We start from the raw sequence: 72,089 nt of genomic DNA on the forward strand, positions 1-72,089 counted from the left end.
AGTATCATCACCAGTCTCCACAAATCCTAGTTTTTCCATTCTCCTTGCATCCTACATCCATTCTGCATGACTTGTCATGTGGTTTGATGCACCTAAGTCAACATACCACACATCATTTCGTTCTTCTGCACTTGTCACAGAATTGGTCATGTGTTGCACCATAAATAGATGCTCATTTCTGTCATCACCCTGTCTACTAGAAGATGCATAATTGCCTTGCTGCAATTTTCCATTCATAATGTCATTCTGCTTTTTGTAGCAATCTTTAGCCGTATGACCCATTTTACCACAATAGTAGCATTCAACATTGCTGTTTGCATTTTGGCCTCTCTGCCATCCACCACAACCTCTTTGGCTCGCCCTGCCTCTAGAGTTACCATGTCTTCCTCCAAAGGACTGGTTTTCTTGAGTTTATTGCATATTCTGATTTCTACCATGGCCTCCAGATCGGCCTCCTCTACCTCTGCCTCTACTTCTTCTAGCATTTGAGTAGAAGACAGTTTCTTTTGAAGTTCCTCCTGAAGAAGATGCACCACCATTTCTCTGCTCTTCAAAAATTAGAAGAGCAAACAACTCCTCAAAATTAGGAAATTTTTCACGGACGGCAATGGATGTCCGGAACTGTGCATCATCCTTTCCTAGACCATTCAAGGTCATTGAAACTAGATCATCATCTTCCACTGGCGACCCAATGGAAGCAAGTGCATCTGCAATTTTCTTCACCTTCATGTGGTAGTCATTGATGCTCATATTTTCTCTCTACACATTGTGCAACTCCTGCTTGAGCTGCATTTTCCTGGCTTGCATATTTGTGTTGTACATTTTTGCCAAAGTATCCCATGCCTCCTTTGGCGTACTTGCATCCTGAATATGCACAACCATAGAATCCAAAATACTAATAGAAAGCTAGTACATAACTTTTCTGGCTCTCTCATGCCATCCTTTAAATGCCTGCATTTCCTGTTGATTGGGAACATTAGGAAGAACTAGTTCTTCTTCATTTCCTGTAATGAACTCCCAATAGCCTTTTCCCATAAGGAAATTCGTCATTCTAAACTTCCATGCCTGGAAGTTGTTCTTGTCAATCTTTTCAGTGACAATCTGTGAAAGAGAATCAGACGCCATCACAGAACACTGCAAAATATTCTGTCACTGCAAAAAACATAGCTTCTGCCTCACACAGGCAAATCTGCAAAACTGACCAAAGTGGTATTTGACCACACAGTCACTTCCTAGTGACCATTTTGCATCAACAGGCAATAAGGATGATTCTGCAACTCCCAATATCTCTGCACACAGGCATACGATGCAATTTCTATGGCAACTTTTCACCGACCTGTAGAGCAGTGGTCGCACATCAAAAAATAGGGCCTTTTTCTGAGTGCCTGCGAAGAACTTCTACCTTCAAAAAGGGCCCCGAAATGGCCTCGAATCAGAAAAATAAAGTCACCAAGGGCTTCGCCTACTCCCGCAGCATATACTGCCCTCTCGCCACACCGTGAAGGGCATCTCAATCTGAGACAGTGCACTCTTGCACTTCCGGCTGTGCTACCTGCAAAGATTTGCTCCCAAACTCGAAAAAGGAAAGCAACATTGGTCCTCTTACCAGGACATTGCGAACTTGGTTTGCTTTCTTGAGCTCCTTACCACGAACCAGGCTCTGATACCATGTGAAGCTAGTGGGAGAGAGGGAAGGAGTCTCACTTGCCGCTTTCTCACATACACAATGGGGGAATACACACAAAGGTGGAGGCTGAAAACAGTTTTCCTCTTCTTAGTTGTGAAAGCCAAAAGAACTCAAGTACAAAGAAATAGAAGAACCCTATATGTGGGTCTCAAACCAAACTCAGCTAACTAAGGTGGCATACTAACTGAGCCACGAACTAGAGTAGATAAGGACAGCTATCATCCAGCTATTATTCATGGGCAATGTACCAACCGCATCTGCAGCTAACAAGTCGGTGACATAAATGCACAACGGTCACCCTGGCATATCACAAGTGGAGCTCGATATCTCAACATCTGCACCCACCAAAACTTGTGTGGCTCTCTCTCTCTCTCTCTCTCTCCCTCTTCCATTCTTGCTTCCGTTGACAGCACTCTCAAGATCGCCATAGAGGGGACGCTTTGAATTTCCCCAAGTTGCCAATCTAAGCCATGCCCGAAATTCCCAACTAGTACCTACTCGGAGTCAGTCCATACGCTCACATACGGTTTCACATCATTACATTACTTGAAACCTAATGTTCGTCAGTTCAGTGAGTAGACTTCAGAGAGTACAGAGGCATTGCAGATTGTTTTAGTGGGCATATAGCATTTGATTTCAACACACATGCCACCACTGTAAAGCCTATTCGGCTATCTCACGGCATTGTGCACATCATTTCAGCCTTGTAAAGCCTCTTGGCTATTCCCGGCATCATTGCCACAAGCCTTGTAATGCATATCAATTTTTATATTTTGCAGTCCTATCTTCACCGACAGTTTAGAGATTCCACTTGGCACAGTCAGAATCAGCAAAGAGGAAATCATTTGAACCGAGGAAGATTTCAAGGACGAGGGAATGCATCCACTTATCTGTCAAACATCCAATGCAACTACTGTCACAAGTTTGGACACTATGAAAGAGATTGCAACCAGAAGCAGTACGACCAAGGCGATCAATCCAGCAATAATCGGGGGAATTCCCAAGGCAGCAGAAATCATCGTGGTGGAAATTCTAGTCACAGTCATTTTGCAAATGAACATGGAAATATGTTCCTTTCAAGAGAGGAAATGCATCACACTGATATAGTGTACCCAAACACTGATTTCAATCCCAAAAAGGATTATAGCTATCAAGTCGACCAAGTGGAACAAGATCCTTTGTATATCGACAGCGGTGCATCATCTCACATGACAAATCATCAGGAATGGTTCACAGAAATGAAGCCATTAGAAGGTCAGAAAAATGTCATCTACACAGCAGATAATACACCGAATCCAGTTCAAGGGACAGGTGTTATCCCTATGAACAATTTCACTGGTACGAAAGGATTATTGAAAGATGTGCTCTATGTTTCGAAGCTCAGCAAGAACCTCTTGTCAGTAGGTCAAATGACGGAACACAATTACAAAGTCATCTTCAATGGTGATGAATGCACTATCAGAGAAAAGTCCAAAAGATGTCAGCTAGTAGCAAAAGGTGTCAAGGAAGGACGCTTATACAGAATGCTAGCTACAGTACCAGATAAGCATGCCATGTCACCTCAACCACAACAGATGCCACTATCTACAAAATGGCACAAGAGATATGGTCATGTCAACTTCAAGTACTTGTTAGACCTCAGGAATCAGAATATGGCAATTGGGATTCCGAAGCTACAATTTCTTGGAAAAGTTTGTGAAGCATGCTGCTTCGGCAAACAAAAGAGAACCAACTTTGGCAGAAGTACCTCTCGTGCATGAGGTACTCTTGATTTGATACATACATATGTATGGGGTTATGCCCAGACCCACAGCATCAATGGTTCACTTTATTACTTGACTTTCATCGACGACTACAACAGATATTTTTGGGTCTACTTTCTAAAAGAGAAATCTGATGCTACAGCAATCTATTTGCTTAATCGGCTTCCTACCAAACCGATACAAGGTATGACTCCTAATGAAGCATTCACTGGACACAAGCCACACATTGGGCATCTCCTCATATTTGGTTGCATAGCATATGCCCACATACATGATGATCATCGCAGGAAATTAGATGTGAAGTCACGCAAATGCATCATGGTTGGCTACAGTGAAGAAAGCAAAGCATACAAATTATATGATCCCATCAACCGCAAGGTCATTATCTCTAGAGATGTAATCTTTGATGAGGAATCAGAATGGAAAACCTCACCTACACAAGAGATAGAAGCATTGACTTCACAGTCATCTATAGAACAGGTTGATGAAGAAGAGCAAGAATTGCCAGCAACACCCCAAGCAGAGCCACAGTAGCTCAGACAATCTACTAGGGAAAGCAGACCTCCAGCCAAATTGACATATGCTCAGAAAGGCAAAGCAATTCAGGTGGAAACCACCAACTATGCTCTTATGACTACCATCATGGCTACAGAAGAGCCAGTGTACTTCGAAGACACAGTAGACAAGCCAGAATGGCAAACTGCTATGAATGAAGAAATGGATTCTTTGTATAAGAATAATACTTGGGAATTATGCGACCTTCCACCAGGAAAGAAGGCCATAGCAAACAAATGGGTATACAAAGTGAAGTACAATCCAGACGGCAGTATTTAGAGATACAAAGCCAAACTAGTTGCAAAAGGATTTGCACAGCAATATGGTCAAGATTATGATGAGACTTATGCTCCAATAGCAAAGATGGATTCCATAGGGTTCTTGATATCACTAGTGACACTCATCAGATGGAATGTGTACCAACTCGATGTCAAGAATGCATTTCTCAATGGTTATCTAGATGAGGAAGTCTACATGCAACAACCAGCAGGTTATGTTGAACCAGGAAAGGAGAATAAGGTTTGCCATCTCAAGAAAAGCCTCTATGGCTTAAAGCAAGCACCCAGAACTTGGTACAGCAGAATTGACAAGTATTTTGCTAATCTGGGATACATGAAGTCCAATGCAGATCATACTCTCTACTACAAAGTTCAAGGGGAAGACATTACTATTGCACTTTTATACGTAGATGATCTGATTGTGACAGGAAGCAAGGATAGCTTCATCAAAAAACTGAAACAAGACTTATCTGCAGAGTTTGACATGAAAGATCTTGGACTTATGCACTATTGTCAGCTCAAGTATGTTGACAGTCTCCTAAAGAAGTTTCATATGGCAGATTGCAAGATTGCAGCCACTCCCATGGAACATAGTTTGAAACTTACTAAAGATTCAAAAAAGCCTACAGTCAATGACAGATACTACAGGCAGCTCATTGGATCTCTTATATATCTGACTATCACACGGCCATATATTTGTTATGCAGTAAGCTCACTAGCATAGCTTATGGCAAATCCAAAACAGTCTCACTAGAATGCAGCCAAAAGAGTCTTGAGATACATCAGAGGTACAAAACATTTTGGGATAGAATACAGAGGAAGCCATCCATGGTTGCATGGATACTGTGACAGTGATTATGCCGGAGATCATGAGACCAGGAGATCGACACAGGTATATGCATTTTTCCTTGGTCAAGGTGCTATATCATGGTTGTCAAACAAACAGCCAACTGTTTCTTTGTCTTCGACTGAAGTAGAATATAGAGCACTCACTACAGGTGCATGTGAGGCTATATGGCTCAGAAGACTATTGTCAGAAACAGATTACTTTGATGAGTCAAAGCCAACAACAATATACTGTGATAATTAATCGGCTCAAGCATTGGCCAAGAATCCAATATATCACTCCAGGACAAAGCACATTGATGTCAGAGAGCACTTCATCAGAGAAAGAGTGTTACTTGGTGACATCACACTGCAGCATTGTGATAGCAAAGAGAATGTTGCAGACATCTTTACCAAACCACTTGGTAAAGAGCTATTCGAGAAAGACCAACTAGCTCTTGGAAAAATGAACCTTAGGAAACTTAACCTTAGCCAAAATGCCACATGGCAATCAATGAGAAGGTCTTGGAATTTGTGAGAAATTTCCTTCAAAGAGATGATGGGAAAACACAGAGAATCAAACTCCGTCGATTCTTCACGGAATGGCAAGCAGCTTCGTAGACATATGTTTTAGGTAGTCTCGGATCCAACGGGACAGACAGCTCTACAAATGGAGGCCTGGATGTTGAGATCCCACTCACACAAGAAATGGCAAAATGAAGACATCGGAGTAGACAGAGACTCACCATAGCTTCAAAAGTTCATGGAACCGGAAGTAGCTTCTCAAGTAGAAGATTTGGACCACTCTAAATCCACTAGAAGTGTCAGAATTGCAAATGGTGGCCTGGATATGGAGATCCAACACACGAAATCCTCGCAGGAAATGAATTTCATCACTTTTTGCAGGAGTTGTAACTTTTCACTGATAAAGTGAAAATGTAGCTCTCAATCTTATCTACAACTTCCTTGAAGACTTCAAGTCGAAATTCTATCTCTAACCCCGGATATTTGCGCTACTACATATGTGTGTCTGAGAAGATTTTCTTATATCTTGTGCCTTCAACTTTGCAACCCAGTAAAACAAATGCCCAAGAGGATTTTGCCCCTTTCTCTCCAACTGCTATAGTAGCTCCAAAATCTACAGCTCCTCCTATCGAACAAGGATCTTTGGGATGCACCACTCTCTCTCCAGGCTAGAGGCTGCACCGAGCTACTCACGCTACCGCGAGGCTCTACTTGCAAGCTCTGATACCAGTTGTGACGACACAATGGAAGCTGAGAGAAAGCTTGAGAGAGACAAGTTTTCGTGGGTGAAGAACACCCTACTCTTCTATTTCATTCATATATATATGTGTTTGAGTATTGTACATAACCGGGGTTAAGGTACAGTGGCCTTTAACCCCCACATATTGCACCATGTGTTATAGTGCGAGACAGCGCTAAGCAGACCGGGGGTAGCAGAGCTTAAACGGGGTAGGGTAGAGGCAGACAGCCATGGCACATGGCAGTTCGAGGACATGCAAAGCCAAATCAGTGAGGGCAAGGAGGCCAAGTCAACAAGTCAATGAGGGTGGCACATGTGATCGATAGAGAGAGAGAGAGAGAGAGAGAGAGAGAGAGAGAGAGAGAGAGAGAGAGAGAGAGAGAGAGAAGTTTATATATATATATTTCTTTCTTTCTATTTAAATATATAAAAATATATTTAAGCATAAATATATATATATATATTTATTTATTTATTTATTTATTTATTCATATATATTTTTGAATATACATACATAGATAGATTGATTGATTAATATATATATATATATATATATATAGAGAGAGAGAGAGAGAGAGAGAGGAGTTTATATATATATATATATTTCTTTCTATTAAGTATATAAAAATATATTTAAACATAAATATATATTTATATATTCATATATATTTTTGAACACACACACACACACACACACATATATAATAAACACACATTTTACTACTACTTTAAGGAAAGGTTGCCATGTGGCATTCAAAGAATAGTCCTCTTCTTAGCAAGGAGAGCTCCCTGTGGCAATAAGAGGTGCAATGGAGGGAGATTGAAGAGCTACTATGATGCCATGTGTTGCAAAGAAGGAGCTCTAGAAAGAGATATGGGCTTCTAGTTTTGATCCACAGGTTATGTATGTGCACAGGCAGATTTGGTAAGAGACAACGGAGAGTGAGTAGACTGCTTAAAAAAGTGATGCAGAGCATGGGTCACTAATTGCTTTGAAGTTTAAATAGCATGTGGGTCCTGGAGTTGCAAGTGTGCGGGTCTCAGACGGCTCTGCAGCTAGCACATGGAAAATGAGAGGACCGAGGGCAAAGTGCAATCTATTGGGTGGCGCAGCTAGAGCCTTGCAAAACTAGCAAACTAGCACAAAAATATTGAATATACAATGCCCCACAAGCAAAGACCAGGCAGAGGCTCAAACCTGAGGATGTAGCTCTCGCAGCAGACAGCACATGGTGGTCGTGCATTAACGGTGGCAAACGACAGACAAGAGCGAGGGGGAAGGTTGATTTTATAATATATTAAGAATATATAGTTTTAGATTTCATGTTTAGCTTTATATGTATATATGTGAGTGTGTGTGTGTGTGTATGTGTGTGTGTGTGTGTGCGCACGCACACACACACACCCACACACACACACACACAGAGGCTTTAATACTTCTTTTTGAAAGCCACAGAGAGAGAGTGAGAGAGAGAGAGAGAGAGAGAGAGAGAGAGAGAGAGAGAGAGAGGGGGGGGGAGGGAGGGAGGGAGGGAGAGATGGAGATTTTATATTATATATATACATATATATCTACTCTCTATGTGTGCACACGAGTGTGCATGCATGTGTGGGTGTGTGGGTGTCTAGGTGCATGTGTGCATGTGTGCGTGCATGCATTGTGACTGCCAAAAAATTTTCCATTGTAAATGTAATAAGTAGAAGTGAATATATGTGTGTGGCATTAGTAGAATATAATATGGAGTGGCAAGGGCCCAAGGTTGAGGTGGCAGGGCATGTCCATGTGCCACCCTTCTAAGTAAGAGGACCCATAGGTGTGTTGTACATAATCCATGGAGCAAATAATATAGTATGGTGAGATGGCATGGAATCTCCATGTGCCACCCCTCCACCTAGGCGGTCCCATGAAACATTAAGTGATATATGGCCAAGGCCAAGGGGACATATTGTATTTAATTGGTAGAGGTGGCAAGGCATCTTAGACTTTCTCATCTATGTGGGCTAGACCCATGTGAAATAGTCAGAGGGATAATGTTTTCATGAAGAAAAAGTAGGTTGAGGTGGCAAGAGTAATTTGTGCCAACCCACCCATGTGCGTATTTAAATAAGAGGGAAAAATCAAGTGCATTCTTCACTAGAGATATGGGGCTTGTAGTATGTGGAAAATTCTTGTATAGCCACCATGCTCTAATATATCCCCATATTTTCCATGACTCTCTCCCATTTTTGGCAATACCATCATCCTCCTTTGTTCTCCACACTCACCTCTTATTGATGTTCATACCCTTCCCCTTCTCCCTCCTCCTTCTCCTTCCTATTTTCCCTCTACTCATGACCCACATCCTCGTCTCCTCTTTCCATTTTAGTCCTCCCATAGGTAAATTGCCACACCCCAATAGCTAGAGTCTATGCTTTCTTCGGATCTTACTCCCAATGAAAAGGATGAATTCCTAGAAATGTTTAAGGATTTTACTGACCCCTTCACCACAAGTTACCATCATTTGTGCCATGTGACCATAGAACATAAGATAGAACTGAAGCCGAATGCTGAGTCGGTAGCACAGAAGTTCCGAAGGAGATGCACTATGCACAGAGGTGCAGAAGCTAATAGAAGTTGGATTCATTGTTCCAGTCACCAACACCGAATGGGTTTTACCAATGGTTGTCACTCCCAAGAAGAGCAACAAGTGGTGGGTTTGCATCAACTACAAGAAACTTAATGCGGCCACGAAAAGAGATCATCATCCTTTGCCATTTCAGAACATCATTTTGGAGAAGGTGAGCGGCCATGAGATGTACACTGTTTGTGATGGCTACTCAGGGTTTTATCAAATCGAAATTTCAAAAGAAGATGTGTACAAGACTACATTCGCCACTCCATGGGACACTTTTTCTTTCAAAGTGATGCCATTTGGTCCTACCAATGCTCCAGCTACATTCCAACGGTTCATGCAGATGGTCTTCGCCCATTATTTGGGGATTTTCTTGGAAGTGCTTTTAGATGATTTTTGCATATTTTCTACATGAAGTGAGCACATCATGAAGGTCTGCATGGCTTTCCAAAGGATTAATGAAGCAAATGGAAGCCTCAACCCCGATAAATGCACTATTGGAGCCACTCAAGTAAGATTGCTTGGGCACATAGTCTCAGCAGATGGCATTAGGCCTGATAAGGTTGATGCAATTCTTAAGCTCTCTCCACCCACCACAAGCCATCAAGTGCGTTCCTTTGTGAAGGTGGCAAGATATTACTGGCACTTCATTGATCACAATATGCTACTTTGACTAGATGCATGACTATGTTGTTAAAAGATGGTATTAATTTTTCATGGAGTGAAGAATGTGACCAAAGTTTTGTGCAAATCAAGGAGGCTCATGCATCTGAGCCTATTCTCCGCAACCATGATTGGTCCAAGATCTTTTATATCAACCTAGGGTTTGGAGAGCACACTTTGGCAAGGATTCTTCTCCAGCAAGGGGAAGACCGATTCATGTATCCCATTCGATTCGCTTCACCTCAAATGCTTGAAATAGAGCATGGTGTTTTGCATGCAAAGCTGGTTTTGCAGTTGCCTAATCTCCTTGGCTGGTTGGCTAAGCGGTTAGCAATCCTTCAAGAGTATGATTTTACCTTCAAAATTGTAAAAGGGGGTTGTTCTAATTTGAAGAATGCCTTAATTGACTTGGAAGAAAGTCTTGAAGTGAACCTTGTAGCAGCCATGGAAGCTGATGATCCATGGTATGGAGGTATCTACAAGTTTCTGGCTACCTTTTCTTTTCCGCCTGACTGCACCAGTTATGAGCGGAAGACGATCTCTAGAAAAAGTAGGCACTATACACTCTTTGATGGGGTGTGTTGTATCGCCAAGGCATGGATGGTGTATTAAGAAGAGCTATTGATGTAGAAGAAGTACCCAAAGTGTTGCAGCAATACCATGATGGTTTTTGTGGTGGACACTATGCAGCAGATTACACCACCAAGAAGATTCTATATGAAGGGTATTACTGGCCAACTATGTTCAAAGATGTAGCTATGTATTGCAAGACCTGCGAGCCCTGCCAATTCTTTGGTAAGAAGGATTTATGGCATGGGAAACATCATCTTGTGATGTCCATTCATCCATTTTAGAAATGGGGTATTGATTTTGTGGGCCCTCTATCAATGACAGCCTGCAAGAAAAGTACCTTTTGGTGGCTACACAATATGTCACCAAGTGGGCCGAAGCTGTAGCTCTCTCAGTAGCAAATGGTAAGGTAGTCTCAGATTTCATCTTTGAGCGCATATGTACGCATTTTGGGACACTTATGGAGATTGTGTCCGATCATGGGAGTCCATTCTTGAATGAAGCCGTGAAGTCGCTCATGGAACGTATGGGTATTGATCATCACACTTCCAACATTTATAATCCATGGGTCAAGTGGAGCGCGTCAATGGCCTCTTATGCACGTCCATAGGAAAAATGGTGAACAAACATCGGGGCCAATGGGATCAAAAAGTTGCTGAGGCGGTTTGGGCATACAATATTACTCACAAAACATCCACTGGGCACACCCCATTTGAATTAGTATATGGTACCGAAGCAGTTCTGCCGCTGGAGATAGAAGTACCTGCATTGAGGTTGGCACAACAACAAAAGATGTCAAAAGAAGAACAAGTTGAAGCCAGTTTGGTTCAACTTGAAAAATTAGATGAGACCCGGTGGCATGCTTTGCATCATGCAGAGATCCAGAAGAATCGACAGAAAGCCCACTTGGATGCCAAGATCCGCAAGGGGTGGGAGCGTCATTTTGCAAAAGGAGACATGGTGTTGTCCTTTGATAGTACATTGGACCACCAAATGGACAAAAATGTTTTTCCGAAGTGGTCTAGACCATACCAGGTCATCAAGGAACGCAGCAATGGATCAATGGAGGTTCATGAGTTGCAGGAGCCGCATAGGAGGAAAGTGTTCAACAAAAGGCATCTCAAGCCTTTCTTTGTTCGGTTGTGACCCAAGCATGGGCATGTTGCACATTCCATGCCGGGGGGGGATCTATTACCGCCAAAAAAAATCCATTGTGAATGTAATAAGTAGTGAATATATGTGTGTGGCATTAGTAGAATATAATATGGAGTGGCAAGGACCCAAGGTTGAGGTGGCAGGGCATGTCCATGTGCCACCCTTCTGAGTAAGAGGACCCATAGGTGTGTTGTACATAGTCCATGGAATAAATAATATAGTATGGTGAGATGGCATGGAATAAATAATATAGTATGGTGAGATGGCATGGAATCTCCATGTGCCACCCCTCCACCTAGGCGGTGCCATGAAACATTAAGTGATATATGGCCAAGGCCAAGGGGACATATTGTATTTAATTGGTAGAGGTGGCAGGGCGTCTTAGACTTTCTCATTTATGTGGACTAGACCCATGTGGAATAGTCCAAGGGATAATATTTTCATGAAGAAAAAGTAGGTTGAGGTGGCAAGAGTCATTTGTGCCAACCCACCCATGTGAGTATTTAAATAAGGGAAAAATCAAGCACATTCTTCTGCACTAGAGATATGGGGCTTGTAGTATGTGGAAAATGCATCCTTCAATTGTTGATTGCAAGTTGAGGGTGCGCACCGCCTTCCACCCACATGGAAAATGCCCTCTCCACGCCATGCATGTGGGAGGATGCATTTATGGGAGAGAACCCCCTCTTCTTTGTTATAAAAGGAGGGGCTATTCCTTTGATGCGACATGCTCATTCTTGTATAGCCACTGTGCTCTAATATATCCCCATATTTTCCATGACTCTCTCCCCTTTTTGGCAATACCATCATGTCTCCTCCTCCTCCTTTGTTCTCCACACCCACCTCTTATTGATGTTCATACCCTTCCCCTTCTCCCTCCTCCTTCTCCTTCCTATTTTCCCTCTACTCATTTTGCCACTCCCACATCCTCTTCTCCTCTTTCATCCCTCTTCTTCTCTCCCTCTCCCGTTGATGGGCATTGAAGGCCTTTGACGAGCGTTGAATGATGGGGCACAAAGTCTTACAATTGTGTGTGTGTGTGTGTGTGTGTGTGTGTTGTTTAGAGAGAGAGAGAGAGAGAGAGAGAGAGAGAGAGAGAGTTATGGGAAAGGATGATTGTGGCAACTATCGATCACTTTTGTCTTTCACCTATTCTACCACAATCTTGAGGCTTGAGTTGGCACACCTCTAGCAACCTATCAATCATTAGGGAGATGAGCAAAACTAAGGAGCAGAGGAGGATGCTTACTAAATCGAATTGGAGGTGAATCCAAAGTTGTCACAAATCTTGAGGCTCGAATCAACTGCCTCTAGCGAACACTTATCATATGAGGGATGAGGTGGTGTTAACCATTGTTGCCGCAAATCATGAGGCTCAAATCCACACACCTCTAACAAAACACTAATCATGAGGGGGATAAGCAATAATGTTAGTGCGACCAGGTGATGAGCGATAATGTAAGAAAATGTATATTTATGTATAAATGAAACCCATTGTGTTGAGTATGCACACGTGCATGTGTGCATGCGTGTGTGTGTGTGTATGTGTATGTGTGTGTGTGTGGTATTTTAGAGAGAGAGAGAGAGAGAGAAGGGGGGGGGAGGGAGGGAGGGAGGGAGGGAGGGAGAGAGAGAGAGAGAGAGAGAGAGAGAGAGAGAGAGAGAGGGGGGGGGGGGGGGGGCGGGAGAGTAATGGGAAAGGATGATTGTGGCAACTGTTGGTCACTTTTGTCTTCCACCTATTCTACCACAATATTGAGGCTCGAGTTGACACAGCTCTAGCAAAACATCAATCGTGAGGGAGATTAGTAGATCTATGGAGAAGAGGAGGATGCTCACTAAATTGAACTAGAGGTGAACCCAAACCTATCACAAACCTTGAGGCTCGAATCAACATGCCTCAGCAAACATGGATCATATGAGGAATGAGCACTAACATTAGAAAATGTGTGACAAGGTGATGGGTACCCATAGCTACCACAAATCTCGAGGCTCAAATCAACACACCTCTAGCAAAACTTGGATCATGAGGGGAATGAGCAATAATGTCAAGGTGTTCCAGTAGACATAGCAGAAACAAATGGATTATTCGGTTTGATCCCTCTTTGTGATTCGTCTCCCTTAGCATCTCTTGATTGGAAGGAAATTTGATGCAAGCTACAATTATTACGATTTCCTTATCGCAAAGAAATTTCATGTACAAGCTTGCTGGATGTGAAGTTGCTTTTGCCTACATCAAGATAGATACTGAGATCGAGTAGACAATGGTTCTCCCTAAGAGGATTGCAGGATCATCTATCAAATCGAATGATGATTACACAATTGGTGCAGAGGAAGTGATTTGATGAGAATATTAAAATTTTGTTGTTGAGCTTTACAGAATCCCAACCTTTCATGATTTATTTGGTGGTGGTGGTTGATTTAGGTGTGATCGAGTATACCTTGCTGTTGCCGAATTCACGAAGTCCATGCTTTTCCAATTACTCTTTGCGTTCCCTCTGTTGAATCTGCTTTTTTGGATGTGGATGCACTTTGAGGCTTTGATTTCCTTATCCACAGTGTTCCATCTTTGTCATCGAGCATTTGCAATTATCTAAGTGTTTGCGGGAGATGGCAAGTCTTGCTCATCCATGGTTGTTGGCCTCGGCCAGGTCGGGTGAAGAGTCTGCCATGCTAAGCTTTTGTGATGGGAAATAGCTTGGGATGCTTTGCTTGGCTACGGCGAAAAACCACCAAGAAGACCAAGAGTCGAGAAGAAGCTTACGTAGAGATGAAGAAACACAATGCCCTAGGAAGAAGAAACTCAATCATTATGCGATGGAGCATGGCTTTTAGCCCGCATCTCTATCACTCTTTTTTTTTTGTTGAAAAAAGAACTTCACACATCGACAATTCACACCATTAGATCTTTTTAAGATCACCGTATATTCTTATGTGACACATGGCTAAAGGAGGGCTTATAAAACTAAAACTTTCCTCTAGGCTGCCTGCCGTAACAAGAGAGCACATGTGTACAAAAGCAATAAGGGTGCGGAGCAGTGGTAACCCAAGCAGTTTGGGCGTTAATGTGAAGGAAACCAAGAATTTGAATTTGGGTTCAAACCTACTAGCGGCTACTAGGGGCTCAAGGAGCAACTAGTTGCCAATAGGGAGAGGGTGGGTTACAAACCACCCTTGCCGCGTGAAGAAGGTGTAACTCACTTGAGCTGGTTGCCCGGGGGAGAACCAACGAGCGAGAGAGAGAGAGAGAGAGAGAGAGAGAGAGAGAGAACCAAATTTATTGCCTTGGGCAGTGCTTCTAAAACCGTAAGGGTTTTAGCCGTGAGGGGTTTAAGTAGCCTAGTGATAGTCATACATAAGACAAGAGCCATTCGCAGCAATGTCCACGAGACAGTTGCGAGGAGCGCAGCAATTCAGGCACCGTCTGCTTCTTGCAACTCTCACCGGCACTCCCATCCGCATCTACGATATCAGAACGGATGACCCAGCTCCAGGGTTGCGCGACTTCGAGGCTTCGTTCCTTCGCTTGTTGGAGAAAGTCAGTGATGGTTGCGTCGTCGAAATCAACGAAACCGGTGCTCTATCGCATTATCTCCCGCTGTATGCTTTGACCTTGTGGAATTTCTCTCACTTTGACATTGATTGGCAGGCACCAAATTAAAGTACAAGCCCGGTCTTCTTGTGGGAGGACGAGGTCTTGTTCATGTTTGTGGAACCAGCCGGGCCGTTGGTTACTTTCTAGAGCCCTTGATTATCTTGGGATTGTTTGGAAAGTCTCCCCTTTCCATTGTTCTGAAAGGTCAGCGTAGCATCTCCTTTCGCTTATCCTGCTTTCGAAAGCACTGGTTCACACTAGTTAGGATCGACTACAAATATCCGTGTCTGAAATTGTCGTACTCAATTTTGGTGATTATTTGGAAGGCATCACCAATGACAGTAAGGATCCATGCGTGGATACGTTCCGGATAACTACTTTGCCCTTGTTAAAGCAATTTGGCATTCCCATAGAGGATGTGGAGCTCAAGATTCTTACCAGGGGTGCTCCGCCGCAGGGTGGCGGGGAAGTGCATCTAAAAGTCCCAATTGTGCACAATGGCCTAAGTGTATGATAGAAATTGCTAAGCAAAGTTCAGTTTTGAAGTCTATTTTGAGCTAGAACGAATTTCTCCATCTAAATGTCCCCATTGATACTGATTCCTGCCACAGCCAGTGACATGGGTGGACGAAGGTATGGTGAAAAGAATAAGAGGAGTGGCTTACACTACAAGGATCTCTCCCCAAATGTCCAATCGTATGGTTGATGCAGCTCGTGGAGTACTGAACCAATTTTTACCTGACGTGTACATATTTACAGATCATTACACGGGTCAAGGATCTGGCAAGTAAGTTCGGTTTTTTCTCCCGTGCCTTGTGTGAAGGAATATCTATTGTTTGTTCAAGTTGGCCAATTTTATGGGTAGGTGTGCTTGCTCAATTTGCAAACTTCTGTAGCCGTTGGCGGATATGTGTCTTTTGAAAAGTTTCTTTCAAACAGTCCCAGATACCCTTTTCCCAGAAACAAGTTTAATGGAAGAATCATGTATTTGCATGATGATGGTCCACCTCTGGGGATTATGTTCCAGTAATTGAAGATGACTATGTTCTTCTAATTCTTGAGAGTATAGATGGCGCAAGACACATCATCATTGCATTCCTCATCCAGTGCCATGATCTTGATGATTATGACGCTACTTGGCAGACAAATGAGGATGTGCAGCAGTACACTGACATCGTGCAGCAGTATTTTCAGCATCAGATATGATTCATTCTATGCTAGTTTATCTTTTTCACCAGGGTCTTCTTTTAAATGGGAGTGTTGTCACAATTCGTGACACATTCCTTTCCTAAACCGAACACTTATGGATGGTTGGATGAATAGACACATGTGGAAGGGTATTCCTTTTCGATAGGTCATTTCCCATAAGCCACAAGCCTTCACAGAGCTACAATCAAGAACCACAATTCTTCCAAAGAGGCATACACTTATGAAGAGGACAATGTGCCTTCTCATCAAGGGTTGCACTGTTCACATGAGGTACACACTCTTCGGAACACACCTTTTCATGTGTGGCTCTTCACTCTTTATATAAGAGAGGCCTCATTGTATTAATCACACACTTTAGATATTCTAAGCAATACAGATGTTCTTGTTCTCTGCTATCTTTATAGTCTCCTTTTTACTCCTCAGCTCACTAATACTTTCATGTTACTAGGATTCTTATAGTATGGCATCACTCTATCCACTGCTCCTACTGCTGTAGAACCCTTCCCTTCTACTACGTGCCTCTTCATCGGTATCAATAGCTGCAGAAAGACTAACAGAGTGTCCCAGGAATTGACACATGGGTGTCCGTATGAAATCAAACTTATTTCCTTATGTGTACTTAACATACATGTGCAGTAAGTAAATGAGCAATGCACAGGAGAGATGTAGAACCAACAGAACTTATCTTTCCATCCACAACAAAATGTATGCTCAGTGTCTCACCCTTTAGTAGCAGAGTGCTACCTAGATGTGGACCCTTGCACACAACCAGCAGTGTTCTCCTACCTCTGTGGAACTCTCAAAACACTTGGCCTACGTGCTCCCTATGAGCTTAGGTGGGCCTCATAATCGTGCCACTGGTAAGGCAGTCCTCCTTGCTGCTCGGGAACGCAGTCAATGGTGCGGGCCAAGCTCCCCCTTTGATCAGTTCTTGCTGCCCTGAATGTCAGCCTAGGATGAAGACTCTTCTGAGGTCTTTGTCTGCAGCAATCAGCCTCTTCCTATGCCCCTCGAAATACCCTGGATGAAGGCCCAAGTCTGGATGGTATGCTGCTCCAATCTGCTCCTGAAGTGGTGCTTCCAATGGATAAGAAGTGAGCCCCCAATGGGCTCGTTTTATAGGTGCCCCATAAACTGGCTGACTTGCAGCGCCATAAACTGGCTGACTTGCAGCCTAGGTCAACCGACCCAGTCAGCCCCAAATACACCGACCAGCAGGCCTGTGGTACCTGACTTGGTTGGCTGCTCCTGACCAACCTATGGGTGGCCTGCTTGGCCACGTGGCAGGAAGCCACTGGCCCAGGCTTCCTCTGCCCCAGTCGGAGTCTTTCCAGGCCCCAAACCAGGCCATATTCTTCTCCAAACAGGCGCCTCAAAGCTCCTGTCCCGGCCTGTTCCTGGACCTTCTCCAGCCCTAGGACACCTGCTACACCATCATAGAAGCTGCTACAGGCCTCTGTACACAGCGTACCAGGGTGCCTTTGTTTCGTTCAAATCTGCCCCTGTGATTTGCTCCTGGCAGATCCATCATGCAGCTCTACAGTCCCATACAGATCCGTATTGCTGTCTGTTGCTGATGTCATCTGTCATGCTTGAACACCTGCACAAATATGCTCCTCTCTGTTCTTGACATTCTTGTTGCAGTCCCACACCAATCTTGTCCTTCCGGAGGGCTCTACCTTGCCAAGTACTTTCCTAATTGTGCTGCCACATGGCAGCCTATGTGCTGCCCATGTCGTAGACAAAGTCCACCTCCCCCATGCTCTCCTCATATGGGGGCTTACAGATGGGGAGGCGACTTTTCCAACACCCCCTCTCACTGACACATCTTGGCCCAATTCCAAACTCGTCGATGAAGATGCTCCATCAGCTCCCATGTTGAAGCCCTTTGGAACAATGTGGTTTCGATGTCGATTCTTGGCCTTTCAACCAAGGGCTCTTACTCCTCCAGGCTCGGCCCTGCATAAGCAAACCGACCTTGTACACAGGTCCATCCTTGGTAGCACATACATCGAACTCGAGCAATTCAGATGCCACCATCTTCTAGTTGTCCTTGTCATAATGAGCAGCCAGGAGTCTTTCAGGCACCATGCTCTTGGGGTCTGTTTCAACCTGTCCTCTCTTTGGCAAGGTCTCTAGCCAAACATGAATCTTGAGAAATCAAATCCCAAGAATATATCTAGTTTACTTGGACCATCACCTTCCATGTGTAGTTAGTCCTGTAATGCCCCCCCCTAAGCCACGGCCTCCATCTGACTTTTGAGTCCCTAGGTCCCATTAAGAAATCCTCCCTCGTGTCAGTAATACCAGCCAAGCGCCTAGATGAACATGAGCACTCAACGCTATCCTTCACCTTGACAGTTTTTGACTCCTCATCTGACCACACCTCTGTTGGCCCTTGGGTCAGGCCAACATGGGTGGAACCCATGGCAAACTTACCAACACAGGCGAGAGCAGGTGGTGCCCGTGGTTGGTAAAACATGGCAGCACATTTGTGGATAACTTGCCAAGCGGTGAGCACATCTTTGGCTAACTTCACCCAGCAGCAGGTGGACATCAGCGGTGGTGAAGCTAAGGCAGTGAAACTAGGGAGTCATCCTAAAGCTAAGGGTGGCAGACCAATGACGAACGGCAATAGAAGTTGGTTTTGCAGTTAGTCTACTGAGTAGAAAGGCATTGTAATAGAGAGCAGGTGAGGGTTGTTCACGAGAGTGTGACCTCTCTGGCTTGCTAGGATAGGAGCTTGCTTAGATGAGTCCTCAATTTAAGACGAGGTGGCTCCATTGTAACAGATGTTTTTTTATATGATACAAGTGTGGTTTGCTTTCATCTTGTCTATATTGCTCTCTGTTCTCTGTTCATTTTATATGCTCATGTTCTCTGTTCATTTTATATGCTCAATCTCCCGTCATCATACGGTTTCCCTTTCAATAGCAACCCCGACCTCCCAGTTGACATCCATTTGCATCACAATCGAGCACGTTTGCACGCACCGCTCACCCATGGGCTGCAAGAGCTAGCATCTTCATGTGAGCACTGCACGGGCTGGGTTAAGGACTCATGAGCATAGTCACCGAGCACCCAAAAGTTAACCAAAGGGGAGTGAGCAAATCAGACCGTCAACAATCTCAATGTCAGACACAGTGACTGTCACATCGGGATCTGCACACCTTACCTCAACAACACCTGGAGATGTCACCAAGAAAAGCTCTCCACTGACCACCACATTAGCTATATCCTCCGAATTTGGGTTGGACTTCTTCTTGTTCTTCTGATCTTCCTTCTTCTTCTGCAATCCTTCGCAAAATCGCCTGGCGTTTCACTTCTTCTTCTTCTTCTTTTTTCTTCTTGTTTTCCTCATCCGAAGAGTCTTCTCCATCATTGGTTTTGTCCTTCTTGGGCTTGCCACTGCTAAGCTTAACTTGCCCTTGCCTTTGCTCTTGCCTTGAGCTCTAAGGGATTTGTCATACTAGCGGATCCCTCTTCGTACTTCTTCTCTCGAGCCTCCTGCTGCAAAAGAAATGGAACCAGCTCCTCAAAAATCACTGGTGCTGTCCTTTTTGGAAAGGTCAACTCCCCATCTATAAGCCCCCAAATGAGGAGAGCATGGGGGAGGGAGACCAAGGGCAGAAGATGCCCAGAGAAGAGAGAAAGAGAGGGCTGCCACATGGGTAGCACCTCACAGCAAACTGGAGCTTCAGAAGGTGCATCAAAGGAGTTGATGTGCAGGAGAGATGGCGGGGCATCAAGCCTTAGATCTGGCCTGGCACGAGACGATGGAAGAGCAGCAAAGAAGTGAAGGTATAGGCTCACAGCAGCACAAAGAATGGGCCAGGTGTTGCAAGGAAGGGAGGGGCCCTGCCCTTATAGAGGGCCAGGTATGCTGGTTGGCCACATAGGCCAGCCATGCATGGGGGTGTGTGGAGGCAGCTGGCACACAAAACAAGGGGGGCTGGGCCCCCACTTAAAGGCAGGGGGCACACAGCCCAAGAGAGCTGCCCACAGCCCAAGTTAAAGGGCTGGTGGGGGCGGGTTTTTGAAGTCTGAGTTGGCCATTATGAGGCAGGCCAGTCGGTCAGTTCAAGGGGCCCTTGGGGCCTATAAAAGGGAGTCCTAGTGCCTCATTCAGTGCATCCAGCAACTCAGCAAAGAGTTGCAGACAGGAGCCACTCCTTGGGCCTATTCCTGGAGGTGAAGGTGAGAGGGAGGAGTAGAAGTACGTGGTAAGATCAAAGGACCACGCTTTGGTGGGACTTTGGATCTATCTCTCTTTGTATTGTGTCCATAGCTTTGGAGGGAAATATATATTCTTTTGGTAGCTTCTATATCTGGTTGGATCATTGTCTATTGCTGAGTCTGCACATCTATTTGATGTACACAAATTTAAGAAGTTTGTGATTCTACACCCCACATACATAGTGTGAGCTCCTGGGCTAGTCTATTAGTCTTCTGCTGTGCGTACCCTCTGTTGGTTGATTTCTAACATGGTATCATAGCCCAAGTAGGAGGCTCACAAGTGTGGGAGCGTGAAGGCAGGAACCTTGCTGAAGGACGACCTTGATTCAGAGGCTCTTGGGAATCGACTTCCACGACTGGAGGATAGTTCCCTTGCAAGAAGGAGGGTGACTCAGGTTCAGTCCGGTGCGTATAGAGTTTTGGTCTATGAAGGTTGAGTTTGCTTTTCGATTTTGCTGTGTGGTTTAGCAGGAGAGATGGCGATTTCAGAAGCAGAAGCCTCTTCAGCCCCAATCGAGTTCTTGTTGGGGTAAAGGCACATTGCCAACCCTTCATTAAAAGATAGGACACCTATGACTGTCTTAAGACAGTCATAGGGTAAACCTAATCCTAATAAAACACAATTGAGTTTGTGGTGTGGCTCATCACTTCACACCCACACATCTTGGAGTTCTCTCTCTCTCACTCTCTCCCTCTTGTTTTTCTTCCCCCTTCACTCCCTTCAACTGGTATCAGAGCCTACCCATTCTCCTTCACTCCCTAGCTGCTAGCTGCTAGTCTGTGCAAGGGCAGCTTGTGCACAGCACCAGGCTGTGCGAAACCAGAGCGCGCAGCGCGCGCTCAAGTACGGTTATCCGTACCCGTTGTACGGATTCCGTACAGGAGTCGTACAGCCGTACGGATATCCACAGCGCAGGTACAGGAAGCTGTTTTCGTTTTTTGTGCAGCAGGGAGGTACATTTGTCCGGTTTTTCGGGATCTATGTCAGAAGAAATTTTTTTCTCCTTGGATTTGGCTGTTGTACAAGTACAGCAAGTACGAAAGTACAAAAGGCATTTTTTTGTTTGGGGAAGAAAGAGAGTTGAAACAGCATTCTGCTCTTCATTCCTCTTGATTCAGGGTCATTTTTCAGTTCACAAAACTGTCTTATCTTGAAAGTACAGCAAGTACTTTCATTCATCTCGTGCTTGAGGTGAAGAGAACCACAGTGTGTGGTTGATTGCACAGTTATTATGTTCTGGGAATGTAATGCCTTGATTTTGCAAGAGGACATATGCTTTTACTGGGTTTGAATCTCAGTTCACAGGTGAGCAGATCATAGGGCTTTTGCCCGGAAGGTGATGCATTGTATGCCTTGAGGCAGTGTGGTGCCAGAGAGCACACTTTTGTCTTGATTTCCGTAGTGTCGAGGTGACATTTTCTTGCAGGTCACATTTCTTGTGCAACACTCAGAGAACTTCAGTTGAGCCACGCTTGGCCATGGCGCATCGAGTTTACTCGGTCCCTAACTGTCCATCGTTGACAGTGCTCAAAAGGTTCCTCATTGAGTGTTTGTACGTTGGGATCTGTGTATGTCATTTCTACACAGGGCAGTATATGCATTACATTGGTGGATGATTTTGTCAGAGAGATTTTCATATTGCATGCTACCTCAGTGTTGAGGTGTTCTCCACTTGATTCAGGTGTCAGATCAAGGGGCTTTTGCCCAGACTTTGTTTGATAGCACTTGGGTTACCGACAGAGATCTTCAGATGCATTTTCTCCCCTTGGTATAAGGGTGATTGCTTGGGATTTATCCCATTTTCTGTTGCAGGTTTTGTGACAGGCTGAAGTGTTATTTTTTTTTGGGTGTTTGCCAAGTGGTTTATGCAATTTAACTCAGTGCAATACCTCATCTGAGGTGGGAGAAGTGATCAGTACAGTCAGTACATCAGTGTTTACAGCAGTGTTTGTGGTTTGTCAGATGATTATGCACTGTTAAGCACTTGTTGAGCAGCTGCAGCAGCAGTCTGAAATTTACTGTTTTTATGCCTCTTTGAGCACGGTACAGTGTGTCAGAAGGTACAGTATTTGCAGGGTCATTTACTGTTTTGCTGCAGATTTTCCTGACAGTAAAAACAGCACCATTGAGAGTGCTTCTGGCTCTTGAATAGAGCAGGTTTTTTCTGAGAAATCAGAATTTTTATTCAGTTTTTTTTACTTCCAGGGAGTCAGGTACTTTCCTTATCTGATATGGCATCAAGGGGAAGTGATTCTTCGATTCTGAACATAAAGAAACTGGAAGGAGCACACAACTATGCATTATGGGCAGAACAGTGCTTGAATGTACTTCTGTTAAAGAAGATTGCTAAGCCCATAAGGGTGAAGGGTGTCAAGCCATCTGACATGGCAGCTGATGACTGGGAAGAGCTTGATTTGTCTGCGAGGGCAGCTATCATGCTCACTATTTCAGACACTCTTGTGTTCAATGTACAGGCTGAAAAGACCTCTTATGGTCTATGGCAAAGACTAGAAGAATTGTATGCCCAAAAGAGCTCAGCCAGTAAGGTTTATTGGCTGAAGAAGCTGGTCGATCTTCGCATGAAGGAAGGTACAGCTATGACCTCACACTTGAGTGAGTTCAATGCCATCTTTACACAGCTGATTGCACAGGGGTTGAACCTTGATGAGGAGTTCAAGGCTACTTTCTTGTTGTGTACCCTCCCCGAGAGTTGGGACACTTTCAAGACCACCCTGTCAAACTCGAATGTCACTCTTATTTATGCTGATGTAGAGAGCTCTCTCCTTATGGAGGAGATGAGCAGGAAGAATAATGCGAGCAGCAAGTCTTCAAATGCCTTGCAGGTACAGGATAGAGGCAGGACTCAGCAGAAGGGGAGATCTGCTAGTAAGTCCAAATCCCGCAGTCAGTCCCGTGGCAAAAAGGACATTGAATGCTTTTATTGTGGCAAGAAGGGACATGTGAAGTCTAAGTGCTTCAAGTTCATACGGGATCAAAAAGCCAAGAAGGCTGAATCAAAGGATGCAGGAAATGCAAGCAAAGGCAAAGGCAAGGCCAAGGCAGATGACTTGGATGCAGTGAATGTTGCAGCAGAGGATAGTGACAGTGACATACATGATGTTTTATGCTCTTCTGCTGTAATAGCACATGCTTTGGTTATTGATGGCCATGACATGCACACCTGGCTCTTGGATTCAGGTGCCTCTTTTCATGTTACTCCTCATAGGGAGTGGTTTACTTCCTACACAGGTACTCATGGAGTTGTTCATCTTGGGAACAACTATGCATGTCAGATTGCAGGGATTGGCAGTATACAGATAGTATTTCCTGATGGACGATCATTTATGCTTGATGGTGTTCGCCATGTGCCGCAAATCAAGAAAAATCTGATTAGCACTGGCTTATTGGATGACAGTGGTTACCACACCACATTTGGGGATTCCAAATGGGTGATTACTGATGGCCAGGTTATAGTGGCTGAGGGTTTTAAGAGTGATACCTTGTACCCTCTTTATGTTTCCAGTGTGGGTAATCATGTTGTTGCCATAACCGAGCTGCCAAAGGTTTCATTGTGGCATAGCCGGTTGGGACACATGTCTGTTAAAGGAATGCAAGAACTGTCACGTTTGGGTTATCTGCCGCCTCTTTCTTTTTCAGATTTGCCTACTTGTGATCATTGCATATTTGGCAAGCATTCTGTGACTCCTCATAAGAGGAGAACTCCCCAGAATAGAGCACCGCTTGATCTAGTGCACACTGATTTGTGTGAGATGCCACAGTTATCACTAGGGGGTGCAAAGTATTTCATTACTTTTATTGATGATGCCACACGCAGAGTGTGGGTCTATTTCTTGAAGCATAAAAGCGATGCCTTAGATGCTTTCAAGAAGTTTGTCGCTCAGGTTGAGAATCGGACAGGTCGTAGGCTGAAATGCCTCAGATCCGATAATGGGGGTGAGTATGTGTCACATGCTTTTGTGCAGTTTTGCGAAGCTAAGGGCATCAAACAGGAACTCACAGCCCCTCATAATGCATCTCAAAATGGTGCAAGTGAGCGGATGAATCGAACTATTCAGGAGAAGGTTCGATGTATGTTGTCTTATGTTGCATTACCCCATGGCTTTTGGGCAGAAGCCGTGCAAACAGCAGTTCACATTATTAACAGGTCGCCAAACAAGGCTTTGGAGTTGAAAGTGCCAGGGGAGGTGTGGTCTGGCAAGCCACCTTCATATAAGCACTTACGTGTATTTGGCTGCGAGTGCTTTGCTCATGTACGCAAAGAACTACGCACCAAACTGGATCCAAAGTCAATCAGATGCATCTTTATGGGTTATGGTGACGAAGGTGAAATGGGGTACAGGTTATGGGATCCCGTTAAACGGAAGATTATACGCAGCAATGATGTCATCTTTAAGGAGGATAGTGTACACAAGGAACCCGTGCAACCTGTGGAATACAGGAGGGTTATTTATGATGATGTTGGACAGCAAAGAATGCCCATTTATCTGCAGCAGCAGGCTGCTGCAGATCACCCTGTTCAAGAGGGTATACAGGCTGAAAATCAGCCAGATAATTTTGCCAATAATGCACCACTGGATATGCCAGCAGATGGAGCTGTAGCACAGCCAGATATGGTGGTACAGCCACCTGTCATGCATGAAGAACAGGCTGGACAGCAGCCTAATCCGGAACATTTTGTTAGGAGGAGCTCCCGTGTACAACGGCCTCCTGCCAGGTTTGTTCCAGGAGCCAATAATGTGGCTGATTTTATCATGCTGACAGATTGTGGTGAGCCTTCCAGCTTCAAGGAAGCTATGGGAAGAACGGAGAAAAAGAAGTGGGAGAAAGCCATGCAGTCAGAAATGGACTCCCTACTTCAGAATGATACATGGGACTTGGTGCAGTTACCTGCAGGCAGAAAGGTTTTGCCATGCAAGTGGGTTTACAAAGTCAAAGTGGATTCAAATGCTTTACCGAGGTATAAGGCCAGATTGGTTGCCAAGGGATTTAAGCAGGAGAAGGGCATTGACTTTGATGAGATCTTTTCCCCTGTAGTCAAGATGACTACTTTGAGAGCAGTGTTAACTCTTGTTGCTCATGACGACATGGATTTATGTCAGATGGATGTGAAGACAGCTTTTCTTCACGGAGATCTCCATGATGAGATCTATATGTGTTAAAGGGAAAGAGCAGCTTGTGTGTAAGCTCAAAAGGAGCTTGTATGGACTCAAGCAGGCGCCAAGGGAATGGTACAAGAAGTTTGATGCCTTCATGCAGTCCCAAGGGTATCATAGGTGTGAGACCGATCATTGCTTGTACACCAAACGGGCAAAGGATGGCAGTCTGATGCTACTCATTCTATATGTGGATGACATGCTTATTGCCACTAAATCTCAGCATGAGATTAGTGCTTTGAAGAAACAACTGCATAAGTCTTTTGACATGAAAGACTTGGGTGATGCAAATCATATTCTTGGCATGCGGATTACTCGTGACAGGTCCAAGGGACTTTTGTTTCTGTCACAGAAAGAGTACATTGACAAAGTACTGCAGAGGTTTAAAATGGAGGGGGGGAAGTCTATTAGTACCCCGTTGCCTCCACATTTAAAACTCAGCAGTAAGGACAGCCCCAAATCAGATTATGATAAGGCTGAAATGGCCAAGGTTCCGTATGCATCTGCAGTTGGTTCTTTGATGTATGCCATGGTTGCCACTCGTCCGGATATTGCTTTTGCGGTGGGAGTCATCAGCAGGTATATGGCAAATCCAGGCAAGCGACACTGGGAAGCAGTGAAAGGTGTCTTGAGGTATCTCAAGGGTACCAAAGACTTGTGCATATGCTATGGTAGGCAAGATGCATTGGTGCATGGTTTTACAGATTCAGACTATGCAGGCAATGCAGATAACCAGAAGTCTACTACCGGTTATATTTTCACATTTGCAGGAGGTGCTATATCATGGGTGTCTCGGTTGCAGAAATGCGTTGCACTGTCAACCACAGAAGCTGAATATGTGTTGCAGCCACTGAGGCCTGCAAGGAAGCAATATGGCTTACTCGGCTGGTGGGAGATTTGGGCATTACAGGAGATATGCCAGTTTTGCATTGTGATAGTCAGAGTGCTATCATGTTGGCAAAGAATCCGGTCTTTCATCAAAAGACCAAGCACATAGAAGTGAAATATCATTTCATCAGGGAGGTACTGGAAGACAAGCGACTTGAGCTTGTGAAAGTGCATACTGATGATAATCCTGCAGATTTGCTCACTAAGAGCTTGCCTACAGAGCGGTTTGCACATTGCCGCCACATCATGGGATTAGGATGAGACCATTCTTATTTTATGGTCTTGTATACAGTAACTGTATATTGCTGTAATTTTTTATTCTTTTCTCCCCTTTAGGCACATTGGCCTTTAGGTGGGAGGTTGTTGGGGTAAAGGCACATTGCCAACCCTTCATTAAAAGATAGGACACCTATGACTGTCTTAAGACAGTCATAGGGTAAACCTAATCCTAATAAAACACAACTGAGTTTGTGGTGTGGCTCATCACTTCACACCCGCACATCTTGGAGTTCTCTCTCTCTCACTCTCTCCCTCTTGTTTTTCTTCCCCCTTCACTCCCTTCAGTTCTTTCATTCACCATCCCTAACTTTGGAGAGTCCAGCAAACTGGATGGGACTAACTATCCTATCTGGAAGGTGAAGATCCGGAGTCATTTAGTGGCTCGGAAATTGTGGAAACTGACAACGGGAACGGAGGTGAAGCCAAAGGATGTGGTGGACAACAAGGGGAGAATACTCATACCAATAGATGGAGAGGAGCTCAAAGCTTGGGAAGATAGAGATGCCCATGCCCTGGCATTGATCATAGGGACTACGGTGGACTCTGTGCTTCCTCACATCTAGATGACCCACACGTAGGTAGAGGAGTGGGCCATTTTGCAGGATTTGTACGAGACAGATAACACATCACGTATCTTTCTTCTTACGCATTAGCTCTACAACTTGGATATGGATGAAGGAGATTCTGTACATTGACCACTTGACGAAGGTCAAGGTGGTGAGGGATCAACTAGCATTGGTTGGTTAGAAGGTGGACTTGTACCAGTTGGCCTTGATGGTATTGAGGAGGCTATCTCAGAGTTTCAAAAGCTTTGTTACGACTGACAGCAGGACAGAGAACCAAACCTTTGACTTTTGAGGAGTTGGGTCCATTACTACTCCAGGAAGAAGCTAGGGAGAAGCTCTACAAGAACGACAACGATGATAAGGCGTTGCTGGCAAAGGATAATGTTGGCAAAGGCAAGGGTTGGCCTAACGGTGGCAAGCCCAATAAGGATGACTCTAGAGATGATGAAGACACTTCCAAGAAGAGGAAGCAGTAGAAGAAGTGCTGCACGCCAGGCCATTTTGCGAAGGATTGCAGAAAGAAAAAGGGGGATCAGAAAAACAAGGAGTCGTCCAACTCAGATTCAGATGGTGACACAAAATCCAAAGCTATTGTGGCAATCGAAGAACTATTCTTGGTGACATCTTCTTGTGTTACTGAGGTAAGATATGCCGACCTAGAAACCACAGTGATGATGTCATTAAAGATGTGGGCCGACGTGGAGTCAGAAACCTTTGTGAAGGTGAAGGACAGCATGGAGTGCTTGGAATCTCCCAGGTGCGTGGCTGTTGAATTTTGATACTGACACAAGGGTGGATATCCATGGAGTGCCCTAGGGTTTCATGTTCAGATGGCTCTTGTAATTCAAAAGGGGACAGTATAGGATTGCACAAGTTATTGGTATGTGCCTCGACGAGGTGCATGGTTTGCTTTCAGAGCAAGCACGCAGGCAGTATGATGATCTGGTATGTACTTGATGTTCTTAAATTAAGCCTTTATAGCATGCTTTGGAGAGAATCTGCTCTTCATATGTCTCAGGTAATGCGAGATTGGAAGGAATGGGCCTTCTTCGAAGGTAGAAGGGGAAGTGTGGGTGCTTCTTCAAATTTCGGACACAAGATTGCTGGAAGGTGATGAACAAGGTGTACTAAGCCAAAAGAGTACCTGCTTGAGAGCTCAGTGAGAGTTCTTGGTCGAGGTTATCTGGAAATATTCTTGGGATTTCATTTCTCTAGATGGGTTCTTTTGTTGCGGACCTTGCCAAAGGAAGGATGGGTTGAGACAAGGCCCTTAGAGCATGGTGCCTGGAAGACTCCAGGTTGTTCACTCATTATGAGGGGGACCATTGGAAGATCGTGGTGTTTGGATTACTCGAGTTTGAAGGCTGGAACATGACTGAAGGTGGTGGTGCCAACGGGTGCTACCGTGGATGGATCTGTGTACCAGGATGGTTTGCTTGTGCAGGACCGGACCTAGACGAGCAGGAGCCACTGGTTGAAAAGCTAGGAACTGAAATCGACACTGGATTGTGCCAGAGGGTTTTATCATGGGAGCTGCTGGGACAACGTCATCGACGCGTTGGCATTGGGCCGAGATGTGTCGGTGAGAGGGTGTGTTGGAAAAGTCACCTCCCCATCTGTAAGCCCCTAGATGAGGAGAACGTGGGGGAGGGAGACCTAGGGCAGAAGATGCCCAGAGAAGAGAGAGAAAGAGGGGGCTGCCACATGGGCAGCACCTCACAGCAAACTGAGCTTCAGAAGGCACATCAAAGGAGCTGATGTGCAGGAGAGATGGCGGGGCATCAAGCCTTAGATCTGGCCTGGCACGAGGCGACGGAAGAGCAGCAAAGAAGCGAAGGTATAGGGGCCTGGCAGCAGCACAAAGAATGGGCCAGGTGCTGCAAGGGGGAGAGGGGCTGCAGCGGGCAGCACCCTTCCCTTATAGAGGGCCAGGTATGCTAGTCGGCCACATAGGCCTGGCCACAGCCCCATGCATGGGGATGTGTGGAGGCAGCTGGCACACAAAACAAGGGGGGCTGGGCCCCCACTTAAAGGCAGAGGGCACACAGCCCAAGTTAAAGGGCTGATAGGGGTGGGTTTTTGAAGGCTGAGTCAGCCATTATGAGGCAGGCCAGTCGGTCAGTTCAAGGGGCCCTTGGGGCCTATAAAAGGGAGTCCTAGTGCCTCATTCAGTGCATCCAGCAACTCAGCAAAGAGGAGCAGACAGGAGCCACTCCCTTGGGCCTCATCCTGGAGGTGAAGGTGGGGAGGAGTGCTGCAGACTGAGCTCACAGGGCTGAGACCTAGGCTGTCTCTCAAGGCAGCAAGGTGTTGTGATCTGGATGAAGAGTCTACATACGCTCGAGGTGGAGCACGCGGGCTCAAGTTCTAGAGATATCCGGCAGATAGTGTGGAAGGGAGAGTAGGGAGCACACTGACACACACAAGCAGGATAAGACACAAGAAGTGTGGGGATAAAACGTATGTGTGTACCTCCCCTAGCACACAGTCAACCTTTTATATGAAAGGATAAGGTTACAACACTAAGTACGGTGTACTTAGTGTACTTAACAAATAAAGTACTAAGTGTACTAACTGTACTTGGGTGGCCATAGAGCCTTTACCCCAACAACCTCCCACTTAAAAGCAATATGCCCTCAAGTAAAAATAAATGAGGCTCAACCTATACCCATCAACTGTCGGCAATGTGCAAACCGCTCTGCAGGCAAGCCTTTTGTCAACAGATCTGCTGGATTATCATCTGTGTGAATCTTGACAAGCTGAATCAGCTTATCATCTATCACCTCCCTGATGAAGTGATACTTTACATCAATGTGCTTTGTCTTTGCATGAAAGACAGGATTGTGTGCCAACTGAATAGCACTCTGACTGTCACAATGCAACAATGGAATATCACCTGTAATGCCCAAATCTCCCACTAGCCGAGATAACCATAAGGCCTCCTTGCATGCCTCTGTGGCTGCAATATATTCAGCTTCCGTAGTAGACAAGGCTATGCACTGCTGCATCCTTGACATCCATGACACTGCACCTCCAGTGAATGTATAAACATAACCGGTAGTAGACTTCCGGTTATCGGGATGACCAGCAAAATCTGAATCCACATAACCATGCACCTTTGCATCTCGCTTGCCAAAGCATATGCACAACTCCTGTGTGCCCTTCAGGTATGTCATGATACCTTTCACTGCATTCCAATGCTTCTTGCCTGGATTTGCCATATACCTGCTAACCACTCCCACTGCAAACGCAATATCAGGTCTGGTAGCAACCATGGCATACATGAGACTGCCACAAGCTGAAGCATACGGAATCTTGGCCATTTCAGCCCTATCAGCATCTGAGTGTGGGCTGTCCATTGCACTGAGTTTCACATACGGAGGCAATGGAGAACTAAGGGTTTTCCCCCCCTCCATATGAAACCTGTGCAATACTTTGCCAATATATTCGGTCTGAGACAAATACAACAAACGCTGTCCCCTGTCTCTCCGTATCCGCATTCCCAGTATGTGATTTGCATCACCAAGGTCCTTCATATCAAAGGCCTCATGCAATCTTTTCTTAAGGTCATCAAGCTCCTTACGAGCTCTACCAGCAATAAGCATGTCATCCACATATAAAATGAGAATGATTAAGCTGCCATTTGCAGCCCTTTTGGTATATAAGCAGTGATCGTCATCACTTCTCCTGAAACCTTGGGACTTCATGAAGGTATCAAATTTCTTATACCATTCCCTTGGTGCCTGTTTCAGCCCGTAAAAGCTCTTTTTAAGCTTGCATACAAGTGACTCCTTGCCCTTGACTGCAAATCCTTCTGGCTGCTGCATGTAGATCTCCTCATGTAGATCACCGTGAAGAAAGGCTGTCTTCACATCCATTTGGCATAATTCCAAATTCTCACATGCAACCAAAGCAAGTACAATCCTGAGTGTGGTCATCTTAACCATTGGAGAAAAGATCTCATCAAAATCGACACCATACTCCTGCTTAAAGCCCTTGGCAACCAACCTGGCTTTATACCTTGGCTTAGCTCCAAGTGTGACTTTCAATCTATACACCCACTTGCATGGCAGTACTTTCATGCCCTTAGGCAACTGCACCAATTCCCAAGTACCATTTTTATGGAGACTGTCCATTTCAGACTTCATGGCTAGTTCCCATAGCCTTTTATCATGCATTTGCACGGCTTCCTTGTAACAGGAAGGTTCTCCACAATCTGTAAGCATAATAAAATCTGCTCCTGGAACAAATCTGTCTGGCGGTTTCATTTGTCGAGTGGACCTTCGGACCCATTGGTCTTGCTGTCCAACTTGCTGCTCACCTAAAACAGGTTGCTGTTCTAGTAGATCAGGCTGCAGAATTATGCCTGGGAGGTCTTCTAAAGGTGGCATGTCACGTAGTACATCTTCCGCCACTGCGGGCTGTCCATTTGGACCTGCTGCATTCAATGCATTTTGTGATGCTAGAGGTATTAAAAGAGAACTCACTGCTCCTTACAGTCCAGCGCAAAATGGCACTGCAGAGCGTATGAATAGAACCATACAGGAAAAGTCTCGCTCTATGATGTCACATGCTGCTTTACCTCATGGATTTTGGGCTGAAGCTGTAAAAACAGCAGTACACCTCATCAATAGGTCACCAAATAAAAGACTAGATGGCAGAGTGCCAGAGGAGCTTTGGACAGGAAAACCTCCTTCCTATAAGCATTTGAGGGTCTTTGGCTGCACTGCGTACGTGCATATACGCAGAGAAAATCGCAGCAAGCTTGATCCTAAGTCTCTTAAATGCATTTTTCTTGGATATGGTGACAGTGGTGAGATGGGTTACCGCCTATGGGATCCTGTGAATAAGAAGCTAATACGCAGCAATGATGTCTTATTTGATGAGTCATGTATGTTTAAGGCAGCAGATAAGCCTTTTGATGCTTCAGAGGTTGACATTGATGACTCGGGACATCCTGTACAATTCAGGCAGGCTGCGAATCAGCCACAACAGCAGCGTACCAGTTGTGGAAGGGAGAGTAGGGAGCACACTGACACACACAAGCAGGATAAGACACAAGAAGTGTGGGGATAAAACGTATGTGTGTACCTCCCCTAGCACACAGTCAACCTTTTATATGAAAGGATAAGGTTACAACACTAAGTACGGTGTACTTAGTGTACTTAACAAATAAAGTACTAAGTGTACTAACTGTACTTGGGTGGCCATAGAGCCTTTACCCCAACAGATAGTGGAAGTACATGGTAAGATCAGAGGACCACGCTGTGGTGGGACTTTGGATCTCTCTCTCTTTGTATTGTGTCCATAGCTTTGGACGGAAATATATATTCTTTTGGTAGCTTCTATATCTGGCTGGATCATTGTCTGTTGTTGAGTCTGCACATCTATTTGATGCATATAAGTTTAAGAAGTTTGTGATTCTACACCCCACACATATTGTGTGAGCTCCTGGGCTAGTCTTTCAGTCTTGTGCTGTGCGTACCCTCTGTTGGTCGATTTCTAACAGTCCTCTGGTCTGCATTCATTCCTGGACCTTCTCCAGCCCTAGGACACCTGCCACACCATCATACAGGCTGCTGCAGGCCTCTGTATACACCTGTACCAGGGTGCCTTTGTTCCGTACAAATCTGCCCCTCTGATTTGCTCCTAGCAGATCCGTACTGCAGCTCCACAGTCACATTGCAGGCCTCTGTATACACCTGTACCAGGGTGCCTTTGTTCCGTACAAATCTGCCCCTCTGATTTGCTCCTAGCAGATCCGTACTGCAGCTCCACAGTCACATACAGATCCGTACTGCTCTCCATGCTGGAACACCTGTGCAAATATGCTCCTCTCTATTCCTGACATTCTTGTTGCAGTCCCGCACCAATCCTGCCCTTCTGGAGAGCTCTACCTTGCCAAGTACTTTCCTAATTGTGCTGCCCACATGGCAGCCCATGTGCTGCCCATGTGGCAGCCTCATGTCAATGCTTTTCTGAGCTTGTATGCTGCCCACATGGCAGCCTATATGCTGCCCATGTGGCAGCCACATCAACCCTAAGCCACCTCCGCCATGCCATCTTTGGAGATGATATGGCCTAGGTATTGGATTTTTGCTTGAAAGAATTCAGTCTTGTCATTAATCAAAAGGGCATTTTCTGTTAAGACTTTGAACACAGTTGTCAAATGCTTTCTCATTCTTACTAAAAATAAGAATGCCATCGAATAAAAACTTCTGTGAATTCTGGATGGTCTCTAAATAATTGTTCTATTAGCCTGTTATAGTAAGGCCAAAGGCATTACTAGATACTTATAAACTCCAAAAGTTGTTCGAAAGGCAGTTTCATGAATATTTTCAGGTGCCACTCCAAGCTGATGATAGCCATCCAGACGATCAAAACTGTCATCTATTCGAGGAATAAGGAAACATTTTTTATGTTCTGTTTATTCAAGGTGCTATAGTCAATACATTTCTTGAAAGATCCATCTTTCTTGAGGACTGGTAAGATAGGAGAGTAAAATGGGGCAGATTGGGCCTTTCTCCAGAAGTTCTTGAACTTGCTTAAAGAACTCATCTTGTTGGATTCGACTTGCTCGATATGGAGGTCTATTAGGTCGAGAAAATCTTATGGTCTTCAGGCCTTTTTGGTGGACATTGGCTAGGCAACTCTTGTGAGAAACTTTTTGAAAATTTTTAAAGAAAGTTTAACCTTTCTTGACTAAGTGTATTGTAGAAATCTCTTCTGGAACTTCCTTTTGTAGAAATCTCTTCTGGAATTCCTTTTCAGCAACATAAATAAGGCAAGACCATATTCCTTTTCTAACAATAGCTGATGATTGTGAATGGCTTACCATAGGAATAGTATATCCTTCCTTCCACACCTCTCTCTCTCTCTCTCTCTCTCTCTCTCTCTCTCGCCTCCCCTACTTATCCCTTCCTTCTGCTATCTTTCCCTTCCCCTCATTCCTTTCTGCTATTTTGGCCTCCCCTACTTATCCCTTCCTTCTGCTATCTTTCCCTTCCCCTCATTCCTCACTCAGTCACCGTCCAGTTTCCGGACTCAGTCCCACTCTTTCATGCCACAGTCACCACAGTTTCAGCATGGACATGGGTGGGCTGATACACCAGAGGCCCGTGAGACCTTGCTCACGGAGATACATAGTTTCTGTGAGTGTGAGATGGAGCTAACTCGCTTCGCACGGGAGCAGGTCCGCTTCAACCAGGAGCAGAGCCGCATCATACAGGAACAGGCTAGGGCCATTCGGGAGCAGGCGGGTCTTATTCAGGGACTTAGACAGGATATCATGCAGCTCCGACAAGAGGTCACAGCCATACACACTGTCCCGGGGAGTACCCCGGTGGTTGAGGCACAGATTGCGAGCATGCAATCTGCTATTGAGGAGACTTCCAGATGGGTTGACGTGACCAAACGGGAACCCGCAAGGGTAATCGTTTCGGCTACCCTCATGGAGCAGCAGCAGAGAGCTAGTAAGGCTCTCAACATTAGAGTACGCGGGATCCCACGCACTGAGGCTACACTGATGGTAGATGCGATTGTGTTCGTGGCCGCTACCCTGGGTGTGGCTGAGCACAGGATAGAGAGGGCATGGCGGGTGGGGAGAGATCCCAACCGAGAGCAACCCCTGATCATACGGTTCCATGACACTCAGTCACGACTTTCAGCTCTACGACGCAGGTCAGTCCTTCGAGATCAGCCAGCGATCTCTATGGATGAGGACCTCACACTTCTATAGGTTGAGGAGAGGCGCTCTTTGCTGCAGCAGTGGGATCAGGCCCGGAAGGAGGGGAAGTGGGCAGTGGTACGAGAGGGATGACTTCTTACAGGCCCCCGTAGGGCACCTACTCCCTTCCCTACATAGGGAAGCGGGGTCTATGAGACTCAGATATCCGAGACCCTGTCTTGCACCATTTGGAACTGTAATGGTACCTTATGGTCAGAACCAGGAAACTTCTCGGAATCCTATACAGGCCACGACATAGTCTTCTATACAGAGACACATCAGAGTCCAGAGCGCACTCTTCCAATAGTCAGCGGATATACATGGGAGTCTGCCTACAGAGATGAGACGAGGGGTATAGGAGGAGTTTGAGGTTCAGGTGGAGTTGCAGTCCTTTTCAGATCCACACTTCGGAGGATCATTTCAGTAGAGCAGAGAGATACACATTCCAGATTTCTTTGGATCTGGATACGACACATGTACAGCCGGGATCTGTTTGTCGCAGTTTGCTACTTCTCGTCGGAGACCTCCCACTTTGCCAGAGATATTTGAGGTGATGATGAGACATCCCCATTTGCTTCCCTTTATTAGTCCATCGTTGACTTTTCTAGCCGCGGAGAAGTCCTTCTAGTGGGGGACTTCAACGCGAGGACAAGGGCCTGTCAGGTACCACTTCTTGACTTCAGAGATGATTCCACTCTACTGTCAGATGTTGACCTTGAGGAGGCAGGTATGCTACGAGTTTCAACTGACAGGCGAGGTCCATTCTCATCTTATGGGCAGGCCCTATTAGACCTCGGTAGGATACATGATCTCATTATCTATAATGGTCTTGACAGATGGCCCGCTTCAGGTGGTTTCACATGCTTTCCACATGGGGGAGGCTCCAGTGTTGTTGATTACATCATGGGATTCCCTGTCTTCACATCTCGCATTACTGACCTTACTGTAGCACCTCTCCCCCCAGGGGCTGATCATACATACATTTTCTTTCGCATCTCCACCTCCCTTCACACAGCACCTTCCACCCCACTCAGTGCTTACTCCACCTACCACGATATGCGCTTTGATCGGGATCACTCACCTTCTTACTCTGGCCGTTTGTACATACTTCTCGCTTATATTGACTTCATACTCCTTTTAGAGGATCGTGCTGCCCTTGTCACCCGCTCACTACACGAGGCTTCCATTCATGCTTTTTTTCACATCACCCGCTCCACCCGTCTACCACCCCCTGGAACCGTACCCTGTAATAGTTGGTACGATGATGAGTGTAAGGCCTTACACTGTCAACTCAGATTCGAAACCAAAAACAGTCTTCCAAGCGCACCAGATACGCTACGTGAATACCGTAGACTGGTATGGAGGAAGAAACTAGACTTCGTTCGTCGGAATGAGGAGGAACTACTGAACATTTTGTTTAGTAACAACTCTAAGGACATCTGGCGGAGATTTCTAGAAGGACGGTGCCCTCCGCCACTCACTGACACCCAGATCTGGTTTGATTATGCACGCATACTTTATGACATCCCAAATCAGCCAGTCCCTAACCTCTCACATATGCCTCGTCCCACATCCTGCACCCTCTTTACTAGAGGAGGGGTAAAGGATGCCGTAATGAAACTTCATAATGGCCGAGCGAAGGATGATGAGGGGCTATGCACTGAGTTCATTGCATATGGGATTCACCTCCTAGCCCCGATCTTAGCAAAGCTTTTTAATGAAGCCGTTTGTTTGGGATTTCCACACACTTGGACCATTAACACTATCTCACCCATCCACAAGGCAGGGGATCCCATGAGCCCGGAGAACTACATGATCATTATGATTGGACATGTCATGTCCAAGATTTATGCATCAGTACTTGTTTCCGAGGTTAGCAGATTTGCAGAGTGTCGAGGACTTAGAGCAGCAGGACAAGCCGGATTCCGGCGTGATCATGGAGCCATGGACCACATTCTCATGCTCAGATGTATCATCGAGGAGGCGAGGTCATGGAAGCAGAGGGTTTATTGTTGCTTTGTGGATTTTCGGAAGGCATTTGACACAGTCCCGAGAGCCCGCCTCATACGGCGCCTACAGGACTTGGGTTATGACCCGGACATCATTTGGGCTGTCATGGCACTTTACGAGAGAGTTTCTGGCAGAGTTCGGGCAGGATCCGGGTGGACAGACGAGATCATGAGTACCATCGGGGTCAAACAAGGGTGTCCTTTGTCGCCTACCTTGTTTAGCCTCTACATTGACGAGCTTGAGACAATAATGTAGACACAGGGGGTGTAGGTTGCTCTCTTGGCTGATCCAGATTTTGCTCTATGCAGATGACGTGGCTCTCTTGTCTTCCTCAGCAGAGGGGCTTCAGAAACACCTAGACGCACTACAGTCCTTTTGTGAGTCTCATGGTTTGAAGGTCAACCTGGGTAAAACCAAGGTCATGATCTTCAATACATCTAGAGCCATTATGCGTTAGGAGCACTTCACATTTGCGGGGCCATCTGTTGAGATAGTTTCATCATACACTTATCTTGGGGTTATCTTCTCCGGACCGAGCTTCACTATGAGACCCGCGATGCAGGCACGCTTGAGTAGAGGGTATGCCTCATTGGCTAGACTAGAGAGGCAGTGCTGCTGCTCGCACTTTCAGGATCCTTGCACCAAGGGGTTGCTTTTTGACTCCTTGGCTCGTCCAACAGGGATGTACGGCAGCCCTTGTTGGGGGCCAGACTTGTTGGATATAGAGTGGGCCCGTGTGGAGCGGCTACAGGTTCTCATGTTATCACGGATGATTCGTGGTAAGTCATCCGTTCCTCACTAGATCATTCAAGCTGAGTTTGGGTCACTCCCTTTACAGCTAGATGCTGCATTTCAGGTCATCACATATTTGTACCGAGTTAGGGAATATGGGGATTATACCTCGGGGCGTAGCAGGCTACCATGGATAGCTCTATGGCACTTGAAGAAGGAGGAGATCAGAGGTGCTGGTATGCACGTACAGAGAGATGGTTTGAGCGACTGGGGCTCCACATGGATAGACTACCTCCCTTCCAGTATAGCATGGATGCTCTGTTTTCTCCCCTCTTATCACACAAGGTTAACCAGGTTATCCGTGAGGATCTACTACAACTACACACTTTTCGGACCTGGTTGGGAGTGAGTGAACTCCCAGTGAAGCTTAGCTTCTACAGAGATCACTTCTTACATATCACAGCGGAGGGTTTCATTGACCCACTAGGATACACACTCGTTGAGGATCTCTCTTGGGCAGTTCCGGGTCTCTTCACAACACAGACTTCGCATCGAGAGCGGCAGAGCTGAGCGACTACCCAGGGAGCGGCGCATATGCACACTGTGTGACATATAGGAGGTTGAGACAGAGGAGCATTTCATCTTCAGGTGTCCTGTGTACTATGAGATACGAGGACGTTTCCACTGCCTCTTCAGGGATAGTTATGGGATTTTAGCCCGTTTCCTCTCCTAGCGGTGTTTGGCAGGTTTCATTCATGAGGCACTTAGACACCGCGAGAGGATACTCCGAGCACGGAGACAGGAGCAGACTTCTTCCTCGGTTGATCCCTCTCAAAGCTCTATCACGGAGTTCTTTCAGCTAGATCACATGGACCCCAATGAGATGAGGCCTTGACATGACCGTGACCTGGAGCTCGTGACCCGACAGCTCAAACAGAGGGTCGACACACTCATCACACTTGGAGACATCCCCTCCTTGTTTAGAGTCGGAGCCCGACTGACGGGGGTCATAGTAGCCCTGGTTAGATGCAGAGCTACGACCAGGAGACGTGCCAGGACCGCACCTCTGAGTGGCGGACAGCACTCTATTGCCGACTTTATGCCTCCACTGCCTCATTCATCCTGATATCTTGCTGTTGCCGAGGATGATGATGATATTGATGATGATGCTGAGATTGATATATAGTCGACCATCAACATGACTATGTTGTACTTAGGACTTAGTACTGCCATTCTGCATTTTTGCATTTTGCATTGGTATGGATGCTCGTTTAGTAGCTCCACTACCACAGCTTGTTGTATCAGGATTTTCAGTCTCATAGACCCATTGGTCTTCCGAAGACTTTAATAAACTTTCTTTCTTTCTACAGCTGTCCCGTCACCTTCATTACACTGTCTCAATCCCTCCCTCTACAGGTCTGGTCTCCCCCTTGTCCTGCTTATATGGTGGCTTACAGATGGGGAGTTGACCCTATACATTCCAACAGTCTTTGTCTGGGGTCGTGACCTTTCAAACAGTAAGCTTGTCTTCCTTCAAGAGTACTGTTCAGAATTATGAAGTCCTAAAATCTTGGTGCTTTGTGCTTTCTTCACTGATATTTCCTTTAAGAGTAGTGTTCAGAACTACAAAGTCCTAAAAAATCTGGTTGCTTCCTTTAGAAGGTGTGTATGCATGCATGCATGTGATCTGGTAAAACAAAGTTTTCTTTGCGAGTTAATTTTATGCCTAACATTGAGGTGTATGGATAAAGCTGATGGTTCATATTATTGCTGTGAAGCTCTCCAGGGTATGGAATCTCGTTGGTGGCTGAGACTACTACAGGTTGCCTCGTAAGTGCAGAGTCAGCTGCGAATCACACTTCACAACATGAAAACCAAAGTCTTGTATTGCCTGAAGATCTTGGAATGCAAGCAGCAAGATTGCTGCTGGAGGAAATAAAGCAAGGCGGTGTTGTAGACTCTTCTCATCAGGTGGTTCTTTCATCACAACTTTACACAAATCTGAAACAAATAATTTTGTCTCAGGTGCTTTCGTGATGATTAATGTTCTTATATATGCAGGGCCTGCTTTTTCTGCTATGTGCGTTGTGCCCGGAGGATGTTTGCAAAGTAAGAGTCGGAAAGCTTTCCCTCAATGCTATCAGGGTACTCCGGTTAATCAAAGAGTTTTTGAAAGTTCAGTTCAGCATACGGCCTGACCCAGCAACAGGAACCATTATCCTGACTTGCGTAGGCAGTGGCTACCGAAATATAACTAGAAAAATTTCATAGGGAATGTATATTTATGACAAGTGTTTGTTGTTCAGCATCACGTGAGTTGGGAAGGACTCTTATTGGTTTCCAATAATATCCATGATGATTTTTATTTTTTCATTTGAGAAATGTGTCCTTTGAAAACGTACTCTTGAAATATAATTCCTGGCCTTAACCAAGGTAGTAGGATGAATGGATCATGGGCTACATCTTGGATTTCCATGTGTGTGGTTTGATTTATTTTTTAACGATACTCTGGCTCTCATGTTGGAGTTCTGTGTTGTGTAGTAGCATGAGGTAGCTATGACTTCTCGGGAGCTCCATATGGTTGCCCAAAATGGTCAGCCTGCCAACCCATGTACCCAATCTGGATGGGTGGTTGTGGCTGGCCCCAAATGGTTTGTATGTTGAATAGAGACCTGAAATGGTTTGGTGAAGGGGCCTTGCAAATGGGCAAACTAGAGCTGACTCAACTAGGGATATGGATGAGGCATTTATTTCCAACACCTACTCTTCCCATGTCTAGTAATTGATTGAAGCCATCCTAAGAGCTCAAGTGCACCGTTTTGAGTGTCTCTATAAACATGCTGGCCCAATGATCAGGATGGTAGATGATGATGCTTTCCTTGTATCAACGTGAAAATGTGAGAAATGCTCCCATAATCTATTTTGTGGTGTATTGTCTAGTTGCCCCTTGCATTGAATTCGATTTTGGCCTGCTATGTGATTATGGTTGCCTAGTTTTTGGCTCCAGGAGGCACCTATGCTTAGATAGTTTGTGCACTCATACTACATGTTGGACTTCTACTACCCATGTATAATGTTATCATTCATTTCCAATGTCATCATCAACCCTTGTTACCATCACAAAGAACAATTGGCCAATTTGTGACATGTTAGCATCTTTCGACAATCCAATTCATGCTTTCCATGTTTTCCCATTGGTCCCATCTCTTTTTGCAAGCTTTGTTGCAATGCCCATTGTAGAATTTGAGCCTTGAGTCTCTTCTTGGTTGAATGTCTCACTAGGTACACTTCATTTTCATTGGTTCGTGTTGGATGATAATAGGCTTTTGGAGTTCAATAGAAGCGGAACAAGAGCCTTGATATTTTCTCCCATCATTGCTATTTGTGATCAATTTGTCTTGACTTCAAACATAATATCCCCTTTGCCCTTGAAGAGGGTATAATTGGTTTCAAAGATTAGGGGTTTATGTTGAGTTTTATGTTTCATATGGCCACCCAACTCTCATTGAATGGATTTTGAATCACATTCTTGTCGCACTCCACACTTTTCTCAAAATATGAGTTGGCTTTGTACTAATCCTCTCCAACATTTGGGACAATAATTTTATGCTTGTTCAACTTCTCATGCTATCCAAGTCAATCCTCTGTTTTTCTGTTTTTTGGTTTAGTGGTGTGGCGAAACTTCTCAAATATTGAGTTGTCCATGAGCTTCCTTTTGAGTGAATGCAAAAAAACCATACATAGAATGCTTCAAACATAAACAAGGCTTTTTATCAAGGAGTCTATTTTTTCATTTGGTGTGTCATGTCATTGAGATGACAGAGCTTATGTGTGGATCCGGGTGCATCTTCATGGTGTCAATTTTAATGGGTAAAAGATAGTACAAAATTCAGGATCTTGAGAGCTTATGCTTGTGTGAAAATATAACAATATGTGAAGACGAAATGGAGGATCCGTCCTTGGGATAATGAACTTTTTTAGCCAAGGTGCATCCCCACGTGTGCATGGAGCCTTGTCTCGTCTTCTTTTGGCATCCCTATGGGTGGCACATTGCAAGGAATCCTATTGCACTTCCTATTTCCAAATGATGGCAAAGATCATTGTTGCCTCAGAAACTACCTTATATGCCATGCATTCTTCGATGAGACGCCTTACAAAGATTGTTCCAACAAGGATGATGACTTCGGCTTTTTATTGACAGTTGAGAATGCTTTTTTGTGTGTGGGGCCTATCAATTGATCATTGTCTCTCGTAATAGTTTAAGGTGAACTTTAGAATTCTTGCTCTTGACTACATGAACACTATCTACGCATTGGATAAGGCTGCGAAAGGTTATGACATAATCATTAATATGATTCCTTCTTTAGGTATCACAAAAGCTGGCAACTAAAGGAACCTATAAATATGTTGCTAATATTTTGAATCAAAATCCTCAATCATAGGTAGTAGCATGCACATATAGCGATGATTATGACATTGATGATTCTACCTCGCTAGAAATTTTACATTTCTTTGACTCAAGGTGAGATCATAGTCCATGGCATTTAGGAGATCCTAAAACATGGAATGGCTTAGGTGTCACTAAGAACATTAAGCTATAGCTATGCCACTTGATCATATGCAAGGGGCATAGATTGAAATAGTATTTAATGAAGAAGCATGCTAAAACTAGAGATGCTAGCCTAAATACACTAGCAGATTATACGCAAGCAACAAAGCGTCCACATTTACACTATATTCATAAGTTCACTTCAAAGTTCATAGATTGTCACCATTGAATATTAGAATGTTGTAGCACCTCTTCAATAGCTTGATCCCCACAATAACTGTCATAGGAGGGCAGGACGATGTTGTCCTATGACTCAAGTCTTGAATGGGCAATTTGAAGGTTGCCTATAGTGAGTTTGGCACGATGCTTGTTCTTATTGCTGGATTTGGTCAGGCTATTAAGAGATATAAGATTATGTAGTATTGTGGCAAAGTGTAGGGGATTGGATGCTCAATTATGATTTATTGATTGGGGTTGGGAGACTTAGCTTGCCAATTCCAAAAAATTAGAACTCAAATAGGGGCCTTGTGTTAAAATTGAAAGAGAAGCCACAATAGTATGTGGAATGAGAGACAAGATCTATGCACTCAATATACCAAGTATTGTGGATGCGGGGCAGAAGCGGTGTTTGAGTCCATTTTGGAGGGGAAGGCGCCAAGATGGTTGGCGGAATACCCTGCAGATTACTTCACAACCTACAATGCTATCAAGGTCGCATTCCTGAGGCGGTTTCACAAAGAGAAGATGATTCTGAAAACTTTGGAGGGATTGCGGATCCTAGAGTAGGGTGATCAAGATGTCAAAGAATATGCGGCTCAGTTCCGTCAATTTTGGCAATGTGTTCCTCAAACCCAGCAACCTGTGATGGAAGTGCTCAATGAGTTCTTTATAGCCAAACTGCCAAGGATGTGCGGATAATGGTGGAAACCGTGGACAAAGTCACAATGCCTTTGAATGATGTGATCGTGCAAGCGATCCGTGTGGCAGAGGCACTTCAAGGTCGGACAGCTAAGCATCACAAGGCATCCAAAGGGAAAAGCAAATCCAAAAAGAAATCATCGAGGAAAAAGCACAGATCTAGTGGCAACGAGTCCGACGATGCGAGTTCGGACGAGAGTTCCTTAGAAAAAAGCAGTGAGGAGTTAGAAGCCGAAGAAGACGAGAAGCCCAAGAAGACCTCTAAAGGAGGAAAAGGGAGCTCTATGGAATCTGGAGGACACTCACCAGGTAGAGGAAGAACGAAACTCCGGTGCATTCATTGTGGGAATCCTAGCCATTTAGTGATGGAATGTGCTTTAAATGAGAAGTGGTGTGCCATCTACATGACCAATACGCCACCACAGCCCAATGTCACTACAATAGGCGAGGCCCGATATCGCAAGGACAGACACAATGGACAACACCCACGTCTACTGATCCTTGAGCATGCTGTCCACCACAACAATCTGGGAATGCGGAGTCCCAGGACTAACCTTCTTCCAGAGGTCACGGCCGCAAACGAGGAGGTGGCGGTTAGGGTGAAAATCGACCAAAGAATTGCCTGTTTTGGCTAGGAGAGGATCATTGGCCGAACGAATGGCCAGAGGCCAAAGAGTGGGACCGACAAAAAATGGAGCGGTAGAAGATGGTTGGGAAGATGCCAAGAACGTCGATGGTGCAGACCGTGGATTAGGATCTAGAAGTCACACCCAAAGTCAATGTCGTGTGATCCAATCCGACAAAGTGGTGCGGGGCACATTTGCAAAGACGACATCACTACTTTAGTGGCCAGTGGAAGAAGCACTGCGATGGCAAGTGGTGGACTGGGTCAAGGAGGCAAATCCACCAGAAGAGGTTAGAGGTGTCCGTTCACAAACAAGTGTTGGCGGAGACAATATGTAGAGTGCTTTGCGGAAGTGCCACGTTCTGAGGCAGCCTAGGGTTGGGAATGGATCCCAACTTCCGAAGGTCATTTTGAAACCAACACCAATCCGCATGTCCAATGAGATAGAGAAGCTGATGATGGCAACCTCACGACCTGATGAATCCTAGGATGAATACCTCCTAGACATGCCAATACAGATCTCTCTTGGGCTGAAATTGGTGCCGTAGTTTCACAAAAAACTCATCAAATCCTTGACAGGTGAAGCTGCAGTACTAGAGGTGGATGTTTTTCAAGCCACATCAATTCCAGTTTCGGCAATGCCACTAACTAAAATGCGGATTTCGGTTATCTCTATGAGAGCACAAGGACACTCTTTTCACAAGTGCTAATCGTCGGAGGGTTCGGTGTCAACATCGTACCCTTGAAGACTTGTCTAGAGATGGGATGGATTGAATGGGAGCCAGCACCGTTCCTGGTGCGGATGGCGGATCAGTGTAGCGAGTAGGCCACTAAGAATCCTCAAAGCCATAGTAATGGCGCTTGCGGGTATCTTCTTTATCATCTCATTCGTGGTACTCAGTTTCTTATTAGGTCGACCACGGAGTACAGTTTCTTATTGGGTCGACCTTGGTTGCGGTAGGCCAGAGTCAAGCAAAATTGGGATTTCAATACATTGTCATTGTGGAGAGGGAAGAAAAAAGTCTGCGTTTCAATGGGAGCAACATGCATGCTGGAAGGATCAATACAACTAGTGTTGGTCGAGATAGTCAACATGGCGTATGGCCTAGACAACGATGAGAAGGAAGAGTTCTTGTGGGCAAATCCGGATCTTTGTAGATTTGTGTGGATTATCGGAAGTTAAATGTCGCAATAGTGCCCCTACATGGATTTGATGTTGGATGAGGTGAGTTGGTAGTAAGCCTTGCCACATTCTTTGGACCAAAAGAAGGCCTTTGGCTACACATGCACCAGGGCATTTAATGGAATGGCCATGTGAGTGAGGAACCGCAGGTGACTACCATGCCACGGAATCTATCCCAAAAACCGCAATTCTCCTTCGGATTTGATGGTACAGGTGCCTACATGATTATCGCCACTTTGTCAGTGGAAGGCGGCCACTTTGTGGGAACAATCATGGACAAGAAAGTGATGCAGGAAGACTTTGGTGGCCAATACTACAAAAGGATGCCTGACGATTCGTACTGCAGTGCAACCTATGTCAACGACTCATTCAGCCATCTGATCGAGATTAGATGTCGATGCAGCTGGTGCTACCTCTTGGACCATTCCAAAAATGGGGATTGGATTTTATGGGTCCATTCAAGCCCATAGCCACAAAGACTAGAAACTATTATATTCTAGATGCAACGGATTATTGCACCAAATGGGTCGAAGCATGGGCTTTGTGAGATAACATAGTATGATCATCAGCCAAGTGCCTTTACAAGGATATTTTCTATCGATTTGCCTGCTGCTTTTAGTTGGCGAGTGATCATGGGAAACATTTTGAGGAGATGACCTCATTTTATGTGGTGATTCACAAGCAATCCTCGTACTAACCGTAAGCCAACGGACAAGTCGAGCCAATTTTGGGAATATGCATCATCTGAAGTGGGGTAATCAAGTCTGCAGGTAGACTAGACATGAAGAGAATGTCATTGTCACTATCATCAGTGACTGCAACATGGGTGTCACTGCATAATCAAACTCAGCAAGATAATCTGCAAATATCTCTCTTCTGTCACAACTCCATTATCTCATCCAAGGATGGAGTAAGAGCCAATCAACCCTTGCATTTACTTGCAAAAAATGAACCTTAGGAAGCTTAACCTTAGCCAAAATGCCACATGGCAATCAATGAGAAGGTCTTGGAAACTTTGAGAAATTTCCTTGAAAGAGACGACAGGAAAACATAGAGAATCACAACTCCCTCGATTCTTCACGGAATGGCAAGCAGCTTTGTAGACATATGTTTCAGGTAGTCCCGGATCCAACGGGACAGACAGCTCTACAAATGGAGGCCCAGATGTTGAGTTTCCACTCACACAGGAAATGATGGAATGAAGACGTTGGAGTAGACAGAGCTTCACTACAGCTTCAGAACTTCACAGAATCGGAAGTATCTTCATAGGTAGAAGTTTTGGACTGCTTTGAATCGACTGGGAGTGTCTAAACAGCAAATGGTGGCCTAGATATGGAGATCCAACATACCATGAAATCCGCACAGGAAATTGAATTTCGTTACTTTTTGCAGGAGCTGTAACTTTTCACTGAAAACTTGGATGACAAAGATGTAAAAACGAAAAATGAAGTACTCAAAGTCTTCTACAATTTGCTTTGGATCTCAGGGTGAGATTCAACTTCTAGAAAAAGATATCTTCATCACAAATCTCTAAGGTCTAAAATAGACTATCTTTTTGCCTCCAAAACCACCTGCTGGCTTGCAAAAAACCACTCAGAGAACTTTCCAAAGGTTTTTACAAGGTCTCTACACATTAGGATGCAGGTAAAGACACCCGACAGAGCTTCTCCTTCCTCCCACAGAGTTGTAGCAGCAGACTTCGGGCCCCAGGCTCACACCTGAGCTCAACTAGAACACCCGCGCTCTGATACCAGTTGAGAGATCTCAACAACGGAAGCGGAATGGAAGAAGGTGAGAGAAAGGGAGAGCCAGAAGAGAGAGTCACACAACCTTTTTGGTGGGTGCAGAACACCCTAATCTTCTATGTCATCCATATATATATGTGTTTGAGTATTGTACATAACTGGGGTTAAGGTACAGTGACCTTTAACCCCCACACTGACCATCCATGGATATAGGAGACCATATATCAACTCTATTGGGAGAGTCCATGGGCCACAGAGTGTCATCAATGATCTCCCTGTGCTAACTGCTTGCAGTGGAAAGACAGGTTGTGTGCATCTTGGAAATAACGATGCATGTGACATAGTGAGAGCAGGTGACATAAAGTTTTCTTTTGCAAATGGGTTTGCATTTGTTTTGAAAAATGTGAGACATGTGCCTAAGCTAACCAAGAGTCTTATTTCAGCGGGTCAGCTAGATGATGCTGGTTTTCAGACCACGTTTGGCTTTCAGAGTTGGAAAATTCAAAAGGGCTCTATGGTTTTGGCAAGGGGTGCCAAGTGTGGGACATTTGTTGGCTTTGGCTGAAAATCAGTCAGGTATAACACTTAAATGCCTACGGATTGATAATGGTGGAGAGTATATCTCTCATAACTTTCAGCATTTCTGTGATACACATGGGATCAAGAGGGAGCTCACGTCCCCTCGTACTCCAGAGCAGAATCAAGTTTTGCAGAACAGATGAACCGCACCATTTAAGAAAGGTTGCAATGTATGCTTTCCAATGTAAGTCTTTCTGGTGGTTTTTGGGCTGAGGCAATGAAGATTGTAGTGCACGTGATCAATAGATCACCTTGCAAGAGTTTGGATGGTGGTATTCCTGAAGAGGCATGGAGTGTCAAGAAGCCCTGTTACTCCCATTTATGCATATTTGGGTGTGAGGCATATGCACATGTGCCAAAAGAGCTTCGAAAGACGCTAGATCCTAAGTCTAGGAAATGCATCTTTTTGGGTTATGGTGAAAGTGGAGAGATGGGCTATCGTCTCTGGGATCCAGAAGCAAAGAAAATCATACGAATCCATGATGTGGTCTTCAATGAGAAGAAGATGCATAAGACACCCATGAGGTATGTGGAAATGAGGAGAATCACTTTCCAAGATATGAATTCATTTGCATATGTTGATAGATAGCAAGCTGTCCATGCACCGAATGTGCCAGGAAATGGTGCCACCAGGTACTCCCATAGGTACACAATCAAGGGAAGATGATGGATCATCTATTGGTGGCAATGATGAGCCAAATGTGGCTGATATGCAAGCGGGACAGCAAGCTGAAATGCCCTTGAGATGAACATCTAGAGTCTCTAGACTGCCTGAGAGATTTGCTCCAGGGTAGACTATGTGATGCTTACTGATTGCGGGGAGCCTTCTTGCTATAGAGAGGCTATGATGCGTGAGGATCAATGCAAGTGGGAGTATACTATGCAATCAGAGATGAGTTCACTCATAAAGAGTAAGACTTGGGACTTGGTTTCTTTGCCACATGGAAATAAAGCATTGCCATGTAAATGGGTCTATAAGATGAACATCATAGGTGATGATGTGTCTAAGTATAAGGCCCGTTTGGTTGCTAAAGGGTTCAAGCAAGAGAAGGGTGTGGAATTTGATGAGATATTCTCTCCAGTTATGAAGATGACCACCCTTAGATGTGTACTTGGACTTGTGCCAATAGAGGATATGGAGCTTATGTAGATGGATGTCAAGGCAACTTTCTTGCATGGGGATTTGCATGAGGAAATTTACATGGTGTAGTCGGAAGGCTTTGAAGAAAAGGGCAAAGAGAATTTGGTTTGCAAGCTGAAAAAGAGTCTCTATGGCATTAAGCAAGCTCCTAGAGAATGGTATTGCAAGTTTGATGCTTTCATTCGATCCTAGGGTTTTAGAAGAAGTGAGATTGATCACTACCTCTACGACGCTAAAAGGGCTAAGGATAATAGCTTGATAGTCCTGGCACTTTATGTGGATGATATGTTATTGGCTAGCAAGAACACTTATGAGCTTGATGCATTGAAGGCCAAGTTACATGAGGCCTTTGACATGAAGGATTTGGAACCTGTAGGTCATATTCTTGGTATGTGCATCACGCGTGACCGGAGTAGGAAACTCCTTTGGCTTTCACAGAAGGAGTATGTTACAAAAGTGTTGCAGCGTTTCAATATGGAGGGGGGAAAGGCAGTTAGTACTCCATTGGCTCCATATGTGAAATTGAGTCAGGCAGATAGTCCCAAATTAGATGAGAGGACCATGATGGCCAAGGTTCCTTATGCATCAGTGGTTGAGAGTCTTATGTATGCTATGATAGCTACTAGACTGGACATTGCATTTGCAGTGGGAGTTGTTAGCCGGTATATGGCTAATCTAGGAAAGAGGGATTGGGAGGCAATTAAGTGCATCATGAGGTACATGAAGGGTACCAAGGAGGTGTGTATCTACTTTGGCAGAGGAGAGATGCGTGTATTTGGGTACACAGATTCAGACTATGTAGGGCATGTGGATAGGAGGAGATCCACTTCTGGTTTTGTGTTCACCTTTGCAGGTGGTGTAGTGTCATGGATGTCTCGCGCACAGAAGTGCATTGCTTTGTCTACCACAGAGGCCGAGTATGTTGCAGCCACAGAGGGTTGCAAGGAGGCTATATGGCTTGATCAGCTAGTGAGAGATTTGGGGATTCATACAAGTGTACCGACATTGCATAGTGATTCCATGAGTGCTATTCAGCTAGCACAAAATTAGGTCTTTCATGCAAAGACCAAACACATTGAGGTGCAGTACCATTTTATCAGGGAGGTACTTGAAGACAAGTGCATAGAGCTTGTCAAGGTTCATACAGATGAGAACCCTGCTGATATGCCAACAAGAGTCTACCTAGTCAACGGTTTGAGTATTGTCATGTTTTGATGGGCATTGGATAGTATGCTCATTGGTTGTTCTCCCTTAAGGGCACATTGGCCTTTAAGTGGGAGGTTGTGGGGGTTAAAGGCTACTATACCTTAACCCCGATTATGTACAATACTCAAACACATATATATATGGATAACATAGAAGATTAGGGTGTTCTGCACCCACCAAAAAGGTTGTGTGACTCTCTCTTCTGGCTCTCCCTTTCTCACCTTCTTCCATTTTTCTTTCATTGAGATCTCTTAGTCAGAGATAGAACTTCTTGACTCTAGGTGTAGCAACGATGGAGGTGGGTCTGGACTGCGCATTCGAGGGGAGTATCGGTTAAGCAGTCAGGACAATGTGCTGCTCCAAGAAGGATTCAGATGGGTGTTGAAGTCCATATTCTTTAGGGTGAAGACGTATATGATCTCTTTGTGCGCACGAGGAGTCATCGCACTCACAGAGTCATAACCGATTGCATGGGCACGAGTTTGAAGGAGTGCCTCCAGGTGGAAGCAGCTTGGTGGCAAAAGTAGTAACCAATGAGCAGGTCATTCACACGCAGGTTGGGAAGGTGTTGAATATCTTATTCCCACTCATCGATGAGCTAGAGGTGCCTTTACAGATCACAACGATGATGTCGGATTTTGTGCTTGAAGGACCAAGGGAAGAGACACTTGTGCGAGGTGGAAGAGGAATAATGAAGGAGGAAGCTCATCTAATCCAAAGACTCCCAATTCATGTGCTCCCCCTTCTACAGCAACATCGTGTTGAGAGATCACGCTCAACATCATGTGATCATGTGTGCATAGCCCCATCATGTGATCATATGTGCATAGCACTAACCCAATAGAGTGCTATAAAGGAAAGGGTTAGATGCCCTAGCCCTAACCCTAAATGGATTTGTATATATTCTACTTTTTCAACTAAATCTAGTGTATAGTTAGTCATTTGTGGTGCATTCTCTAGCTGTGCTCTGTCTCCTCATCTCCACTCTTCTCCTCTCCCCTCTTCATATTTTGTCATGGTTTCAGAGCTCTCTTGCCTTCCATTGATTGATGAAAGATTTCTGTTCATTAATTCTTGAAAAATTCCATTCATGTGAGGAATTTCTGTCCATTGAGTGAGAGAGAAAGGTTTTCTTGAGATCTCTTGTTCATTTCAAGAGAGAAAGAGAGATTTCTATTGAGAGGAGGAAGAGATTTCCATCCATTTCCATCTATTCATTTAGTTCTTTGAGAGAGGTTTCTTTTTATGAGTGATTCTTCCATTCTATCCTTCTTGTGAGAGAGAGAGTCTTGTCTGCTCATTTGCTATCTTCAACGAATTCTTCAGTCAGCTGACTCTATGAGGCTAGCCACCTAAACTTGCAGAATAAAAGTTCGAAAGCTCAAGTAGGGAATCTACTAGCTAGAATGCAGCAGTGAGATCGGGCCTCGACCCTATCTCATAAGGCTCCAAAGGCTTCAGCATAGCCAGCCAACGCCAAGCTCTCTAAGCCAAACTCTATCTCTACAACGAAGCAGCTCTGAACCAAACAACCTCGGCTCTTGCTCTGCAACAATAAGGACTCCTACGTAGCAACGACTCCAACAACAACTCATATGATGGGCTCCTTCACGCTCCACATCCATGAACAATAGGCTCTACCTCACCGACCCACAACTTCACTGCAGCAGTCGACTCCACAACGACGGTCTCCATCAACTAGGCCAGCCAACTAAGGCGGTCTTCCACAATTGCCATAGCTTCATCAACGACCTTCTGCTAGCAACGGTTAGCAGTTTGCAAAGTCTTCATGGGCCTCCATCAAACTACCAACGACCTCCACAGATAGCTTCTGCTAGCCATGACCAAAGCATTGACAAAATATGAAGAGGGGAGAGGACAAGAGTGGAGATGAGGAGAGAGGGCACAACTAGAGAGCACACCACAAATGACTAACTATACACTAGATTTAGTTGAAAAAATAGAATATATACAAACCCGTTTATGATTAGGGTTAGGGGATCCAACCCTTTCCTTTATAGCACTCTATAAGGTTAGTGCTATGCACATATGATCACGTGATGGTGCTATACACACATGATCACATGATGTTGAGTGTGAACTCTCAACACCTTCCCTCAAGATTAACATCATGAAGTAGGCCTTCCCTCAAGATGATGATTCTGGGGAATTGAAGGAGGACTGAGCATTACATTCCATCACACCCCTTTAATGGGAATTTCCTTCCTCTACATCAAACCAAGAGCTAGTTGGTCTTTCTCGAATAGCTCTTTACCAAGTGGTTTGGTAAAGATGTCTGCAACATTCTCTTTGCTATCACAATGCTGCAGTGTGATGTCACCAAGTAACACTCTTTCTCTGATGAAGTTCTCTCTGACATCAATGTGCTTTGCCTTGGACTGATATATTGGATTCTTGGCCAATGCTTGAGCCGATTAATTATCACAGTATATTGTTATTGGCTTTGACTCATCAAAATAATCTATTTCTGACAATAGTCTTCTGATCCATATAGCCTCACATGCACCTGTAGTGAGTGCTCTATATTCTGCTTCAGTCGAAGACAAAGAAACAGTTGGCTGTTTGTTTGACAACCATGATATAGCACCTTGACCAAGGAAAAATGCATATCCCTGTGTCGATCTCCTGGTCTCATGATCTCCGGCATAGTCACTATCACAGTATCCATGCAACCATGGATGAATTCCTCTGTATTCTATCCCAAAATGTTTTGTACCTCTGATGTATCTCAAGACTCTTTTGGCTGCATTCTAGTGAAACTGTTTTGGATTTGCCATAAACTATGCTAGTGAGCTTACTGCATAACAAATATCTGGCTGTGTGATAGTCAGATATATAAGAGATCCAATGAGCTGCCTGTAGTATCTGTCATTGACTGTAGGATTTTTTGAATCTTTAGTAAGTTTCAAACTCTGTTCCATGGGAGTGGCTGCAACCTTGCAATCTGCCATATGAAACTTCTTTAGGAGACTGTCAACATACTTGAGCTAACTCATGAATGTGCTATCTGAATTTCTCCAGAACTCAATTCCAAGACAATAGTGCATAAGTCCAAGATCTTTCATGTCAAACTCTACAGATAAGTCTTGTTTCAGTTTTTTGATGAAGCTATCCTTCCTTCCTGTCACAATCAGATCATATATGTACAAAAGTGCAATAGTAATGTCTTCCCCTTGAACTTTGTAGTAGAGAGTATGATCTGCATTGGACTTCAGGTATCCCAGATTAGCAAAATACTTGTCAATTCTGCTGTACCTTTATTAATGAAAAATTTACAAATAAGGGATTTTAGAAATATGCCTTGAACGCACGTGATATAGAGGGTTTATACATAGTGACCCCCCCGAGCTTATTTGCCACAACTTGTATTCTAGGTAGCTAGGTCTGGTTATGTTCAAGAGTCTTTGAGGCCTTGTTTTTTAGAGTATGTTGCATGGTTGAATACACCTCAAAACTAAAAAAGAAATGGATAGAATATCAAATAAAGTCCGAGAAGAGCAAATAGGTGAAATGGAAGGCAAACAATGTTCATATGGTTATGGTTCTATTATTAATTATTCTATAATTTAGTAGTGATCTATGTCATATTTTGAGGGTACTATTTTCTACAACATGTATTGTCTTAATGATGTTTTCAACATGATGCACTCCTACAATATGCTTATGATATACTCATTAGTTTCTTCTTCTTACTGAGAGATGAGAGCCTTAGAAATTTCGAGTCTAGAATACTTTTGAGGGTTCTAGATGAACCCAAAACACTCGCAATGCTGTTGTGCATTTCCCGTGCCAAGTCTGATACCACAGTGGACCAATGATCATGATATTATTAGTAAGGAGCAACCATCAAAGTTCTGCTGAGAAAGTATGCAGCCAACAGGTTATGGTAAACGGTCATACGTAGTTCATACAGGAATTCGATCATGAAGTTGCTAATGATTGTGTTTTAGTATCCATGGATTAGATCTTATGATGTTTGTCATTTCAACCATCCAAAACATGTATTCATATTGTGGGTGGAATGGAAAGCAAGAAGCGAGTTCCTACATGTCAAACTTTACAAACCAGTCAAGACCAATTGCTCCACATATGAGATTGCAAGATGGTAGCATCTGCACTCCATCTGTAGGAGTAGAATGTGGAACTACAAGCCCTTGAGCAAGAAGTAAATGCATACAAACCCTCAAGGGTGGACAGAAGCATCCCAACGGCACCTTTGCCATGGATGCGACTACACCGAGAGAGTTGTTGCAACATGATCAAACTTTTTGTCCCTAATCAGAACTGCATCCTTGGCAGAGTAGCAAACCATCCATCAACTGTGGTACAAACCACTTCAAGTTGGAGAGTTTGGACAAAGGAATCCCGCCCATGGAACTTGATGATGAGGAAAATCATACGCCAGTATAGCAGAGGGATTGGAACCCATAGCTGAGGAGCCAGTAGAAGAATCTAACAAGAAACAACAATTTAGAAACACCCATAGCAGTCCACAATTTTTGGCCTTATTGGAACCTCAAAGGATAGCCAGAACAATCACACTCTGGAAAGTGCTAGAACAAGAGGAGCAAGGGTGTAAGGATAGATAACAACAATTTCATAGGAACATATCACCTGAAGATTTAGGAGGACCAAGCAGACAACCAAACCCACTTCGAGAATTTAGGACAACCAAATATAATAATCTCACCAAATCTAGAAAATCAAATAAATCCAGTAAGTCAATCAAACAGTCAAATCCAGTCGTCCAATCGAATCCTGTAAGTTGACCAAACCCAACGACACATTAAAATTTGATAAATCAAAGAAAGCTGATAAGCCTAACAAAATCCAAAAGTGTAGATAAGTCTAGTCATCAATTCAAACTCGGTAAGCCAATCAAATCCAAATACATAATCTACTCCAACTCAATCGAATTCTATAAAACAATCGACTTCAAATTTAGGAATATTGAATCTAATAGGCTCGATAGTGCCACCAATTCCACCAACCAATCCCATTAACCCGAACACAACCAATTTAAAGTGTAATTTCGATGAATTTAAGAATCACTAGAAGAATGATCCCGATAGACATGTGGCACAGTTCAAAACCCAATGGCAAGTGAGTGGTTTTCATACTATTTTTGGAGATGAAGTAAACTCTAGCAATTTGCAGGCACCTTGAGTGGCAAGGCCATGAGCTCGTTCATCCTGTATGGATTAGCCTAATTTACTGATTATGGGGAGCTAAAGACATTTTTGCATCGACAGTTCCATAAGTAGAAAACTTTGAATGACATACATAGTGGAGGATTACATGCAAAAGTTTTGAAATCTCAATGCACAGTTGGATATGGCTGAAACAATCACAACCAAGACTTTGGCAGAATACTTTTGTAAGGTTTAATAGAAAGAATCCATAGTGCAATGAGCAAACTATAAATTTGGAGCCAAAATGGCTTCAATGAGACTTGGTAGATGCTGCCAAAACAGTAGAAAGAAGGTGTGGATCATTCAATACTAGATCCAAGGAGCATGATTCTAATAGTGGGTTAGAATTAGATACTGATGAACCCGTTAATAATACAGATGAATATGGGTGGAAGCACATTAACCCACTATGCTTTTTGTGCTTTTTGGCATTAACAAGATATCATGAGTTGACAGCACACACATTTGAGAATGATTCATATTCATTTGATATTTTTATTTTATAAAATAATGTTTGAGAGTATGTGAATAATCATAACAAGTCATGGTCTTACATGGCCTTGCTCTCAACTACATGCAACTAAAGTTAAATGGTAGTTGAGAGACTTAATGAGTAGCTCAAGCAAGAGGGTGCAAAGCCTGTAGAGCGGGCGACATGCTTGCATGAGCTAATCATCATGGCTAAGAAGGGAAGGAGTGGCAGGCATGGGCTCCACAACTCCATGAAGGGAATGAGGTGTAGGAGAGAATCGGTTGGAGGGAAGCTAGATCCACCTTCAGCTTCATCTCGGAAGAACACTGCCAATAGAAAAGAGCAAGCTACTCTTGCAGACTCATTAAAAAGGGAAGCACGTGAGCCAAAGGTTCACCCGAAAGCAAAAGATGAAACCCCTCCAAAGAGGAGGAGATTCATAATGCAAGCCTCTTCCACTGATGGTTTGTCCTTTTTCTGTAGCCCAACATACTTGTATTTTGACCACATTTGTGATATTAGCTCACTTGTGTGTTAGCATATCTGTCAACATGTCTGTTAGCATGATAGTTATAGTGAAAGTGTATTGTTAGTAGGTATGCTAGTAGCACACCTACCATTAGAGAATTTGGATATCCATTAGCACATATTGTTAGCATATGTGGTACCATATCCATTAGCACAACATATGTTAGCACATCTACAAGCACATCTGTTAGCACATCTGTTAGTACATCTATTAGCGCATGTATTAGGGCATCTATTAGCAAATCTATTATCACATCTTTTACACATCTGTTAGCACATCTATTATTAGCAAGTTTCTAATTAGCACTTATAGCATATCTGTTATTGTCATATATACTAATTAACATATCTATTATTAACATATGTGCTAATTATCATTTGTTATTAACATAACTATTATTAGCATATGTGCTAATTAGCATTTTTGCCACTACTAGGTATGCTACTAACACAAATATGCTATTAGCATATGTGCTAATCATTATGTTTGTTATTAGCATATGTGCTAATCATCATATCTACTATTGGCATGTGTGCTAATTAACATATATATTATTATTAGGTATGTTATTAGCAGATTTGTGCTATTTGCATATTGTTAATAGCACATCTATTATTAGCATATGTACTAGTTAGTATATCACGTATTCTATTAGCATATCAGTTACTGGCATATTTGTTATTAGCATATGTGCTAATTATCATATATGTTATTAGCATATATTGAGCACATGTGTTACTATGCGTATAAAATTGGCACATCTATTATTATCATATATGTCTTTTGATATAGTATTGTATGCTTAAAGATACATATGTGTTTCCACTATTGATTAAACTATATTGTGCCGATATGGGTGGTGAAGAGGAAAGATCTTCTACCCTAAACACCTTGGAGGGTATTTTACTGCAAAGCAAGAGCTTGGAAAGGTGGCTAAAGCAAATGAATCAGGTGGAGAGGACATCTTGCACCCAAAGGTCATCCCTAGTGAAGATGTGTCTGGTAATGTCCACATGCCTGAAAATGTGGATGCACTGACAAATGATATTGTTGAAGTATTGAATGACTTGAAAACCCTTGAGAATCAATTGGAGGTCAACTACTACTATTCACATGGACATGGGTGATGACAATCCCTTAGAAAACGTGGCTACCATGGGCAAGAAGAAGAAGTCCACTTCTGCTTCTCTACTTGAACCTTTAAAGAGACAAAAGATGCCATCTGGCACAATGGAGGATGCAACAATTGTTAAGAATGTTGTTAAACGGGCATGTGCATGCAATAAGTTGTGATGTACACTCGGAACCAAGGATTCATCCCATGTGGCTTTCTTCTACTTTTGAAAACCTATATGTTGTCTAACAGATCCTATGACTTGGTCTCCTATAGTTGTAAAGACTTCTTAGTCTTGTTTGTAAATGTTAAATAAAATACCATGTTTTTAGGGAAAACCTTGTAATATTTTTCTCATACCATGGCAACCCCCATTTGACATTTATTTAAAGCTAACTAGCTTATGTTCTATGGTACTTTCCTCAGCGTACTAGATGTTCTACTCAATGCACAAGTTATGCTATTGGATGTACATTGGTAAACTTATGGTCCCAACTACCCTATGTTAGTTAGCATTCATGCAGAGAATACTAACCTACCAGACTTCTATTTATGTGCTAATAAGACAGCAGTTGTAAGTTGATGTTTTATTGGATAGAAACATACTATTAGAGGTACTCCACTTATTTCAGCTATCGTTGTTGGATTGTCCTTTTTTCTAGATCCATCAATGTATAACATAGCTGCACACTCTTCAACTCTAGAGCTGTAGGATGAAATTGTAAAAAGGGGTGATAACATCGTGAGAGACCTTATAGATGTAGGGTATGACCCAAAAGATATTGCAATTGCACATATCCAAGACGATTGTCCCTGGAGTCACCTATTGAAAAGGATGTTGAGAAAGAACACGATCTCCTAGGTTCTAGGGTCATTCCCACAACATATTATACTGGGGTGTGTGGAGTGCTGCACAGAGCTATTGTATCCATGCTACCTGGGCTGTATACAAGGGTGTGTAGAGTACACCACAGACTTGTTGTATCAAAGCCATTTGGGCTAAGTAATAAAAGGGATATTTATAGGTCTATATGGGGATTTTATATGTCTCATTTTGATTTTTTCAATATACAAATTTATGTATTTGATTTTATATGTCTAGTCTTATTTATAGCTCAATATGCTACCCTCGCCTATGGTAAATGATTCAAGGCAAACCCAAAGAAATGCTAGATACTTGGACTCATTCTAATTTTATATGGCTCATTTGATTTTTAATGGCTCACTGTGATTGTACATTGTTTGAGTTTATATGTCTCATTCAGATTTTATATGGCTCATTTTGATTTTATATGTGTGATGTTTTATGACTAATTTTATATGTCTCATTATGGTTTTATATGGCTCATTATGGTTTTATATGGCTCACTTTGATTTTCTATGGCTCATTTTGAATCTATATCGTTCATCCTGATTTTGTATGTCTGTATGGCTCCTGATGATGTGCATGAAGCTTTATTTTAAACAATGTTAAACCAACCTTTTGGTGGACATCTACTTTATGTTACTACCTCTCATGCCTGACCAATAGTGTTCAAAAAGAATAAGGTAAGGAAATTGATGGATGAGTACAATAGAGGGGACCAAATTCATAGAAGGGAAATGAGCATTTTATTGAGAGTTCAAACACATCCGTCTGGTTTAGTAGCCATCCCAGCAATTGTGTTGGATCTGAATGGACATCTCATTAAGATTGTAGAGTCCTTTCATGGATTATCACCCCCACCATATGCATCCCTCATGAATTGTTGTCAAGAGTCCAAGGGACGGGCTCTACATATTAGGAAAGATGCTCCTGCATTTTTAGATTTTTGTCTTACTTGGTTCAAAGTTTTTGTTTGGAGCACTTCCTCATGCTTGTTTTGCATCAAATGGATGCTTTCACTTTTGTTCATAGCTAACATCACAATTTATTTAAAATACAAGATTGCACTTCGATACTTATGTCAAATAAATTCCAAACTTAATTCAAGGAATACAATAACTTCCAAAACTAAAATGAAAAATTTTCAATCTGGCATTGTGCAATTTGGTATGGTGGTGGATATTTACAATGTAGCACAAGGGGTGAAAGAGAATTGCTAAGGAACGAGCTGATGTGAAGAATCAAACCATGGATGCTATGTGATTTCGAAAGGAAAATGATCACATGATAAGTTGGATAGGATTGATAGTATGATACAAATTTTACATGGCTCATCCTAATTTTATAAGTATGATGTTATATGATTGATTTTATATGTCTCATTATGGTTTTATATGGCTCGTTTTGATTTTATATGACTCATTCCGAAATCTATATGGCTCTTCTTGATTTTATATGTCTGTATGGCTCCCGATGATGTACATTAAGCTTTAGTTTAAACACTATTAAACCAACCTTTTAGTATAGGTCTACTTGATGTTACTGCCGCTCATGGTCAACCAATAGTTTTTGAGACCAATTGGGCAAGGAAATTGAGAAAGTGTACAATAGATGGGACCAAATTATTAGAAGGGAAATAAGCATTTTATTGAGACTTCATACACATCATCTATGCCGCTAGCCATCCATTGATGGATCACCCTCAACTATTATGCCTTCTTGCACCCCCACTTAAGATTTCTCAACATCTCTCCATGAAGATCGGCAAAGAGCAAGTGTGTTGATTCTGAATAGTCTTCTGGTGAAGATCATAGAGTCCCTTCATGGAGACTCATCCCCTCCATATCCATCCCCTCATGAATTTTTGCAAGAGTCCAAGCGACCAGTTGTATATATTAGGAAAGATGCTCTCACATTTTTAGATTTTTGTCTTACTTGGATCAAAGCTTTTGTTTGGAGCACTTCCCGAAGAATTAAAGTTGATGGAATTCTTTGTGCTTTTTTTGCACACCACAAGGAAATTAAAATATTGAGAGTTTGCATTGGGCAACAAGCCAATTTTCTATAAGGACCTACAGACAATATGGGATTGGCACAGGCACTTAAATGTAGCCCCAACACCATTATTTTGGATGATTCTTTGTACAAGGTTCACCAAAATCCATCTGGTACATGGTTCATACTTCCCAAGTTTGAGCTGCAGGGTTCTAAGGAAATGCAGTCGTATTTGATGGAGGATGTACAACCATGCCTATTTGTTTGGCTTCAATGCTAGGATCACTAGGCATACACTGTAAGAAAATAGTACGCAGCGGAAGATAACAACAAAACGCAAGTACACGATGGAAAGCTGGAGAGAATACAAAAATTCTGATATACCAAACTGCTGATACAACTGATGGTTGGCTGTCCACCCGTGCGCTCTACAGACAGAGCTTCGATGGTGATCTAGACAGATGCTGGACGGAGGACTATGAGCGTGAAGAACTGGTGATCTGATGATAGGGGGTGGCCACTTATATAGTGTAAGTGGTTGACGGTCGGCCCTGTAATAGGCAGTCGGCCTAATAGACAGTCGGCCTGGAAGACCACCGACCCTTCAGAAAACATGCCGTCGGGCAGATGAAGGATCGCGCATAGGTCATACCGTCGGGCCTGGGGCTACCGGCAGCCCCCGGACCCTGCCGCTGGGGGCTTTGCCCCCAGACCCCCACCGAGGGCCTGCGCCCCCCGGACCCCCTGCTATCGGGGGGGCTATCGCCCCCCCGAACCCCCCCTTTGTGCAGACGGGTATCTACTCTTGGCTCCTAAGCCGTCTCATAACCATCTGGTCTACTCTAAGACCCCTTCCAGTGTCTAAACTGGGGATCCCTCCCAATATCTGATACCCATCATGGCTTCTCCTCATATGGGGGCCTTACAACATTGGGTACACAGAATATTGGTGGGTTACATGAGAGGTGGACATTTGAGCTAACTCTAACATACACAACCTAGTTCGAGCATGACCTATTAATCGATGAGGATTCTATCAAAATTTTGGGATTCATCGCCTTAACACAAAGGAAAAGGATGAAAAGGAATAGACAATGGCTATAGAGGAAGAAGAGGAAGCCATAAAAGGTCAGGGTTTAATTGTAGTGTATGTGTTATACAAAACCTACAAACATATTAAGGTCTTTTCTACAAACATAAGACTATTCTCTATACCATTTTGTACTATATTTCAGGCAAAAAACTTGCATTTCCACATGGATTATCTATCATTTGTTGTTGGATTATATTTTCAATTATCTTGCAATTGTTCCACATTAGTTTCCATACACTATGCTACTCAACATATAAAGTAAATAGGGAAATGGGTAGCCAGTCAGCCAATTATTGATTGACCATCATTCTCTATTAAACTGTGGATTTAATCCACAACTTTGAATTCAAGAGGACATAGCTTTAAAATCTAGGATTGCAAAGGATGTGCTCCTACTTTGTTGGGATGGCAAAGGACATTAAGCATGCAAAACAAAAAACTGTTATGTGGGTCCTCTTGCATAATGCAAGCTAGGAAAGTAGGGTAAACAAGGATGCCAAAGTTTTTCTAAATAGGGAAGTGGATAATTTCATAGTCATAGTAGTTGACAAAAGGGAAAGGATGAGGCTAGGCATAAATGTAGCACCAAATGCCATGCTTTCACTTTTGTTTATAACTAACATCACAATTTATCTAAAATACAAGCTTGACTTTGATACTTATGTCAAACAAATTCTAGACTTAATTCAAGGAATCCAACAACTTCCAAAACTAAAATGAAAATTTGGCAAACTAGCATTGTGCAATTCGGTATGGTGGTGGAGATTCACAATGTAGCACAAGGGGTGAAGGAGAATTGCTAAAGAAAGAGCCGATGTGAAGAATCCAACTATGGATGCCATGTGATTTCTCAAGGAAAACGAGCACATCACAAGTTGGATAGGCTTCACATCATGATACAAAATATCTAAGAAAAAAGGATGTAAGCTGAAACAACTTTGCAATATATAGAGTACAAAGGAAGAAACATACAAACCATGCTAGTTAGCACGTAAATTGTACTACGCTAATTGGCATATAAACTGTTTTTCTCTCACAAAATCCATGTTGAGTTATATTAGAAAGTTGTTCCCAAAGAGGAGAGTTGAATAATATAAAACATCAGAGCAATAAGACATCAGTAACTATAATACTTTTCACATGGAGGGGCCCTCTTTCATGTCGATATGGCCATTGAGGGGTCCCCTTTAGGGACAAGGGCCATATAGACATGACACATATGTCTAGTGGCATGTTGATATGGCCCTTGTGAGAGTGCTCTCAACGGAAGCAAGAACGGAAGAAGGAGAGAGAGAGACGGAGAGCCACACAAGTTTGGTGGGTGCAGAACCACCCTAATCTTCTTTTTCATTCATTTATATATGTGTTTGAGTATTGTACATAACTGGGGTTAAGGCACAGTGACCTTTAACCCCCACAACCTCCCACTTAAAGGACAATGTGCCTTTAAGGGAGAACAACCAGTGAGCATACTATCCAATGCCCATCAATACACGACAATACTCAAACCGCTGACTAGGTAGACTCTTCGTCAGCATATCTGCAGGGTTATCATCTGTATGAACCTTGACAAGCTCTATGCGCTTGTCCTCAAGTACCTCCCTGATGAAATGATACCTGACCTCAATGTGTTTGGTCTTTGCATGAAAGACCGGATTCCGTGCTAGCTGAATAGCACTCATGGAATCACTATGCAATGTCGGTACACCTGTATGAATCCCCAAATCTCCCACTAGCCGATCAAGCCATATAGCCTCCTTGCAACCCTCTGTGGCTGCAACATACTCAGCCTCTATGGTAGACAAAGCAATGCACTTCTGTGCACGAGACATCCACGACACTGCACCACCTGCAAAGGTGAACACATAACCGGAAGTGGATCTCCTACTATCCACATGCCCTGCATAGTCTGAATCTGTGTACCCAAGTACACGCATGTCTCCTTTACCAAAGCAAATGCACATCTCCTTGGTACCCTTCATGTACCTCATGATGCACTTAACTGCCTCCCAATGCCTCTTTCCTGGATTAGCCATATACCGGCTAACAACTGCCACTGCAAATGCAATGTCTGGTCTAGTAGCTATCATAGCATACATAAGACTCCCAACTGCTGATGCATAAGGAACCTTGGCCATCATGGCCCTCTCCTCATCTGATTTGGGACTATCTGTATGACTCAGTTTCACATATGGAGGCAATGGAGTACTCACTGCCTTCCCTCCCAATGCCTCTTTCCTGGATTAGCCATATACCGGCTAACAACTCCCACTGCAAATGCAATGTCTGGTCTAGTAGCTATCATAGCATACATAAGACTCCCAACTGCTGATGCATAAGGAACCTTGGCCATCATGGCCCTCTCCTCATCTGATTTGGGACTATCTGTATGACTCAGTTTCACATATGGAGGCAATGGAGTACTCACTGCCTTTCCCCCCTCCATATTGAAACGCTGCAATACTTTTGTGACATACTCTTTTTGTGAAAGCCAAAGGAGTTTCCTACTCCGATCACGCGTGATGCGCATACCAAGAATATGACCTGCAAATCCCAAATCCTTCATATCAAAGGCCTCATGCAACTTGGCCTTTAATGCATCTAGCTCATAAGTATTCTTGCTAGCCAATAGCATATCATCCACATATAGTGCCAAGATTATCAGGCTATTATCCTTAGCCCTTTTAGTGTAGAGGCAGTGATCAATTTCACTCCTTCTAAAACCCTGGGACCGAATGAAAGCATCAAACTTCTGATACCATTCTCTAGGTGCTTGCTTAAGACCGTAGAGACTCTTTTTCAACTTGCAAACTAAATGCTCTTTGCCCTTTTCTTCAAAGCCTTCCGGCTGCACCATGTAAATGTCCTCATGCAAATCCCCATGCAAGAAAGCTGTCTTGACATCCATTTGCATAAGCTCCATATCCTCTACTGCCACTAGTCCAAGCATGCATCTAAGTGTGGTCATCTTCACAACCGGAGAGAATATCTCATCAAAGTCCACACCCTTCTCTTGCTTGAACCCTTTAGCAACCAAACGGGCCTTGTACCTAGGCACATCATCACCTGTGACCTTCATTTTGTAGACCCATTTACATGGCAATGCTTTCTTTCCATGTGGCAAAGAAACCAAGTCCCAAGTCTTATTCTTCATAAGTGAACTCATCTCTGATTGCATAGCATACTCCCACTTGCGTTGATCCTCACGCATCATAGCCTCTTTGTAGCAAGAAGGCTCCCTGCAATTAGTAAGCATCACATAGTCTACCCCTGGAACAAACCTATCAGGCGGTCTAGACACTCTAGATGATCTTCTCAATGGCATTTCAGCTTGCTGTCCCACTTGCATATCAGCCACATTTGGCTCATCATTTCCACCAATAGATGATCCATCATCTACCCTTGATTGTATACCTGTGGGAGTACTTGGTGGTACCATTTCTTGCACATTTGGTGCATGGACAGCTTGTTGCCTATCAACATATGCAGGTGGATTCACATCCTGGAAAGTGATTCTCCTCATTTCCACATCCCTCATGGGTGCCTTATGCATCTTCTTCTCATTGAAGACCACATCATGGCTGCGTATGATCTTCTTTGCTTCTGGATCCCAGAGACGATAGCCCATCTCTCCACTTTCACCATAACCTAGAAAGATGCATTTCCTAGACTTAGGATCTAGCTTCTTTCGAAGCTCTTTTGGCACATGTGCATATGCCTCACACCCAAATATACGCAAATGAGAGTAAGAGGACTTCTTGCCACTCCATGCCTCTTCAGGAATACCACCATCCAAACTCTTACTAGGTGATCTATTGATCACATGCACTGCAGTCTTCATTGCCTCAGCCCAAAAAACACCAGAAAGACTTGCATTGGAAAGCATGCATTGTAACCTTTCTTGAATGGTACGATTCATCTTTTCTGCAACTGGATTTTGCTCTGGAGTACGAGGGGATGTGAGCTCCCTCTTAATCCCACGTGTATCACAGAAATGCTGAAAGTCATGAGAGAGATACTCTCCACCATTGTCAGTCCGTAGGCATTTAAGCGTTCTAGCTGACTGATTCTCAACCAAGGCCAGCCATTTCTGAAATACCTGGAACACATCACTCTTCCGAGCTATAGCATAAGCCCACACTTTCCTAGTTGCATCATCAATGAATGTCACATAGTATTCAGCCCCGCCTAATGACCGTGTAGGCATGGGACCACATACGTCTGAATGCACCAAATCAAGCATTTCAAACTCTTTCTTTCCCCTTCTTTTATGGGCTGATTTAGTCTGCTTCCCATAGAGACAGTGCTCACAAAATTCAAAATCAGAGAAACTCAAATGCGGTACATAACCCAAACGGCATAAGAGTTTCATTCCATTCTGGCTCATGTGCCCCAACCTGCAATGCCACAAAGAAGTGCTTGGCTGCTCGGTTATTGCAACAACATGATCAAATACCCCTGATACATGTAAGGGATACAAAGTCCCACACTTGGCACCCCTGGCCAAAAGCATAGAGCCCTTTTGAATTTTCCAACTTTGAAAGCCAAAAGTGGTGTGAAAACCAGCATCATCTAGCTGACCCACTGAAATAAGACTCTTGGTCAGCTTAGGCACATGTCTCACATGTTTCAAAACAAATGCAGACCCATTTACAAAAGAAAACTTTATGTCACCTGCTCCCACTATGTCACATGCATAGTCATTTCCAAGATGCACACAACCTGTCTTTCCACTATCATAAGTGGAGAACCATTCTCTATGGGGAGTAACATGGAATGAAGCACCAGAATCCAAAATCCAATCCTGGGAATATGCATCATCTGAAGTGGTAAGCAACTCTGCAGATAAACTAGACATGAAGAGAACATCATTGTCACTATCATGTGTGACTGCATTGATCTCCTCGATCTTCACTTTTCCTTTGTCCTCCCTTGGACTCTCTTCCTTTTGATTTGCACCCCAATTTGCATTCTTTTTCTTATCCTTTTGCTCTCTTTTCAGCTTGTAGCAATCCTTTTTCATATGGCCCTTCTTGCCACAATGGTAACACTCAATGTTCCGTGCCCTGGATTTACTACGAGACTTCCCTCTTTCTTGGGACTTCCCCCTGAACTGTGATGTGCCCCTTTGCACATTTAAGGCTGCATCCTGCTTGTTGCCATCCATAGACTTCCGTCTAATCTCCTCGGCCAACAAGCTACCCACAACATCATCAAATTTCAGTGCTCCACCAGGTGCAGAGTTACTGACAGCTGTACGGAAGGTATCCCATGAGGATGGCAATGAACATAAGAGAAATATTGCCTTAGTCTCCGCATCAAAATTCATTTTCTGAGCCTGAAGCTGGCTGAAAATAATATTGAATTCATTCAAATGAGAAGCAATGGAGACCCCTTCCTTCATCTGCAGCCTCAAACAACCTCTTCATGAGGTAAACTTTATTAGAGGCAGTTTCCTTCTCATAAGTGGCACACAGTTTCTTCCACAAATCTTCAGTAGTCTGCTCATTTACTATTGTGAAATAAACTGACTCTGCAAGATGAAGTCTAATAGTAGACTTTGCTAATGCATCCAACTCATTCCAATCATCCTCAGACATATTTGCAGGCTTAGCTTCAATCCCTGCCAAGGGTTTAATCTGCTTCTTTTGAATAAGCACATCCCTTATTTGTTCTTTCCACAAAGAAAAGTTTGTCCCATCAAACTTTCTAATGCTGAAAAACTCCTTTTCAGACGTGGAAGAGGATGCCATGATGCAAATAAAGCAAAATCCCAAATGCTAGTACCTGCAAGAGAGAATCACACCAAATACTAGGTGCACCCAAATGTGTATGCCACAATAGAGTGAAATATCACCAAAATTCAAAGCTCAAAGCATCAAAATATGCATCTGACTCATGTGCATATACTATGCATTCATATGAGCAAATCTGGCCCAAAAGAAAATGCCAATAAGTGCCAAATGACTCAAGCATAAACACTGTCCACTGGCATATGCATCAATAATGTCTCATCCAAGAGAGCATAGCACTATCAGTGCATCACCTGCAATGTGTCAAAGCTGTCCCTCAGCTTAAAATAGCATCCATGTGCAAAGCGTCCATAAAAATAACATCCCACAAGGCAATTTGGGCCTATCAGTGCATCCAACAAGGACCGCAATGCATCCAAATGGCCTATAAATCATCCACTGCAACCCAATGCACACCACGAATGAGCGCACACTGCTCAAACTGCAACCAGAGTGATCTGCATAAGGTATGCTCAAGAAATCATAGTCCCATGGTAATGAGCGCTACTGAAAATAGAACCTGAGATGCCTCAAAACATGGGCACCATTGCATAATCGGAACCAGCAAGAAAATCTGCAAATATCTCTCTTCTGCCAGAACTCCAAAATCCCAACCGATGAGTGAGAAATGGGAGTCAATACTTATCCACTGCCATGTGGCATAAATCTAAGGTTTCAAAACCTTAGTATGAAAAATGCATAACAGAGAGACGAAATCGAATACACAGAGATTTATAACTCTGAAAATCCTCCACCGAATCGCACAAGAATTGACAGGTAGGGGTTTTTGGGCGTCCGGAACGCAATGGGACAGACGGTTTTGGAAACCGTGGTCTCAATCACTGGGTCCAACACACGGACTGAAAAACGTTTTTGGAAACAGAGCTATCTGTAAACTCTACCGGAGTGTGAATGATGAGCAACATAGAAGTTTTAGGACCTCCTGAGTCCACCGGAACTGACAGATCTGCAAATGGTTGCTCCAAACTTGAGTTCCAACACCCGGGCAAAAAACGCAGGAATTGACACAGTGAGTCAGAAATCCACTGAAATCATCTCAGATTCAAGAATGAAGGTGTTTCCAAGCTCCTGAAGTAATGTGGACACCAAAAGCAAGCAATAGTTGCCTCCACAAGTCAATACGGAGTCTCTGTCATCGAACGGAACAGGGAAAAGCTCAAAAAACGACTTTTTCTTTGAAAGCTCTTAACAGGCTCTCAAAACCACTTCGTAAAGCCAAAGTGACTTTTCCAAAGGTTCCTCCAAGGTCTCTGCACACTCGGATGCAAGTAAAGTCACCCACAAAGCTTCCCACAAAGCTTCTCCTTCCTCCCACAGAGCTGCTGAGCTTCCAAGCATTCACGCACGCTCAGCTAGATCACCCGAGCTCTGATACCAATTGAGAGTGCTCTCAACGGAAGCAAGAACGGAAGAAGGAGAGAGAGAGACGGAGAGCCACACAAGTTTGGTGGGTGTAGAACCACCCTAATCTTCTTTTTCATTCATTTATATATGTGTTTGAGTATTGTACATAACTGGGGTTAAGGCACAGTGACCTTTAACCCCCACACCTTGCCCCTAAAGGGGAACCCTCAAGGGCCATATCGATTACTTGTGTTAGCATACTTATGTTAGCATGTTTATGTTAGGATATTGATGTTAGCATATTTGCTAGCATACTTATCTGAGTGTACTTATGTTAGCATACGTGTTGACACACATTACCTTTTGAATGTTTCCAAACACTTCATATTGCAACTATTCCTCAAAGAATAAATTATTACATGTCAATATCAAAGGGCATGTTATATATGACCTCATAGGTCTCTGGAGTGATTGAAAAAAGGTTTCTTTGTTTTGGGAGACTCTCCATCGATATCTTCATGCAACACACAAGGTGTGAGAGTATGTGGACTATCGATTGAGTTGTGAGGAGTTTAAAGGAATAGTGATCTATTTGTTTGTAGAAAAAACCCTTAATGACATCAGCACCCCTCGCTATGACCTTTCCCCAATCATCGAAATAGTCCTGATCAAATTGTTTCTTTTCTATAGTGCATTTAAGTAGGTAAAAATCTGCACCCTCAACCTTATTGGTCTCAGCATTGACTACAAAAGTGTCACCAACATGCAAAGCATTGCTTAACACATCATGATGTCGTTCAAAAGTTGCATATGTGTATGCATCTTCCTCATCTGCAATACGCTCTATATCTGTGGCAAAGGCACCAACGTGTGAAAACCCCAAGGTTGCTCATGTGCTTTGTTGGTACATCTGTTCCAAATCCCATGCATGCATGCATCACAAAAGCATGACAAATGTCTAGTAGCAAGGCCTAATGGATCTTGTTGGTTGTGACCATCAACAATATGTAAAGAATGTGAATTAGGAATAGCTTCACCGTTCCACTTATTTTTCCTATTCACATCTCCTACTTTTATCTCCCAAAATACATGAGCACACTCCCTTTGTTTGGATGCATAAGAGTCTATAGCTCCTTGAGATAAGTTGGCCTGTAGGAAAGCAACACTGCTTGCATAGTTTAAAATAGCACCGTCTTTCTTTATTGTGCTCTCCTATTCCATGCCCACTTGCAAAGAAGTTCGAAGTCATTTCCATGTCTGTCATTCTACCATACCTAGCAACAACATAGAAGGGCCTGCAAGTATTAAACTCAGAGGTAGCCCCATCAGACCAAACCCAATGCCGTTTCATTGCAACTCCTTGTTCTTTCAACCACTATACAAATAATATATCATGCTGGTTATCATATGAAATGAAGAAGTGAATTGTTTTAAGAACTTTTCCTGCCTTACAGTAGTAAGTTATATGCACAAAAATTGAGACCTATACTGAATCTCTTTTTGTGCTTTAAAAGCATAACTTTTTGCAAAGTCTACAACTGAGATAACCACATCAAGGAATTTGGGAATAAACTCCTTGAATTGAATCCCCTACCATTGGGTTATGTACTTGTGTTTGATAAAGTGCTTCATTCTACATTTCAAGAACTGCAAAAACTCCCAACACCACATGTCTTTGTTCAGCCAACGCCTGACCTTCATCTCCACCAAGCCTTCAAATCAACGAGATCTCTGTCACGAAGCATCGTCATCGACGTCGTCTACAGATCTCAAAGTTTTCCATTCATTCTTGTCTAAGGTCTACCTTAGGACACGTGGCAGATAAGGTGATCAAATTTAACTATGGTTAGGTTCAACTACCTGGGTTAGTTGAACCATAGTAAAATTTGTGTAACCATGGGTTAACCAAGTTGGGTTAAAAGGTCACCATAGTGCCACCCAAGCACAGTCACTTTGTAAGCACAGTTTGGAATTCAGCATATGATTCCCTGTGCCACATCATCAAAGGCCCTCTTCTTCACAAAATGTTTGACAAGCCGTAACTTCCAATCCAGGAAGAATTTGGACACGCTCCAAAAAGGAAAAGTGATCGTTTTCTTGAGCTCTATGTGCTTGTTAAATCAAAATCATTGTATACAATTAGACACTACCAATATTGAAAGTAATCAATTGGTAAGACCTTTGCAACAAATGACAAATCAAAGCATGAATGCACACATCATTGTCATAAGCATGCCAAAAGCGCAAGTGCATGAGATGACCATAGCACGAAGCATGGCATCCACACATAAAGCATCAAGGCACATGGAAGAACAAAGCATCATGCATAAAGCTACACAAGGAAGAAGATTGCAGATTAAAGCACCAGCAAGTCAACTACGTGGAGTTATCATCAAGCCATGAGCAGAATGACATGAACAACATGTATTGAGAAACAAAAACCTTGCCAACCTTCAGCCCATATGTTTGTAAAACAAGCTTGACCACCTGAGAGTAGCTATGAAAGCACCCAGGGGAGGTATTGACATGTAAAAACCACACTTTACCACCTTAAGTAGCAATGAATTCCAATGGCTTCTTACTCTCTTGAACATGTCTAGGAAATGGTTTCCTTGCCTGTTTTCCAAATTGACAGGCTTCACATACCTTATGCATTTCTACAACCTTGAATTTAGGCAATCCTGCAACAATATTTTGGGCCTGCATTGATTTAAGTCATCGTACATTAACACGACCAATGCGTTTATGCCAGATATCAATATCTGCAACTACACCGGTCCCATGTGCAAACATTGTTGCACTCAATTCAGGCATGTCCGCATCTAACGTAAACATCCTGCCCTTCTTCTTTCCTTTTGCTAACAAGCGACCGTTATTTTTCATATCCTCAACAAAGCATCCATCAGGACTAAATCTGACCTGCAAGCCCTGCTCAACCATTTGACCAAGAGAAACCAGGTTCTTGGTGATATTTCAAGACATGAAATACATCAGACAGGTATTTCTTTTTCCCATCCTGCATAGACAAAGGAATTTTACCAATCAACATAATAGGATGTGAAATATCATCACCAGTCTCCACATATCCTGGTCTTTCCATTTTCCTTGCATCTGGCATTCATTTTGCATGACCTCTCATGTGGTTTGATGCACCTGAGTCAACATACCACACATCATTGCTTTCTTCTGCACTTGTCACAGAATTGGTCATGTGCTGCACCATAAATAGATTCTCATTTCTATCATCACCCTGTCTACTAGAAGATGCATCATTCCCTTGCTGCAATTTTCCATTCAGAATGTCATTCTGCTTTTTGTAGCAGTCTTTAGCCATATGACCCATTTTACCACAATAGTAGCATTCAACATTGCTGTTTGCATTTTGGCCTCTCTACAATCCACCACGACCTCTTTGGCTCCCCCTGCCTCTAGAGTTGCCACGTCCTCCTCCATAGGACTGGTTTTCTTGAGTTTGCTGCATATTTTGATTTCTACCATGGCCTCCAGATCGGCCTGCTCTACCTCTACCTCTGCCTCTACCTCTTCCAGCATTTGAGTAGAAGACAGTTTCTTTTGAAGTTCCTCCTGAAGAAGATGCACCACCATTTCTCTGCTCTTCAGAAATTAGAAGAGCAAACAACTCCTCAAAATAAGGAAATTTTTCACGGACGGCAATGGATGTCCAGAATTGTGCATAATACTTTCCTAGACCATTGAAGGTCATAGAAAGTAAATCATCATCGTCCACTGGCGACCCAATGGAAGCAAGTGCATCTGTAATTTTCTTCACCTTCATGTGGTAGTCATTGATGCTCATATTTTCTCTCTGCACACTGTGCAACTCCTACTTGAGCTACATTTTCCTGGCTTGCGTATTTGTGTTGTCCATTTTTTCGAAAGTATCCCATGCCTCCTTT

General features: G+C 43.6%; 2 protein-coding genes across 2 annotated transcripts; both read left to right on the forward strand.

The window, feature by feature from the left end:
- Window positions 1–10,781: 10,781 nt before the first annotated feature.
- On the forward strand, window positions 10,782–11,363 carry LOC147884519 (uncharacterized). The gene has a single exon (XM_087397994.1). The coding sequence runs from the start codon at window positions 10,782–10,784 to the stop codon at window positions 11,361–11,363; it is 582 nt and encodes a 193-aa protein (XP_087254120.1).
- A 3,171-nt stretch (window positions 11,364–14,534) lies between these two features.
- Window positions 14,535–40,323, forward strand: LOC147884520 (RNA cyclase family protein). The gene is made up of 6 exons (XM_087397637.1): window positions 14,535–14,947; window positions 15,022–15,171; window positions 15,294–15,475; window positions 15,579–15,754; window positions 39,567–39,759; window positions 39,850–40,323. The coding sequence occupies exons 1-6, from the start codon at window positions 14,752–14,754 to the stop codon at window positions 40,057–40,059; spliced, it is 1,107 nt and encodes a 368-aa protein (XP_087253763.1). The 5' UTR covers window positions 14,535–14,751; the 3' UTR covers window positions 40,060–40,323.
- The last annotated feature ends 31,766 nt before the right edge of the window (window positions 40,324–72,089 follow it).

This window comes from Dipteris shenzhenensis, chromosome 26 (genome assembly GCF_047967505.1).
Source record: "Dipteris shenzhenensis isolate YYH24624 ecotype China chromosome 26, Dip_SZ_1.0, whole genome shotgun sequence".
Classification (NCBI taxonomy): Eukaryota; Viridiplantae; Streptophyta; class Polypodiopsida; order Gleicheniales; family Dipteridaceae; genus Dipteris; species Dipteris shenzhenensis.

Bases quoted from the DNA above. Each gene is read 5' to 3' on its own strand.
- LOC147884519 (XM_087397994.1), top strand. From the start codon at position 10,782: ATGGGTCAAGTGGAGCGCGTCAATGGCCTCTTATGCACGTCCATAGGA.
- LOC147884520 (XM_087397637.1), top strand. From the start codon at position 14,752: ATGTCCACGAGACAGTTGCGAGGAGCGCAGCAATTCAGGCACCGTCTG. The intron at 14,948-15,021 runs GTGCTCTATCGC...ATTGATTGGCAG, and splicing joins CGTCGAAATCAACGAAACCG to GCACCAAATTAAAGTACAAG. The intron at 15,755-39,566 runs GTAAGTTCGGTT...ATTGCTGTGAAG, and splicing joins ACGGGTCAAGGATCTGGCAA to CTCTCCAGGGTATGGAATCT.